Source organism: Mercenaria mercenaria, chromosome 16 (assembly GCF_021730395.1).
Source record: "Mercenaria mercenaria strain notata chromosome 16, MADL_Memer_1, whole genome shotgun sequence".
In the NCBI taxonomy this organism is placed as follows: Eukaryota; Metazoa; Mollusca; class Bivalvia; order Venerida; family Veneridae; genus Mercenaria; species Mercenaria mercenaria.
Genome location: NC_069376.1, coordinates 58,858,918 through 58,931,006, shown reverse-complemented (window position 1 = coordinate 58,931,006; position 72,089 = coordinate 58,858,918). Strand labels below are relative to the sequence as shown.

The following is a 72,089-nucleotide window of genomic DNA, read 5'->3' as shown; positions in this document are numbered from 1 at the left end:
CGTTTTAAGTTTTTAGGTTACCTTTTACTATTTACTATTCTTTTCTGTTACAAAACACTTTTCATTCTGTCGCTGTTCTGTAGCATTGCTTTGTATGTGTTTATTGCTGGTGACATGTTCTTATTACGTGGGTTAAAAGTTGTTGATTTTCGCGATCCTTCTTTGCGACAGGTCCTTTTGATTTCGCCTTTGATATTCCGTGCATAATAATTTCTCCCGGGTAGTTTTGTTTCAATAATTGTAACTTTAATTCGAAAAGTCGTCTTTCTTGTAACTGTTTATCTTTCACTGTAGTGACTATGTTTGTTTGTTTTGGGTTTAAAGCCGTTTTTCAACAGTATTTCAGTCATGTAACGGCGGGCAGTTAACCTAACCAATGTTTCTGGATTCTGTACCAGTACAGACCTGTTCTCCGCAAGTAACTGCCAACTTCCCCACATGAATCAGAGGTGAAGGACTAATGATTTCAAACACAATGTCATTTATCAAATAGTCACGGAGAACACACTCCCCACCCGAGAATCGAACTCACGACCCTGCGATCTGTAGACCAACGCTCTACCTAGCTAAGCGGGCGGGCTCTATAATGACTATTCTTGAAGCTAAGTTCAACGGTATATTAACCTTAGTGTGTTTGGGTGGCAGGAATTAAAGTTCAAGTAGTTATATGTGTCAGTAGATTAACAGTACAAGTCCGTCGTTATATTACTTCCAGATTTTTTAACAAGAATATCTAAAAACGGCATAATAGCCTCATTCTCACTGCATGTGAAATGTATACTTGGATGTAACTTATTTAGTTCTTGTAGGAATTCTAATGCGTTAATTTTCTTGTTCAGAATTAGGAAACAATCATCTAGAAAGCGCTTCCAATTAAGGCGTAAGTAACTGGAAAATTCAGAATTGCATCTATGTTTAATATTGCTGTAAAGTGTATCCAAGTATTAATGTTGCATAAGTTGGAGCGACCTTCGTACCCATTGATGTGCCCTTTTTCTGGATGTAGTATCTACCGTCAAAATAAAAAACGTTGTTCTGTAATATAATCTGAAGTGATTTAAGAATGAAAGTTATTTTAAAACGTGTCTCTATTTTTCCTGGTATTTTTCTATCCAAAAACGAACTGTTTCCAATCAAAGGTCTATTTGGTATATCTAGAATTTTCAAAATTGTGACTTGCGTAGGCATTCTCTGAAGATGGACGACTACCATGTTAAACGTTATCGACTAGGTGCCACAAGAAAGACTTGCCCGGTAGTCACGCTTGAGAGGCCCTTTATAGTGAAATAAACGAGTTAAAAGGTCATTCGGTGCATATTTTCATGTGTGTCACATAAACTACCTTGTATCTTGGTCATTTATCGGTGTAGAATAACAACAATGGTATCAAAATGCAGCCAGGGCTTCGTACATTGATTTACAAACAATTAAAAAATTTCTCATTTACATACTTATGAAAATTAATCAAAACTTACAAAATGGGCAGATAATTCATTTAAAAATGTTATTTTTAAATAATACAAAGATCATTTCTTCAATATTTGTGTTTATAAATGGACAAAATAAGCATTAGTACATTTGAAACATTACTTTATATAAATATATATCTGTTTGTAGCATCATTTATTGTTTTCATGAGTAAATACTGTCAAAAGTGGGTGGGGTATATTAATCATTAAAAAAAAACAAATATTAAAAATTGACAATATTTACATTTCTCAAATATAAACCATCATTATTTTGAGATAGTTCGACATTTGGATTTTGAAATAATGTTCTTCATAAATATTAATTAAGAGTTTTTCAGCTTATTTGCATGTCCATTGCTATAATTGGTATATAAATAGCCTCGCATGCACATTCAGTTATGCAAACCTATTTGGATCGGTAGTATTTGCACATTGAGCTGCCACATTTCGTCTTGCAGTCCACATTAGTATATGACATGTTACTTTGGGTATTATAGGAATACAGTCATACATATCACCCGTGGTATCCTTTGTATGCATGCAAACTTAGATCCATTATTTTACGATATCGATGCAAAATTGTGAAGCCTAATTAGTATATGTATAATTGGCATATATGTATAGCTATGATGGCCTGTCTGTATACACAGGATAAACATGTTGTCAGTCTGTTTAACTCTTATAACCAAATTGTCCTGCATCTGTATCTAAGGTACCGATAGTTGCCTCTTTTTATGCTACGGTCACTCAAAGTGTATCTGTATGTATCGCTAACCTGACCTGTATGTATATCCATATTACCCAGAGTGACCTGTCTACCTTGGGTACATTGCCGGTCTTTCTGTATATCAAGAATATCCGTATTGGCATACATAAATAGCCCAGATAGCCACGAGAGGCCTGTTTTTACACCTAGGATACCCATAGTTTTCTGTATATATAACAAGGAATACCTTTATACCCGTTATACCCAGAGTGGTCTTCATGTATAGCAAGTTTACAAATAGCGGTACAAATCCAATAGTGGCCTGTATTTATAGCCAAGAAGACCTGACAGAATACCAACGATACCCAGATAAAACTGCCTTTATACCTAGGGTACACCGGTGGCATGTATTTATACCCAGGATACTCATAGTGGTGACATTAAGTAAACGATCAGGATTTTTTGTATTCCCAGGATACTCAATGTGTCCTACCTAGGATGCACTCAGGTGACCTGTCTATATACCAAGCATACTCAACGCAAATACTGACCTAGTGTATAGCAATGATGGCCTGCTTGTATACCCATTTTGTTTTACCCAAAAAGGCTTATTATGTAAAACCGGGATATCCATAATGGCCAGTATATATGGCCACGATGACATGTTTATATATCCAGGCTACACAGAGTGGCATGGCTTTATACCGTGGATACATAGGTAACCAGTCTGTATACCAATGCCATCAAAAGTGACCTGAAGGCTACCCTACATTGTTGTCTATATGTATAGCCAGATTTTCCCTAGATGTCTGTATGTTTAGCAAGTAGGGCCAGTCTGAATACACAGGATACCCAGAGTGACATGTTTGTATACCCTCGATACCGATAGTGGCATCAATATTAGGCTCGGATGGCGTGCCTGTAAACAAATGATACCAAAAATGGCCTGACTATATATCACTTATACACGGTTTGCCTGTCTATATCCTAAGAATATCTGTAGTGGCATATATGAAAAGCCAAGTTTGCCTGCCGATATGCCAAAGATATACATACTTGCCTTCTCTATATCACTAGATACATTTAGTGCCCTGTCGTTATACCAAGTATACTATTGATACCAGCTTAGGCTATCCTGTCTGTAAACCCAATGTATGTTTTAAATAGTATAATGTTCCGTCTAAATACTGCAAAAACTTACATAAAACCTTTTGTACATTCTCCATTATATTAGAAAACTGAACATATTGACTTCTTGACAGCCATTGTGAAAAGTAGCTATCTTATTGGTTGTTTGAGATGGTGTCAACCTGATTTAAAATAGTAATGTTTTTCAATCACAGTACTGTGCTAAACTACATAAAACAATTATGTATACTCTAGAATGTATGCAAAGAAACCATAACATATTGACATTTGGCAGCCCTTTTGAAAATGAAAACTGAGCGCCATTTTGGTTATCCGAGGTTGCCTATATAGCGTATGATCTTAATATCAATTGTATTTATCAATCTTAATATTACAATAAATTACGTTAAAACTTATGTAAACGCTCATATATATGCACACTTTTGAACATACTTACCTTTGGTGGTTGTTTGGGTCGCCATTTTGAGAAAAAAAAATGGCAGCCATATAGGAGAGATCGCCCTGACGTCACGCATCAACACCTGTTTATCTGGTGGTGAGCAAAACAAAATATTTTTACATCGTTTGTGTATGGGAGCAGAATTTTCAATTTTTAATAACTTCTTCGTTCATTTATGAATTTTAAAAATTCAAAAAGTTTTGAAATGCTTACGATTTTCATATTTTCTTATTCAAATATCTTTTGAAAATGAATAACCGTTTTAAATGACATATGACTTTTAGCGGCGTAGCGATGCTCTAAACGTTTAGAAAAACACTGTAAGTTAAGCGTTCATAACTAATCCATTTTATTTCAAAATGATTATTAAAAGTTATCAATAAATTGCTTGTTTTATATCCTTTCCATTGATCAAAAAATATTGATGTCATTTGTATTTTAAGAAAGTTTAAGCCGTTAGAAAAACATCACGGTTAACCAAAAAACATCATAGCTCGGCGTCTGCCCACCCGATCTTTGTCTTATCAGTTCTAGAAATAGAATATACAACAGATTTGTGTACAAACATGATCTCTCCTATTGGCTGTGTGACATAGGTTTAAAGTTTGAAATAGCCGGCAGATAATTATGTACCTAATACAAAGGAATTGCCTTGCTTTTGTGAAAACAACTACATAGTTATGCTAAAGATAACTGTTTGACAGAAGTCAACTCAACCCACCCACTTCCAGCAGTATCTACACATAAAACACATATGATGGCGATATAAACAGTTGCGTTGATCAAGAAATGAGTATCCCACATATCATTTATTACCTTTCTGTTTTTCAAATCATGAGAATTATATATAAAACAATAAATATTGTACAGCTGTACACACTTGCCAATTTTGTCCGATTTTGCCGCTTTCATTAATAGTAGTTAATATGCAAATGAGATAATTTACATGTAGTGAGTTTATCTCATAGTTAAATACATTGGCTTCAATTAGATACCATTTTTGCTCACTTATTGCATCAGAATGGCGAAGATATGATGCGATATAGGTGAAATTAGTAAAAATTGCACTTTAATACATTTGACCTAATTTCTTGACCTTAATTTGACATTAGAATTGTGACTACCGGCATCAATGAACTTCTTATATCATACATTTCACAAATAACACATAAAAATTTCATCTTCACGAAATGCCTACGTAAGTGTAATTGGTAAACTAATTGGGATATTTGTGTATAAACTAATTACATCAAAAGTTACGAGTGTTGAATTTTTTTTGTACCTGTTCTGGTAAATAGTTAAGAAAGTCTACGTCGTCTCTGATGAAATCGGGGACCTCTTTAAACAATGGGTTAAGTATAATATCGAGAAAATGGCTGAGTCTCCTGGTAACACTATTAGGTCCACCTACGTTTTGTCTGAAAGGAACGTCATCGGGGATTGGGACTTTTATGTATTCTGAGCTTTGTTACTTCAGTTCATCTGCTATTATCTTACTTTTATGGATCTTTGGTAAGCCGTAGAAATAGCTGTTCGTGTATTCAAAATTTAATAGATAGTCTTTTTCTTCTTTCATTAGACATTTGCCGTACTTATTTATAATATGATGTATTAACCGTTGCGTTCTGGAATCTGCATGTTCATTTATGCTTTCGTAATAACTAGTGTCACTCAACATTTCTAAAATCTTGTCTCTATAATATTTTTTATCCATACATACCACGGCTCCGCCTTTATCTGCTTCTTTGATAATTATTGATTCATTATCTAGCAGTGTTTTTAATGCATTTTTGCTGTTTTTTGATAAATTACTTTTAGTCCAAGCGTTGATATATGTGGGGTATTCTTTCAACGATTGAATCACTTCTTCCAATACCTTGTCTTTGCTTTAGAAGGATTCCATCCAGTTTTATTTCTGACTTAAGGAATATCATCTATTGTCTGTGCTTCCCCGTCGTTGTAAAACAATTCACTCAATCTTAATTTTCGGCAAAATTCTTTAATATCAGTCTGAAGTTCTATTTTATTTCCATCAGGGGTTGGCGTAAATTTAAGTCCCTTATTTAATAACTTAACTTCATTATTACTTAACTCTATAATTGTTGAAAGGTTAATTACCTTAGGGTTAATTTGATTATCTGTATGATTTATCCGAGTACTTTCTAGTATGTTTCGTCGCTTTTTCTACGTTTTTGTTCCCGCCACCATCTTTGTCGAATGGAAATTGTTCTAAAAAAGAATTTCTTACATTTTTACCAATGTATGTGATTCCTTGTCTTCTAACAGGTCTGCTTTGTATATATGGGTTATCAATAGGCAAATTCGTATCCCTTCTATGTGGTCTTCTTCTGTTATAATTGATAGTGTTTTAGTTATTCATTTCTCTTTGGGGATTGTTATTTACAATTCTCCCTGGTAATTTTCTCTGTTGGTATTTACGGACAGGTCTGTACCTTCAGATCTATGATGTTCGTTTTGTGGTGAGCTATTAGATATTCTTGCACTATTTTCCACTCTCTTTCTTGGTTTTTGAACTCTGTTAGGTGGGGTTGTTATATTGCTCGTGACAAATATTTCAGAACCGAAATGATTCTCGTAATCGCTAAGCCAATTCAATTTCCTTTGCCATATAGTCTTAGACTTTTTTCTTGTTGTTGGCATTCGTCAAACAACATCCTTTTCAAGTTCTCAAATATTTCACCAGTAGCATTGAAGATTGCAAGCATTTCTGTTTCTATTTGTTTGAAATTATTTTCTTGTCGCTGTGATTTATTATATAGTATCTTGATGTCAGCCTTAAACGCCCTTAGAGCAGTTTCTTTTCTGATTTCTTTATCCATTTCATGCTCTCCTGGGATTATTTTTGGGCGGTATTTTCTAGGAATAACTGGGCATTCCTTTTTCAACAAACCATCATATATCATTGCTGTTTTTTTTTTTAATTTTATAGAGTTCTAATAAGCCTGTTTCCTTTCAGTCACAGACTTTTTCCATATTTTGATGATCGACTTTCTTAATGTCCAAGATTTTGTTGTCACAAACGTTTCATCTGTTGTAGAACCGTCAGGTTCACATGCCTGGGGTAGATCAGATACTACAGACACTTCGCTGCCCATAATGTCGGAAAGTTTCCCGTATTTTTTGTTACGACTTTACGTCATTGCATTATTTCAAAATGTAACTGCCTGAAGATATGTACAATTGAAAGCCCTTGTAGTGAAAAATTAAAATTATTGAAAAAAATACTCAGAAGTCTACTGCTGTTTTTCCTTGGAATTTGAACTTTAATATATATGTATGCATATATTTATATCGTAAAATTATAAAAGCTCGCTCGCTTAGATTTTCTTAAATTTTAATAGAAAAGTCACAAACTAGTTTCGTCGTGAATGGCTCATCAGTGTGTCTAACTATATAAAAATAAAAGAAAGGGAATTAATTCAGTAGTTCTGACGTTGGCGTCAAGGAAACAAGGGACGTAATTTTGACGTCAAACATGGGAGTTAATGACGTTATGACGTTATTTATCTACCCGTATCATGTGAAATGTTCCGCGTGTTTAATTTCGGTTTAAAACAGTCAATAAAGTATTTTTCTTTTGTTAATCTAGCTGATAAACTGTTCGTTTTCATTTTATAAAATTGGAATGTAGTAAATTTTGGCTCTGTTTTACAGCAAATGTCTATATGACTACTTACAGGTAATAACTTTTTTTTTCGCGCCATTTTCCTTTTTAGTGCTTGTATAATTGTAATATCATTTTAATTGCCTTTTTTGCAGAAGCAAAAAATAAGTGTAATCTTAATTTGTTCAGCAGGTCTGATTAGCGATAGAAAAAGCTGGAATAATAAGTAATTTGGAAAATACTGTTTTATAGAATTCAATGATGCAGGATCCAATGACAGTAATGTCAGTTTTAAAATGAGTGATACAACTCGTTCTGTTATTAAGATTCAAATAGAATTGAAGTATCATTTCATGTCTAAAGTCATTCAAAATGAAAATTTTCCCAGCGAATAAGCTAAAATATACTGTTATAGAATTAATGCGGCATTTTCCTTTAATCTAAGTTTTCGAAATTTCGTTTTTTTTTTCAACTAAATGGTGATCAACCTTTTATTATTGTGTTTCCTTTGTAATTCAGTTTTCAGTTCTAATATATATATATATTCTGTGTTTTAAAATGAATACGAGGCTTGCTTTTACATCATTCAATTCATAAATGAATACCTGGAGCAGAACAGTTTCAACTTATTTATATTTTGCACGTTTTATGCAGTCATATTCCTGGCGGTCATTTTTAAACTTCGGTCATTTTTCCTATAAAGATATGTATATTAATCGTTTTCTTTCCTGTTCTAAAAACAAAATGAGCTGTTTATCAGCAATAGCACCCACATATTTATAACGCTTCTAAATTTGGCAACCATTTTGTTAAAGGTGACCATCTTAAATAGACAGATCTGTAGAGCTACACAGTGTATTCTATAAACACTTTGACTTATTTTCATTAATACTGAGTGACTTTAGGGCTAAAAAGTAATATGTATATATCTCTACCTCAGCTATATGTTAAGCATTTCAATAATTCGATAGAAGCTATAGGTTTTTTGTACTTTGTTTTTTGACACGCAATTAGTGCATAAATTAACTATTGTTACATTATTTTACAATAGTCTGTTATACAATAGAAAATGTGAAAACTTCACAGGTCGTTCAACACGACAAAAACGAAAATTTTGCAGGTTCGGTTTGATTGAGCCTGTTTATGGACGGTAGTGGAAAACCACGCCCTCTAGCCCCGGGTTGAGCAGAACTCAACATTTACACATGCTAAAAGTACAAAAAGCAATTTAGAAGCATCCGCAGATGTTTTCAAACGGCGGTACACATGGAACCTTCAATGATACACGTATTGTGGCGTGTAATTCCATGAAAAGCGGCGTTTGGTCCACAGATAAAGTAATGGGTTTGCCCCAAACGACACCCTTGTTTTATATGAAAAGCGTTTTATGCATTATTGATGTTACAATATAATATATCTATTTTGTACAAGCATTTGCTTTATGTGACGTGAAAATAATGCATGATTGCTGTCACATTACAAATTGGTAGTTTGGTACATTGTATATGTTTTGCCTGATGTGAAATGCAATTTATGCACACTTATTGTTAAGTTACCATAGAATAATCATGTCTCCTACATTTAAAGGGGGAGGCATAAGGATTTAGTACTGTCCAGTTGCCTGTCTGTCTGTCTGCCTGTCTGTCTATCTGTAACACAGTTTGTCCACGCAACTTGACCATTTAAGGGATCTACATTAAACTACACAAGAATGACAAATGCTTAACTTAGTTGTGCATGTCGTCGGCACTTTCCAATTCTATAATTTGCTTTGGATTTTTAGCGTGATTCATAACATTTTATGATATTTTGAACTTTTCTATTATTCCAATGGGCAGATTTCCAAACCTTATAGGAGTGATCAGTGCCAAGCATCATTATGCATATTGTCTGCATTTTTGAGTTCAAAGATTTTTCAGCGGAGTTATCCCCTTGATTTGTCAACTTTTATGATGTTTTAGCAACTTCTATTATATCATTGGGCGGATTTCTTCCAAACATTAAAGGAGTGATCAGTGCCAAGCTTCATTTGGCATATCATTTATAACCCCTTCCGGTTCGGTGTTCGTCCCATCTTATCATGTTTAAGCCATTTCTGTTAAAAAATAGGGCGGATTTACACCAAACCTTACAGGACTGATTGCCAAGTCTTACTATCCATAACATTAGCATGTTCCGTTTCAAGGACTTTCAGGGGAGTAATTGCTCTTTATTTGTCAGATTTGTCTTATATTTTGACAACTTCTCACACCATTGGACATATTTCCACCAAAATGAAGAGTGCCAAGCTTAACTATTCATGTCATAGGAGGTATGTTCCGGTTAAGTGTTTGAGCAAAGTTATGGTCCTTAATTTTTCACATTTTACAGTGTTTACTTTATTCGCTTTATTAGGCTGGATTTCACCATACCATACGAGTGATTAGTTGAGAAGTGTAGTTATGCATACCATTATCATGTTCTGATTAATTAATTTACAGCGGGGTCATGATCCTTAATTTGTGAAATTCTTTGATCTGTGCTATTTATCTGATACCTCTGTAAAACCAATGATTAAAATTCCACCAAACGTCACAGGAGTTACAACTGCCAATAATAATTATATATATAATGTTATGGTTCATAGTTTTTTCCTAGAATAGTAGCTTTCAATTTGTGCCGTTTTACAATTTCGCAATGTGGCCTGAGTCTACTGCATACATAGAAATGGTCAAGATGTAAAACATTTCAGCATCACCTTTTCCAAAAAATGTTTTATACCTAATGAATTTAAAAATTTTACCAGATCCGTCACTACTGCAAAGTAGCTGTAATTTATTCTTATACAACAAAGTTATACTGAAGACTCTACCTGTTATGAAACTTCCATGATGTGGACCATTTATATCTCTTTTACTTTTCTATCTTTGATTGTACGTCTGTCTTACAATGTAAGAACTTAAGTTTCGAACACACCAGCCATGTCTGGCTTACAGTATTTCTTCTTACATTAAAACCGTTTTTACTTAACGTGGTATTTCTTTCTTTAGAGCAACTTTTGGAAGCTTTCTCTGTAAGTTCACTTCTCAACATTACTTCTTGTATTTGAATTGTATCCCATGATGACTATTGTTTCTCTTACATTTTACGCAAAAGACACATTTTCAAAGAAAAAAAATCTAGGCTTTATTAGATTAGATGCTTTTGTCTGCGATCTACATCAGTCTTACAATATGCGTAAATGTCGTATTTATCGTTCATTTTTATATATCATTCAAGTATTTCGTCAAACTCCCACGCAGTCTCTTGGTTTTTATAAATTTTTGCAAATGACGTTTCCATACAATCCTATCCATAAACTTTACAGCCATTAATACTATTTTCCGAACAATGTATGTATTTAGACGTATGAACCCGGAATGAACTTGAAGGAGAACTATTTTGATTTCTTGATGTAAGCTAATTTATCCTTTATTTAACATTTAGAAGTAAACTGTTTACATTTGTGTAATAAATAAAATCAATAATATCGGAGTTTGATAAATGCATTTTTTTATTCTTTTAGAAAATTCTTATGGTGCTGATGGTGAAGAGAATGAAAATTGTTGTTTTCCATCAAAACAACCATACACATTATCCCAAACTTATCCCAAAGCATTTAGCAAATCTTGTCTTCATGTTCATCTGACTTCAGTAAGCTTCTTTCTTTTGCTGCATACTACCGCATATTTGGTCTTACCTATTATTCATCCTCTTAACATGCATCTAAATCCTAAATTCTAAATTCTTGACCCAACTCTTTCTCTAACATTTCATCTGAGTCTATAGATCTGTCGAAATATCTGCCATCCATGACTGGCATCACCCCCCCCCCCCCCCCCCTCAGGTGGTCCTATTTTAAACAATGATAATTGTTTGAAGGATTTGGTAGAGGATCACAAAAGGAACATTGCTATTTTGTATTCGGGCCAGTGATTTCGGAGGAGATGTCTTTTGAGGTTTTCTATACTGTAATACTGGGAAACTCCGCCCCCTGTGTCCTTTTCGTTGCCATGGCAATCTGAATTCTACATGAATGCCCTAGATTTAAAGGAACCTGAAAACATTCCGGTGAAATTTGGTTGGAATTGACTAACTTTTAGGATCGTTTGATCTCAGTCGTTCGCCCGTCTTTGCTCAGTCGAGGGGAATGAGGAACAATGTATGTTACCAAACATCATAAAATTATGAATTATACCGAGATGAACTTTCAAAATAGAGATGCCGAATAATATTTTTCAGAGATTTTTGTAATATGTTATTTGTTAAAATCCAATTTCAGTCACGAGGGTATTTAATATCTAAATTCTTGAATATCAGTTATTTCAGGACAAATGCATACCTAATAATAACTAATGTTACTGCTGACGATGTCAAATTGATTAATACGTCTTTGACACTTAAAAACAGTTCTAGGCCTGATGGTGTAAACAAAAAAATTCCCAAAAGAACTTCCTATTGATCCCTACGTCTCGCTGATATTTTTAGCCACTCTCTGTCTACAGCCACATTTTGATGTATTTGTATTTGAAAGGCTAGATTTCATTATCTCAATTAAAATGGCATTTTACCTTCTCTTTAGTCTGGTTTTGTCCCGGGTGTTTCAACTGCTAATCAGCTCACTTAACTGTACTTATACAAATGTCTCACAGAGGCAATATACTAAGGCAAGGAGGTCTGGGTTTTATTCTACTATATAAGCAAACGATTGATCGCGTGTGGAACACTGTCTTGTTACGAATTTAAATTTATTTGCGAAAGTGATAGCGCTGGTTTTTATTATATCTCTCTCACAGGAATCAAAAGGTAGGCACACAATCCAGTTTGAATTACATTCGAGCCGATCTGCATCGATCCTCTTTTCTTCCGAATATTCATAAATGACATTGTTGATATATTTGGCAACAATCGCCCTTGTTCTAATGACACAAGTATGTATTAGATTATTGACGTTCAAGCGACAGTTGCAGAAATTATAAACTCTGATCTTATTAAAATATCAAATTTGGCATCTCACAATCTTGTAAATTTCAACCATTTCTTACCCTGCATCCCTGTGTACATTTGTCTGATGAGGAATTCAAGGAAGTGACCAGCAACAAACACTTTCAGTTGATGTTAACGAAGTGACATGCCCATATAGACTACAACTTAACCAAAGCTTACAAACGAACTAATACCATGCGGAAATTTTAGTTTATTCTCGACCGTAAATGTCTTAAAGCCATTTAAATATCATTTATTCATCCAATCCTAGAGTATGACGGTTTGTACGATCCAAGTGAAGGGCATGATTTAAAAGGTCCAGTACGAGGCTGTTAAGATAGTAACGGGTGCTACCAAACAAATTTATTACTGAAGCTTATGAACGACGTTGTATAGGATACACATGAAAGTACCATCCCACTGTTTCAAATGATACCTATAATCAGCGAGATCAACTTGTTTTCAGGTGCTAAGAGCTAGAATCTCTCTCTACTTTGATATTTCCACCAATCAAAAGTTTAACGCTCTGCATATGCCACTTTTGAGAAATTCTCCCCTGTTCCGCCATTGAAAAGACTAAAGTCACTGTCAATTTCTATAGCGGAAAGCTAAAACATCAGTTACTTAACGCTCGTCATCAAACCAATTATGGCTGACTCGTGAATGGTCTGTTCTGCAGATGTGCTATAATTGCAATACCCCTCTGCTCATGCGGACAGCCTGAAAGATCCCTATAACATTTCTTCCAAAGTACATTTAACGACAACCTACTTTTAGCACTTATAAATGAAGTGTTTTAGTCCAGTTATTTTAAAGACTTTTTTTTTTCGTTAGAATGGCATTAAAAAGTGGGGCAATGGGAATCTTTCTTGCAGTTTGTCATTTAATTGAAAAGTCTAAACGGTTTGCTGAGGCGAAAGAAATCTTTCCAACAGTAATGATTAGGCATTTATAACCAAAGTCTTTCTTCTACCTGTCCATCTCCAACCTATATTTACCGAACATTATTGTTTCTCCAAATACTTTATATTTCCTTAGTAAAACTCTTTACATTTCGTTTTCATTAACTAGAAAGTTAAAAAAAACTATTTCACCATACTGTCTTATTTTGCCAAATGAGTTTATGAGATTAAGTATGCAGTAAATAAGAATTCTATAAGATCAAGCTTTAAATTCAGTTCACTTATCTATAATATGTAAAACTCTCAAATTGTCATCTGCTGTCAGATGTTATATTGACTTATAATTTTTAGCGTTTGAAAATGACAGCCATCTTGAATGATGACCGATATTTTTGGATCCACTTCACGTGAGGTTCCGAATATATGATGAGGAATACTAGTATTTGGAAGATTTATGTTTGTATCACCATTTGCATTACCTTCCACGTTTTGCCTCACTGGTAGGACATTGTTCCAGGCATGGGAAGGTAGAGCCGACAAAGTCCATAAATCAGTTTCGGCACAAACTTTAACCACACGGACACGGATGCTCCAAGACAACTAACAAAACGTTCCGCTTTTGTAACTGACCTTTTCATACAATCCTATCCATAATCTTTACAGTAATAAATACTTTTTGAACAGTTAATGTATTTAGATGAACGAAGCTGAAATTAACCTGAATGAGATATATCTAGATTTCTTGATGTAAACTCGTTATCTATTTGTTAAACACCTATAAGTGAACTGTACATTTGTGTAGAAAATACAATCAATCATATCGGAATTTCAGTTAAATAAATGCATTTTTTTTCTTTTAGAATGTTCTTGTGGTTCTGACTGTGAAACAAATGGAAATTGTTGTTTTCCATCAAAGCAACCATACACTAATGGAAATGAGCAATTTGATAGTGTATTTCAAAGGAGGCGTGTTTGTCTTTTCCCTACACCTTTAGAACTGCAAGGAGAACAAACATTGTCATATCAGTCTTATTATATGATTTCAGCCGTTTCAGGTAACAAAACAGCTACCTCTACTCAATTATGTGGGGATACCACAGTAGCCCCATGGGGAAGTCTTTTCCCTGTATACTCCAGAAAACGAAAGCAGATATACAAGAACATTGCTTGTGCAACTGAAGATGATGTCAAAGACGGTGAATTATGGGATGCATATTTTAAGTGCAATGTAAAATTGGATGATAGTTTCCGCACCTTCGATCCGGGTAATTTTCTTGATTTAGCGGGGGATTCTGATTTCGGTTCTAGGAATTGTCATGTAAGTTTCATTTACCAAGGAAGTATAAATGAGATACAGCCTCTTAAATGTTACAGAGATGTTATAAATGTTTGTCCTGACCCGAGGCTGTTTCAAATAACTGATGAGTTTGGATTTTCTAATGAAGAAGTAACTGAAGCGTGCATAAACGGTCTGGTCTCACCATACAGGCAGGAAAAAATGTATGCGAACGTATTTTGCCATATATGTAATCAAGAACAATTTGCAAAGGAAAGTCGATGTCCACAGATTTCAAACACCTTTACACAACAACGTAACCCATTTGGGAATAGTTTTGCAGGGTTAATTGATGGTGATGTTTTTCTAACTGAAGTTCGCAAGGAAGGACATTCTGCAGAACAAACGAATACCAAAACAGTGTGCTACGGAAAGAACGTAAGTATAATAAATAAACAGTTCTTCTTAAATAATCTCTCTAAAATAGACATGCGAAATTGTAAAATTGCGCACATGCGCATTTCAAAACTTATATTATAAATTTATAGAAATCATTTTTGAATTTTGGCGGCATTGTGTTAGCACGCCTGTAAAGGAAAAGTAGTATCATATTACAGTAAATAAACCTAGAAATGTGTATTGTATTTATAACATATCTACACAGACAAATATAGGTCATGTGTAGAATGAGTGGTAATGGAAACATATATAGTAAAGTCCATTTATGAAAAAAGGGGAAAAAAACTCGCAAAGAATTGATTTTTGGTGAAAGCATTACACAATATGTATGCAAAAGCATACTAAAAGTATAGAATGTTATCATGGTGCAAAATTCATTTTTTGGGGATAAACAGTTAAAAATATGATTGAAACTGTGAATTTCTGGAATCGGCCCATAATGATGTCAATATTTTATTATGAAGGTGAAATTTTGCATGGTAGTAGAAAATTATAACACAAAAAAAATTAAGCTAATGACTATTTAAAACAATCTAAGATGGCCGCCATTAAATCTCATTACACAGGAAAACCGTTTTAAGCATTTCACAAAGTTCAAATAGTGTGAAAAATGACCAGCATCATAAAAGATACACACATTTTATCTCAAAACACACAAACTTCATTCTTAAACGAATTCAAGATGGCTTCTCAATTCCAAAATGGCCGCCATACTGGTACTGATGATAAACCCGGACAGATGATAAAGTCGAACACCTTGGAAATATTCGATTGCAATCGGTTATTTATAAAATTGAACACACCATCTAATAGTTTCCACTTACAACACCAACTGGTGTAAACAAAAACAAAATTGGTAAATATTCTGTATAAATGACTTACATAAATTTGTATAAAAATATTTATCCAAAATTTCTGGGGAAGAGGGTGTTCTTTTGTGCATGCTCACTGCCGAAACATGAAGGCCTGACATTTGTCAATTTTTCATTACATGATCAGGAATGACTGGGGCAATTTTGTGCATATACACGGGAAGAAAAACGAACACATGTACGTACGCGTACACGGACAAGAGTAACACTATATACCCCGTCCCCATTTCTAATGGTGGGTGCATAAAATATTCCCGGACTAACGTGCCATTATCGTTCCTGGCACAAGGTATGTCATGACATTTTTGTTTTCTTTCAGAAAGCAGGCTGCAGGCCAGTCCTTTGTCCATCAGGACAGTTATATGACCCATCTGGAAAATGCAGATACCCGATCAGGTTTTGGTACAACCTAGAATTCATGGTATATCTCACCCTAACTGCGGAGGAAGATATAACAGGGGTAATACAGGAGGATATCACCAGTACTCTGAAGTCGCCATGGCCAAGGAGCTGGCTTTTCTCCGACATAGAATATGAGGAAACTACTTCCAATGTGAAAAGCACACGCCTTTTGGTCAAATTAAAAAGACATGTAGATACGGTACGCCCGAGCTATCTAATAGAAACTGTGAACAAAATGGTTAAAATGGAATGGTCAGTGGAGGTAAAGAACACAAAACATGTCCTAAAGTCAGATTTTTCGACCGTAACAATTCAGCGTTCTCAGTCTGATTTTATTCGATTGGGTGACCGTATTGAAAACATAACAATGATCCCAAACTATATCACGATTTACAGGGATTCGTACACAATGAGTTTGTACGTTGGTCAAATAATCACTCGTTTGTATCTTTGTAACCAAGTAGAGTTAACTCGGTCGGAATTCATTTTGAGCGAAAGCAAAACGGTACTTTTTAATGTTATTACGCGACGCTACATGTTTAGTGGTGAATTTACGTTCATATTGAGCGATGAGTTCGAAGACTTTCACGTGAGAATATGTGTTGAAGATTCGGGATTATTTGAAATCAGTGTAGCGGCCATTTTAAATTCTAACATCGTCATATTCTGTATTTGGGTTAGCTTTGTCACATGATAAACGTTGATGTAATCGTTTTGCCGTTTTCTCCTTTCTAGAGAAACTTTTTAAACGGTCACAGTTCAAGGCGCGCACTCATTTATAGAAAAAAAAATATGTGTGTAACTTTTTAATGCATCATCGGCGTTGTTATGTACCACTGAAAAAAGGCTTCTTGTAGTTATTATACCAGTTTCGAATCGGCGCTGATAGTTTATCGATGAAGTAAACGCTTCTTGTCATGTAATGTCGGCTGTAAACGCTTCCTTCCATGGCATGTGGTCTAGAATTTGATATTTTATGGATGTAGTAAACAACATATTTCTGTTATGCAGTCTCTCACTGATATTTCATCTATGATGCAAACGCTTCCTTCCATACTATGTCGGCATTGATATATTTCAAATGAAGAAAATGCCTTACAGCCATGTAGTTCGGCTTTGGAACATTACCAATGTAGTTAACACATCCCTGTCATGTAGTCTCAGCTCTGAATCTTTACTGATGTAGTAAACGCTTCCATTGTGACAGGAAAGGCCGTACCGGCGACAGTAACCATCAGAACAAATCAACACCCTTTACAATATTTACAAATTTATTTACAAAAGATGATTATTAACAATGAATAGATGATATGAAAAGTAAAAAAAACTGATTATAAGAAAGAAAAAAAAATAAAGTTCAGTATCTCTAGATACAAAAGTTCTTATAGTTCCATTCTAATCTGACGTGACACAGTTCTTTAATTTAATTGTGAACTTTAAGTAGCACAAACAATATATGACAACATATCTTCTAATCCAGTCCCTTTAAACCGTGAATACGTTGATTCCGTATTGGCTCCCTATGGTGGTAGGTGATTGCATCCCTTAGCTGACTTCAGAGGATAACAAAAATCATCGTCTTTGCGGTTTACGGCAAAACCATGGAACGAAAGCTCTGCGCTGGGAATATCACATCCAGGCGAGTGAAGACAAGTGAACCTCGGGCATTGTACTTCCGGGTTATGACATCACCAGGTAAAATCGTCTGGCGGAAGAAGCTAAAATATATAACATATGGTAAGCACCATAGCAAAACAAATAAGTCAGGGCATAAAACTGCTCCTTTGGGTACACCATACCTCCGTAGGCTCCCATAAATAATACGTGCTACTTATACAAAATATATGTGCTACTAAGTTCATACGTCACGTGATTAAAATACGTCACTAATTACTTCCATTATTACAAAAATTACTTACTTAAAAGACTAAAGTTAAAGTATGAAATGATATGAAAAGTATATGATGAAACATTATAGTAATGGAAATGATAAACTGCAGCTATTATTTACAACTACAAATTAACAAAATTCAATGTAAATCAAACGTTATATGATAGTTGGCATCCATATAATATCTAATGCCATACACTAAAACGGACATTGTATGTGTATGCAATAGACTGGCACACAATTTCATATTACAATAATATATTACATACATGGTACTAGACTTGCCATATAGAGTTATACATAACAATACAGGGCAGTAATGGCGTTCCATAACAACGAAATGTTTGACATAAGTTTTTGAAACAAAGTACCTTATAAATACCATGTTACAAATTTCAGTAAAAATTTTACATCTCATATAAACGAAACATTTTAGATTCCTCTTTCGAAATAATTTAAAAAGTCTGAAAAAATTAATAAATTATCCTGATATACCGAAACTAGCCAAAATCACATGCCGAAAAGTAAATGTTACAGAATTCTGTAGAATGAACAAAAATTTACAAAATAAAAATCGTAATGCAAAAATCATACAAAAATCTAACAAATAAATTTCTTACCTCGATCGAGCATAAATTTCTAGCAAGAAAATAATTCAGTCATAGATTCGTCTATAATGTCGGAAGGTGGTGTGCGCAAGGCATATCTAGTCCAGTCTATTTAAAGGATAATGTCCCGCCAAATACTAAATTTCATGGGATTCACGGCTAAGCCGTGGACTCCGACTATTTGTGTTTCCACGGGATTCACGATATAGCCGGGAAATCTAACTACTTTGGCGCGGATTGAAATTGACAATTTGAGGCCCATTATAGTGGTTTTGGGGATAAAAACAAAGAAATAAAAAGTTTACAAAATATCAACTTTCTTATTACTGAACAGAATTTAATGAAATTTACATGAAAATTTAAGTTATGAAATATAGAAAAACATGAGAGGTATTTTATGCGTGAAATCTGACATTTACCTCAATAACTCAAAAATTTACAAAAAGATGATGCAATACCTGCATTTACACTACAGATAAAATAAGGCCCGTATGTCAATTTGTGACAAATATAGCCTTGGCTCAGATATTATACCGATGTAATCGCAATCCTGTCAAATACTCCTGACCGGTATTTTAAAGATGTAGTTAACGCTTCTTGTGATGTAGTCATGGTTCTAATATTTCACCGATGTAGTAGACGTATTCAAGGCATGTAATTTTGGTTGTAACACGAATGCATAAATGCATACCTGTCAAATAGTCTCAGCACGGATATTTTTCGATGTAGCAGACGCATTCCAGCCATGTCGTCTCGGCTGTGATACATATAATCGTTGTAGTTAACGCTTTCCAGTCATGTAGTCTCAGCTCTGATATCTTACCGATTTAGTAAACGCATTCCAGTCACATAGGCTCAGCTTTTATATCTTACTGATGTACCCAACGCATTCCAGTCATATAATTTCAACTCTGGTATTTAACTAATGTAATTAACTCATTAATAGCTCAGCTCTTAGTTAAGGCATTCCAGTCAACGAGACTCGGCACGGATATTTTACCAAGGAGTAAACGCATTGCTGTCATGTAGTCTCAGCTCTGACACTTTACCGATGTAGTGGACACATTCCAGTCATAATTCTGATAGCTACTGATGTATTAACGCATTTCAGTCATGTAATCTCGACTCTGATATTTAACCGATGTAATAAACGCATTAATGTCATGAAGTCTCATCTCTGACACTCTACTGATGAAGTTAACACATTCCAATCATGTTGTCACAGCACTGATATTTTACCAAGGAGTAAACGCACTGCTGTCATGTAGTCTCAGCTCTGACATTTTTCCGATGAAGTAAACATATTCCAGCCATGTCGTCTCAACTATGATACTTTACTGATGAAGTAAACACATTACTGCCATGTAGTCTCAGCTCTGACACTTTACCGATGAAGTAAACATATTGCAATCATGTAGTCTCAACTCTGATATTTAACTGATGAGGAAAACGCATTAATGTCATGTAGTATAAGCTATAATATTTATTGATATAGTTAACGCATTCCAGTCATGTAGTTTCGGCACTGATATTTTACCAACGAGTAAACGCAGTGCTGTTATGTAGTCTCAGCTCTGACACTTTACCAATGTAGAACACGCTTTCCATTCATGTAGTCTCAGTTCTTATATTTACTGAATGTAGTACACGCATTTCAGTCATGTTGTCCCAGCTCTGACACTTTACCAATGTAGAACACGCTTTCCATTCATGTACTCTCAGTTCTTATATTTACTGATGTAGTACACGCATTTCAGTCATGTTTTCCCAACTCTGACACTTTACCAATGTAGAACACGCTTTCCATTCATGTAGTCTCAGTTCTTATATTTACTGAATGTAGTACACGCATTTCAGTCATGTAGTCACGGTTTTGATATTTTGCCGATGTAGTAAACGCTTCTAGTGATGTAGTCATGGCTCTAATATTTAAACGATATAGTAAACACTTTCTTCGATCAAGTTCAATTAATAGTACTAGTAGTGATCCATACAGCTTCTGATATCAAAATGATGTCCTTTAAGAGACGTTTTGAATAGTTTAACTGACGAACTGAATATTACGTTTGTTTACATATAATAAGGTAAATGACTTCTTTAGAAGCACAATTATCTGCATGATAATTTCTATCATTAAAATATCATCGTAATCATCTGAAATTATACGCTTGTAACGTTTTGTCTGGCTTAACAAGATTTAGTGCAGCAAGAACACTATTCTAAATGTACTCATTACATAAACTTCAATCAGAATATTTAAGAACTCGCACTTCATTACAGTTACAACTAGAAAAGAATTGCTACTTTTAAATACACTGACGAGATAAAGAAACGCCTCATTCAAACTCGGTATACAATTTTTCGTTAACCGTGATTCAAAATTAGAAAAGAACAATTCCATTCGCAAATTAGATGCTTTACAAGAATTTATGGTCAATAAGAAATCATTTCATTGTCGCATTAAGCTTAAATCTTGAATTTTAATAGCCCGGTCGGAGAAATTGCATTAGAAAAATCAGTAGCGCGTGTGGCCACCTCTGCTAGCAACCACAGCAGCAAGGCGACGCCTCATAGAGCCGCACCAGTTGCGTAACAGATACCGTGGGATTCTGGCCCACTCCTGGTGCAGCGCTGCTACCAGTTCCCGGACGTTTGCTGGCTGGGGTTGACGTTGGCGTAACCGCCGTCCGAGATAACCCCACGCGTGTTCAATCGGATTGCAGTCCGGTGAACACGCCGGCCAAGGTAAAACATTAATGTTTCTAGCCTGTAGAAAGTACCTGGTGACGCGTGCAACGTGAGGTCGCGCGTTGTCGTGCTGATAGACTAATCCTTGACGTTGACGGAATAAAGGGACAACTGCATGACGTAATATCTGGTCGATGTAACGCCTGGCTGTGAGATTACCTTGGCAAACGACGAGTTGGGACTTAAACCTATGGTTGATTGCTGCCCACACCATTACTCCACCTCCACCGTAACGATTGTGCTCCAAAACGCAATTGTTTGCGTAGCGTTCATGGCGTCGTCTATAGACACGGATACGTCCGTCGGCGTTCCACAAGTTGAAACGCGACTCGTCACTGAACACTACGTTCTGCCAACGCTGGCCGCGATGGTTGCGGGCCCAAATAAGACGTTGGTGACGGTGGCGTAACGTTAAAATTAGACCGCGGTAGGGCCTACGACAGGTAATTCCGCGTTCTCTGAGTCGATTTCTCACTGTATGTCGACTAATTGGACGTCCACGGTTACCTACAACTATACGTGACGTAGATTGCGCCGTCACAAATCTGTCACGTAAATGACGTTGTCGTATATAATTATCCTGTCGTATTGACGTTACACGCGGTCTACCTGAACGTGGTCTATCGATAGACGTTCCCGTGTCTCTAACACGTCGAATAAGACGCACAATTGTCGAACGAGAGACGTTAAAACGTCTAGCAACTTGTTCCTGCGTTCGCCCACATTCAAGCATAGCCAAAACCTGAGCCCTCTCTTCAGAATTCAGCCTCGGCATTACGAAAACTAATGTTTTTTTTCAGAGAATAGCTGAAAATATGGTTGTGTGTCGTATTACACATGTACATGTGCAAAAATCGTTCAATCAAACCACATGGTTTACATGCACAGACTGCACGAGGAAATCATGACCAGGTACATGAAGTGAACAAATGGCTGAATGAAATCGCGCGAGTTTTTGTTCACTGTGTTTGTCGGTCAGAGTACCTGTAGATTTACTACATTTCACAACAATTAAAAGCGTTAGGAAAAAAATAACGCCAAATTTCAATGAGGCGTTTCTTTATCTCGTCAGTATATATTGTAAGTGTACTTTATTCATGGATTAAAATTGTTTATATATTTGTGAAAGTTTTCAATTGAATCCTCCCATACGAAAAGAATATAGTATCTAAGAATCTAAACCACATATTAGGTTTTATATTTCTCGAGGCTAAGAAGTCTTTCCAGGAACAGTGATGCGTGAACGGGGCAGTATGGCTTCCCATAACGGTACCGATTTTCTTTGTAAGTAATTGTCACTATTTAATTGGAAATGTTCATTATTAGAAATCTGCTGCATATTGTCCGATTTTTCAAAAAAATACGTAGAGGCACTAATACCGTCTTATTGCGGAATATTAGTATTTAAAGATGAGACATCCAAAAGTAACCAAACATAAATCTTTGTTTGTGTGGGGTTTTTTTTAATTAAACATTTTTAAGTTCACTTAGAAAACTGGAAGTACCTTTGATGTGGGAAAGAAGAGTCTGCATACTAGGTTTCAGTAAATTATCTATGTACCTAGCAATATCATCAGTGCAGAAGTTATATGAAGGGACTATAACCTACGTCCACTCTCATGTTTTATATTGTTTTCAAATGTGTATCTTGTTGGTGGAGTATTTGAAGCACTCTTTCCCTACAGGTTCCATTTTTGGTCACCCTGCTCTGCTGTGGGTCTATCTGTATTTTTCTGTGTTCATTGTTTCCAGCACTTGAACTTTATCTTTCTTAGTAGGACAAGAATATAAGAACAGCGGCATGTTGATTTAATCATGATGAGAAGTGACCTAGATTTAAACCATATGTCAGTAAGAGTAGCCTGTCGCTTCTGGGTTTTGACAATAAATTACAAATGCTGATTGAAGGGGACATGGCCGTGACTTTATCATTATTATAATGCCATACAGCAAATTAATAAAATAACATGGCATATTGTACGAGATATAAGTATCATGAAATGAAGCATGAAATGTTAGATTTCAAGCTAAAATGCATAGAAACAAAGTAGACAACGCTATGATGCTGAAGCTATCATGATAAGAACACAAGTCATTCACTAGACAATGCAAGGAGAAAGCATTTTGTTCGGCAAGTCAAGCTACCGAAAGTGTGAGTAGATGCTACACGAATTTTTGACATAATTTTGTCGTCTTCAAAGGAAACAAATATATGAATCCAATGCAAGTGCAGGGGAGAATACATTATTATAACACTGAAATTTGTGTCTGCAAAATTAACACTTGTATTTGATGCATATATATATAATTTTTCATCCTTCATTGTTATATTTGTATTACGTACTAGGATGCTAGGTTTAGATCGGTCAACTTGTGCCACGCAATAATTAAATATCCAGGCAAATGACTGCACTAACGTGCACACTAAACAAAAGAAACAGCGGGTCATATCTGTTTTAACAGACCCAGGTGTTAGAGGTCTGTAGCAAAGTGATCCAAAAATATATCTTTTTAAATATAGCATATGTACAATGCGTTTTTTTTTTTTCAACTTCCGACGGATCACTGATCAGTTGGCCGAAGAGTTGTTATCGGTTACAATCACTTCGAGGAATTCTGTTCAATGGCCGACCATTTAGGTCAAGGCCCCCTCTTTTTTTTCAACTTTCGACGGATCACTGATCAGTTGGCCGAAGAGTTGTTATTGGTTACAATCACTTCGAGGAATTCTGTTCAATGGCCGACCATTTAGGTCAATGCCCCCTCTAACGGTCAAGAATACTCGTCATTAACACCAATGATAAGTGAAGGCCAGTCGACCGCTAAAATTTGAATGCTGATCTAGTGACCAACCTAGGAAGTGAGCTTGGAATTTTGCGATACAGTCGCTGTATCAAAATCCATTTAAAGGCAAGCCGATTTTGTTGATCACATTTTTATTTATAATCTCACATGTAACGGACGGACATCAGTTACCATTTGTTAGAATAAAACTGTCAAAGCTAGAACTGTCACAGGAGTGACGAATACCCCCACAATACGGTCTTGTCACAGAAGAATGGCAACCATTAGAAAGACATGGCCACAAGAAGGTGCAATTTAAATCGAACTTGACCTGTATGTTATGATGTTACACCTGTGTACCAAAAACAGTAAATTGTATTTTATGATGTTACACCTGTGTACCAAAAACATTTGAATCTGTCAAGAACGGTCACTGGAGTGTTTAATGACTCCAATGGTGGATGAATATTGCACAATAGCTTGAGTCTGTGTTAAAAAATATCAAATAATAAGAGAGGTACAGATAAAGTGTATCAAAACACTATATAGATATAATTCTAAGCAAAAAGGGGGCATAATTCTGGACATATTGGTGCAAGAGTTATGCACCTTGTGTCATATGATGTGAGTGATGATGTGGAACATCTGTTTTAAGTTTGAATCAAATCCATTTAGTAATAACTGAGATAGAGTGAAAGTGTATCAAAACAATTCTAAGCAAAAAGTGGGCATAATTCAGGACATATTGGTGCTAGAGTTATGCACCTTGTGTCATATGATGTGTGTGATGATGTGGAACAACTACTTCAAGTTTGAATCAAATGGATTTCGTAATAAATGAGATATAGTGAAAATGCATCAAAATTAACCTTAAATTCTAAGTAAAATGGGGTATAATTCGTGAAACATTGGTGTCAGAGTTATGCACCTTGTGTCACATGATGTGGGTGATAAGGTGGGACATCTATATTAAGTTTGAATCAAATCCATTTAGTAATAACTGAGATAGAGAAGCATAATAGATTTCGTGACAAAATGTCCCGGATGGGACGCGACGGGACGGGGCGGGACATGCCAAACTGACTCCAATATAGCCCCCACCCCCCACCCCACCCGAAAAAAAAACATGTTTGGTGGGGGTATAAATAGAATACTACTATTCCTGCACTTGTTTATTGGATTACTTTTCTGCCACGTTTATGCAGTAATACATTAGCCATTATGAGAAAAATGTCACGACTGTCAATTGAAACTAGTCTTTAAAAAGATATTTTAGCTCTCAACGCTGTCTATTTAAAAGCAATGAGACAGAATCATTCTGGTGGAAGTCCTTTTTCAAAATACGCAATTTAGCTATTACAGAGAGCTAACATTTTTTCGGCCGCCTTAACAATGAGATACGTGTACTTTCTGGAAAACCATATATCAGTCTTTCTTACAATCTGTTAAGGAGGTAGGTTACCTTGTTACAAGGGTAAATTCAAATTAGTTGAACCGCAGCATTTTTTTTAATTTCATCTTATATGAAGTTTTAACTACTACAATCTCAATTTCTTTTTTCTCTGTCCCTTCAAGTTCAGTTTTTATCAAGGTTTGAAGAACATGACCCTCAAAAGGTATTTCATATTGAAAGAAGAAGGAAAATACGGATATTTAACACTTTTCAGTGTATTTTAGTTTCAATGATATCCGTAGAAGTCTGCATAATTGATAATTTTACTAGAATGCACGTTAGCTTTCTAACATCAGCTTAAAATGTATATGTCGCGGGGCTCGTGTTTCCATGGTAACGCATTTTCTCTCATTTTTAAACAACTATGAATAAAAATACGGGTTTTCGACGGCTTCAGTGCCATTCTGTTAGTGACCGGCATGGAATATTTAGGTAATATTATCAGCAAAATAACAAGCACTTTACATGGTACCCTATTTTTCTTAAAGTTTAAAGTAACCATGGCAACAGAGGCGTTTAAAATAGCTTATATCTTGCTTTTTGACGTAATTTCATATAAAAAGATATTGAATAAGATTATCTTTCTAATTAATGTATCTTTAAAACATATTATTTCTAACGTAAGTTATATTCTCGTGTTATTTGCATTTATTCAAACAAATTTCACAGCTTAGAATACTTACAGCAGTACCACTCGTCTGGTATTTTTTATGGAAAAATCGTTCAGCATGCTGCTATTATTCTCATGGATATTGTTGAAATGAAAATAAAAAGCCGAAGCTGTGTTTCTTAAATAGACCAGTGTCAACGCTTTTGAATTTTACATTTAGATACATAGGTCACGGGCTTCGTTTCCATGGTAACATAAATTTAATTCAAGAAACCACAGTTTTCTACTGGAATTTGAACAATTTTAGATCTAAATTCTAGTATATAAGTAACAAATTATCAACGGAACCTGAAAAACAGGTATTACAAATCAAACTGCTAGATTTTTTTTTGAAAATGGCCGAAATAAGTAACCTTTCACCCAACTATATTCCAAATAACATTGGCTATCTTCGTCCATTTTCTTACATTCCGCATAACATTTCAATATAACTACATAAAAGAAGCAAAATATTGAGTATCATTCAGAGCAATAGACCCATAAGAAATATTCAAGCAAATAATGGTTATTTGAAAATAGTTAAAATAAAGAAAATGCATAGAATTACGTACTTTCAAGATAAAAACTATTAATTTTGCGCGGTAACTGACACGTAACGTCATGACGTCAATGACGTCATTTTAAGACAACATTGTTTTGAAGCGTTTCTGCAGCAATTTATTCATTATTTCTGCATTATTAAGCCATAAAGCATCAGATCGAAGACAGGTTCATGATTTGTTTTCAGAAAAATGAATATACAAACACATTTAGTTTGTCGTAAACGTCGTCGTAAATCGTCACGTTAGCTTCCGGTTGGACATGCGCATATACAAATATGAAGGTAACCTACCTCCTTTATAATGACAAGTTATTTTTGATACAAGAATTCATATAAAATTTTGAATAAACAGTTCTGTACAAAAATAAATGAAGAGCTAAAATTTGGTCGGCCGGCTTAACAATTATACATAATTATTCAGTTTCTTGAACACCCATTATCTATTTTTTTTTAAATGAAAAATGAAATCATATAATATTTCAAATAAACATGTGTAACCCTGGCTTCCAGTAGTTTGTAAAATGATGTTTTGTTTTATACAAACGAAGTCATAGGTACAGCATATTTATTTCTGTTGTTCTGCATTACATAATAAATTTGACATTGGAATTTTTTGCTGTTCTCGTAAAACCAGTCTAATATCATACGACAATTGGATAAAGAGATTACTAACATCAAAACGTTCAAAACGTCGCTCTGAAATTAACAAATACATATATTTACTATAATTATGATCTTGTCAGCTGGTTAGCAAGAACTAAAGATACCATATATAAATGTCACCATTCATATAAATAATAAAACATTCTTTACGCAAAGTTTTATTTTAGCTTTTCATGTGTATAAAGATACATTGAAACAATTGTTTTTTGGGGCGATTATCTCCAGAGTTAACAATACGGTTCAGATTCTCTTAATATGATCTGCCTACAAGCAACCAGTAAACAACCGCCCCCGAAATAGTCCTAAAATTATTTCAGCAGCACAGTAATAACACGTATGGCATTTAAACATGTATAGCTGTCCAAAATACATACTTTAGAATGCTATAACTTCTACGCGATTCTGTACATGATTATGTCATACATCTCTCTGTTATCCTTTTGGATAATATCAGTAACTATTACATACTGAATTATTTATTCTATGTTTATAAAATTATACTGGCAAGAGAATGACTGAATAAGTTTGCAGATCAAGTTGTGAAAACACTTTAATTCAGGGCGGGCCTAAATTGTCCGCCTGTCATCTTGTAGAATTGCTGTATTATACCGATTTGCACGAAGTTCATGTGGGAGGAAAAAGTAGGTCACTAGGTCGTTGTGGGTCTTTAACTGGCTCTAAACACCACTCAAAAGATTTATCAGGACATCATTTGGGTGGAAAACAGATTAAAATGAACCTTTCCAGTGGGCTTTTTTTTCCTACATTTGTACTTAAGACTGACCTTCAATAAAAATTCTGAAGTTTTATCAAACGATTTCATAACTCGTGTGTTTATTGATAAGATACATACTTTTTTGATCGGGCAGCCATGTTAGAAAATCAGAATTTGAAAATGCACCTTGTTGATATTTAAAATGTATTAAACGTTCTGAGAATTTGAATAGTTTTACTCCAAGTCCGTGACGTGTTCAAAGTCAAGTTGAACACCGTTAAACTTCTTTTCACTAAACACTGCTGTTTACAACATTATGTTCCGATACTGTGAACTATATTACTCTTAGAACAAAAAGCTAATATGTACAATACAGCGGTGATAAAACTGAGAATTCCTGAAACGATACACAGGCCAAAGCCGGAGTGCAGTTTCAAATTTGTCTGTCCTTTAAATGCGTGTTCTTCTAAATATTTCTCAACTTGGTTATCGACAGCAAAAACTACAGCACCCACAATTGCGAGGAGACCTGAAACATCAAAACTTACTGCATTAAAATACAACTGTATGTATTGATATATGACTGCTGTATCAGATTTCTGCAGAAGTTACCATTTTTGTAGCAAATTATATCACGAATATCGTGGTAGATAAAAAAAAAGTGAGGGGAGAGGATGGGGGTGGCCTTGATTATCCATCTGTTTTAAATAACTTAAATAAATATGAAAAGAAAAGTAATTTGAAAGTTGGGCTTGCACGCTTCACATCGTCTTCTAAGTTATTATGGTCATAAGCTATGGACTTGACAAAATAAATTATTTAAAACATGGAGCACTGTGACATGTAAAACATGGAGCACTGTGACCTGACAAAATAAATTATTTAAAACATGGAGCACTGTGACATGACAAAATAAATTATTTAAAACATGGAGCACTGTGACCTGACAAAATAAATTATTTAAAACATGGAGCACTGTGACCTTAACCACAGAGTATGAATTCATCTCTTCTCGAACTGCATCAACTTAAATTAGAAAATACTGATTTATGTTCTGTTTTTATTTCGTAGACGTATCTGTCTCTTTTATACAATTTTGATATCGTTATTTACATGAGGAGTGACTACTATTCAACAGCAGACACAGCCAATTACCTGCTATTCCAGCATTTATTCCGGCCGCAAGTACAAAACGTCTGTTGTCTTTCCTTGTGACTACTCGCAGGAATGCTAAAGCTCCGGCCATTGCAGTGGTCAGAACAGAGAGTATTTCGAGACCACGGGTAACTCTGATTTGATTAGCTGAAATGCACAATGTTTATTTTCCTTTCTCAGACTGCATAACAGCATAATGACCGTATAAGAAATAAACATAACAAATTTCAGTAACACTCTCTTCATCATTCATGTGCATAGAAATATCCAACCTATGTAGCCTTCAAAATATTTATTTTCTCTATATTGTGGCTTTAAAGTGTCATTTAGTGTTGCCTAGCAACGCATGCGTATAATATTTCCTCGTGATTCTAATATTTAGAAAGTACTTAAGATACGGCCATTTTTATGATACTGTTTCCAAGAGAGTGTTTAACTATCCCGCAACTGGAATAATTATTGGATGTTAACATGTAAAATATTTCCTTTCCCTAATCAATTTGCAACCACCTGTTCCTTAGTATCAACCAATACAATTTATATGACGGGTTAGTATGTACGTAGTAATGCACAATTTTCATTACTTGACAGTGTCAACATGTGATAAATTATAAGATGAATCTTAGTCAACTTCGTTTTTTATATATATTATTATTACACAAAGATCATTCGCTTAGAAATATTATAAATTACGTATGATTTATGATAAAAACATAATGTCGAGCTATTTTTCATTTGATCATAATGCCTTCGGAAAAATAAGACATTTATTGTAGTCAAGTCAGTAGGACATTAATTGTAGTCAAGTCAGTAGGACATTAATTGTCGCCCAATAAGGAGAAAATTAATTGTAGTCCAGCCAGTAAGACATTAATTGTAGTCCAGGACATTAATTGTCGTCAAGTCAGTAGGACATTAATTAGAGTCCAGTCAGTAAGACATTAATTATAGTCCAGTCTGTAGGACATTAACTGTAGTCAAGTCAGTAGGACAGTAATTGTAGTCCAGTCAATAGGACATTAATTGTAGTCCAGTCAGCAGGATATTAACTGTAGTCCAGTCAATAGGGCATATATTGTAGTCCAGTCAGCAGGATATTATCTGTAGTCCAGTCAATAGGACATATATTGTAGTCCAGTCAGTTCTTGTGATGTGCTTTCAAACTTTATATATAATAAAATAAAATTTCTATGTCGTTCTGTTTCACAAGGACCAAAATTAGACGAAGAAAGAACAAACTTACTGTTGTTTTCTTAACCCTTACCCTGCTAAATTTCTAAAATGGACAGGTCCATCATTCAATTTCAGCAATACCATTTATTATTCAAAGGAGTGTTTACTGAAAATTTACGGACTCATGCCGCCAGCAGGCTAAAGGTTAACCAGTATTTATTTGTATGTTGATATACATTTGTTAGATTTTATTAAGTATAAATGCAGAGAAAAAACTGATTCAAATTTTCAATGCTATAAAATGGAAACAAATGCCAGGCGTTAATCATTTTGCACAAATTTTATACATTCAATAGGTGAAAGTCGTTCTACTTACAAATCGGATGAATAATATCTTCCAAACTTGTACATTCTGAATCTAGCAACGGCACTTCTGTACAACATTTCCAAAGTCCAAACTTGATACTGGCTGTGAGTCCGTGGACCGAAGTAGACCAAATAAACCAGTAAGGTATTATCACTCCTACAACCTCAAGAATTAGAGCCAGTCCATTTAACGCAATGCCTATTACAGCCAGCATTCTGCTGCCGCGTGGTTCGAGTGGCGGAGTTATGACATGATTATGTTTACCGTAGCCAGAGTTGTCAGTATTTATTGCTGACCAGTAAATGTCTTTCTCTAATAAACATGCTGTTACATTTCCTTCTTTAATTGACTTACCAGCTTGGTATACTCAAATATTTAAAAGAAGACATTTTGATACGTATCATATGTGTGCGTAAGCGTGCGTGCATGCGTGCGCGCGTAATTGCGCATAATTAAATATTTTAACAACACACACTGTGCTTGATTTTTATTTAGTGCCGTTTCAACAAGTAATTTTGGATTCAACACCAGTACTAACTTGTTCTCAGCAACTAACTATCAAGTCCTCCTATAGACTTAGGCCTAAAAAAAAAAGTTGTTTGTTTCCAGTGACATGGCCAAAAAAAATAGGGTAGGTAGGTAGGCATTTTTTTTTTTTTTTCTTTTTTTTTTTTTTTTTTTAACCTGCATGTAACACTACTGTAGTTTCAAACAGGGAGATTATAAACCTTATAAACATGCATCCTATTGTTATGTTTGATTTACACCCGGATGTACAATGACTTTGATGATGTTTTAGCAATATAAAATGCCGTTTGATTGTGTATTTAAATATTATGAAATAAATATTTGCTTTACATGTTTGCGTTTTGTTGTTGTTGTTTTTTCATTTCCAGATTTATAAGCCCATCCGATTAGCTCAAGGTAGAGCAGTCGATCTACGGATCAAGTGGTCATAGGATCGTTGTGTCCTATATCATTCATTCTACGCCGCTAATTCATGCGGAGAAGTTGGCAATTACTTGCGGAGAACATGGTTTATATTTAATTAAAGGTGAAACTTGAATGAAATCTTGCTGTGGATTCTCTCTTTAAATAATATAATTTTAATATTGAATATTATTCAACAACCAACATTTATATTTCAAACTAAAACCAAGTAAAAGCACACTGGCCAGGAATATGATTTGCATCTTTGATCTGCATTGAGATTAATACCATCAGCCCCTACCCCAATCTAAAATTCTGGATTAAAAAACTGGAAATGCCACACAATGAAGTTTTGACTGGTATGCCCAAATTGTGAATTATTAAAGCTGCAAGTGGTTGTTCAACGTCTTACTACTACTATAAATCCCATCTAAAACCTGACTTTTCAAGCCTCTGCAGGCCTCGACCTTAACTTTTTTCAGCAGGTCCACCAACTGCTGAAATCTAGTAGACCTGCTCAGACTTTAGTGGACCTCCAAACGTCATAACTTCAATTGACTCAAAGAAACAGGGCTTATTTCTAAAATAATTAAAAAAGGAAGACTAGCAATCTGTTATCCCGAAAAATAATTATTTTGTAAAGTGTCCCAAAATATGGACACAGTAATCATCATCCACCCGACGTCGACCCGTGTTGAAAGTGAAAAAAAAAAATTTAACAATTATCGGTAATTATTCTGATGATAAACTAAGTAATTAGCCTTGTTTTCATCATCAATTAACACCCCCTCAAAGAGCTAAAAGAAGTGTGTCGGTTATTATGGCATCTGAAGTGGAGATCAAAGCGGTATAGTTGCCCGAGATTGTCATGGCATTACGTCATGTTTTCGCGCCATGTGACACATCACTGTCTAATCGCACTTTCTCGATTCCTTAAATTGTTGAGAAGAAATCAATAAAAAAGTTTTTTCTTTAATTTTTTAAAAGCGAATGTGCAATATCCCGAATAAACTGACATGTAAATGTGTCAAACCGTGAACGATAATAGTGGATAGCCTACCTCTGTGACCTATTTGCCCTCAAGGAATTTTACATTATTGTTTGAAAAGAATATCTAACAAAGTGTTGTGTCAAAAAAAACATGTACAATGAATAATTTAAAATTTACTAAAATCAGCAACAACATCATACTGCTTTATTTTAAAACCACATTTCTATTTACGTTCACGAGGTCACGTAACCTATTCTGCCGTGCTAACAGAAATCTGTTTGCCAAAAATCGTTTTACTCCATGTATTTAAATTGCTGCCGCTTTTTCATTATTTAAGATTTTTTAATTGTGTTTTTTGTACATTCTGGTCAAAAGTCTGAATTGTATTACCATAGTATGTACCGTTTATTTACTTTAAGAAAGAAGTAAATAATCAAGATCGCGCTGTTAGAAATTTTACAAAACATTATATGAAAATTTGATCGTTTTTAAAGAATTTTGCCTACATTCCTGTGGATATCTTATTAAAATTGTTATAGAACTCAAACTGTATTAGTTCTCAAACGGTGTTGAAAATTTGAAGCGATTATATTAAAAAATGAATGCACTATGCGCGTTTTTTGTGTCAAAAGTAACCGCGATGTAAATTAGATATTACGATAGGGCGCACGTGCTTGTGGAATGGAAAATTACCAGCACGACGTTTTGATATTTTTACGATTCGCGGGTAAATTCCAGTCAATCCAGGTAATTGTGCCTCATGTAATTTCTCAATTTGGTAAAGTTACCACGAAAAAACCACTCGCCCGATCGGTGGAGTAGTCCATTCGTGCAAAGAGCTATAAAAAATAATAATATACTTATTTGCAAAAATATGCGGCCCGATTTTACCGCTAAAAAAGTTTAGGGTCGGCGGTAAAAAAATAGGGTAGGTCGGGTCACCGGAAACAAACAACTTTTTTTTTACGCCTTATTGTAAAATAGTCAGGGGGTTCAAACTCAAAGCACATGATCAATAGATCTGCACTTTCACTATTGATCTAAGCGAGCGAGCTATATTTTCTTACAATCGCATGTGCTACTTTTTCTATAAAAAAGATAAATTCAGTTAGAGAAAACTTGATGCGTGAAATTATCTTGTTTATCTGAACCAATCAGTTGCGTTTGTTGAAAGGGTCGTGTCATCAGCTTTTGAGTAAAATTATCTTTCTAATTTATAATTTGAATTTTGTCATATTATGACGTAAGAGTATTAGCATCTTTAAATTGCGGAATTAGGAGAAAACAACGTGTACTGTGAAATGATTTAAATTCGCTAGCATGAAATTGCGCGCAAACGGCAAAAAGGCAGTTTTGCGCGGGCTTTAATTCATAAATCGCCAGCATCGCATTTGTCTCTATTTATGTACCGCATGTCAATAAAAGTGTCCTTGTGAAAAAGCAATATGACAGTGCAACTGATAATTGGTGTTAATTGACACTATGGTTTGATGAAGTGTGAAAGAGTATGAAATAGTTTGTTAAGCAAACAATGGCAGGTGCGAATAATTACGAATGGACAGATCCAAAACTGTCAAGCATTAATGTTTACTTAAAACAGACTGTCCAATCAGGACTGCCAAATGCAATTGACCTAGTTTACACAATAGGCACGTACGTTTTGTTTGTGATACCGCTTGTGAGCACTTTACCTCGGTATGAATAGAATAGAAATAGAGGGAGGAGTTATGTGTAGGTTACTAACCGAGTAGGAGGTGTTCATGAATTGAAAATACCCGCGCTCGTGCGAATCGTGTTTCCGCACGACCATGAGTATTTTTATTTATGAAAGCTATTGTGACCGGTCATTGTCCGGTTTGACTACCACACTTAACATACTAGTACACTTTGAGGTAACTTTGTCTCACCAGATCCAATTATACACACACACATTTACACACGTCTGTATACTTTTTAAGTAATGGACACTGACACTCACACTCACACGCAAGCACACACAAACAAACATACCCACAAAAGCACACACAAGCACACACATACACACATGAGCACACACATGCTTAAACGTATAAATTTGTACTGTTTTAAGTCATCTGGTGGATTTTGGTGGATTTTGATGTTTGTAATATTATTTTTACCGTTTTATGTCTCTTATAATTCTAAAATTGAATGGCCATTTGCATATGTTTTAATGCTATGTTGTATATTTGTATTTACTTGTAGTTTGTAAATGGAAGAGACTAAATTAAATAAATAAATTTGCGTCGCCCGTCAACATTTGCCTTGTGAACACTCTAGAGGCCACATTTGCGACCCAATCTTTATAAAACTTAGTCAGAATGTTAGTCTTGATGATCTCTAGGTCAGTTTTGAAACTGGATTATGTGGGGTCAAAAACTAGGTTAGTAGACCAGATCAAAGGATAAGCTTGTGAACAGTCTAGAGGCCATCAATCTAAATTTTATAAATATCCAGTGTAACATGCAACCCCTACTGCGTACTCAAGGTTTTTTCTTTCAAGTGACCAGATGACCTAGTTTTCTTTTATCCAAGATGATCCATATTTCAATTTTACCTAGATTTCATCCAGACAAACATTCTGATCAAAATTCACGAAGATCCGGTATAAAATACAGTTCCAATTGCAAACACAATTTGTTTCTTTAATATTTCCTTGTGTCCTAGTTTTTTATCCAAGATAACCCATATTAAAAGTTGACCTGGATTTCATCAAGGCTATCATTCTGACCAAATTTCATGAAAATCAATTGAAAAACTTCAGCCTCTATCACATATTCAAAGCTTTCCTTTGATTTAACCAGGTGACCTGGTTTTTTGTCCAGTTAACCTATATTCAAATTTGTCCTAGATTTGATCAAGACAAACATTCTCATCACATGTCATAAAGATAGAGTGTAAAATGCAGTTCCTATTGCATAGAAAAGGTATTTTTTAATTTGACCTAGTGACCTAGTTTTTACACCAGATAATACATTTTCTTACTTGACCTAGGGTTAAATAAGACAATTATTTTGACTAAACTTCATGATCAATTGAAAAATACAGCCTCTATTGCATACACAAGCTAAATGTTGACGGAGAGACAGACAGACGACTGACGACGGACATCGAACGATCACAATAACTCACCTGAGCAAAAAAGTTAACAGAATGTACAACTATTCAAAATTTACAATTATTACCTTATAACCTCATGAAAAAAACTTTATCAAAACAATACTTGGAAAATTCATACATATGTACATGTATATCAAATGGAACAATAACTTTATATTATTTCAAATGAGGACAACCCAAAGTCAGTATTAAAACGTTTAAACTATGAACAAAGACCTCTGTTCATGCAACACAGAGCTATCTCCCTAGCGACATGACTACTTCCTTCACGACAGAGCTATCTCTCACAATAAAAAGTGAATAATTTTACTCCCCAACCATTTTCAGTACATATTTTATTTCCAAATGCATTGTATATTTTACAGCTATCTCACGCCTACTCGGTTTGCTTCTTAATATTAGTTAAAATGTAAATATTTGACAATGAAAGTGCATTCATGACGAAATGGCCAAATTTACTGCAAAATCAGCTTGTTGGTAAATATCACCACAACCACAAATTAAGAATGAATTAGCAAACTTAAAGTTCTCTGTAAAGTTAAATCATATCTACATGGCCTACCATTCCCTGATTTTTGATATTCGATACACTGCTTGTAAAAATGCAAAAAGTATGATGACACTCAACTTTGTTGATGTTTCTTTTATCGCGACGTGCACTCCCTCGGAAGTTGCGACAGAGCAGTTTACCGTATACCTCTTAAAGAGGTAGCTCTGTAGTTTACCAGGCGTGTTGAAAAGGAACACTTAGGGCCGGTAAGTCACACTTGTCTGAGCAACTGACCTCGAAAACTGTTGTCATTACCAGCTGGCCAATTAAACTCCGTGACCTTAGAAATAACCTCTGACATTAAACTTATTATTTCCTAATTGAGGCGACTCTCTGACTGAACGCGCTCCGCGGATTACATAGGATGATTGATTGGTTCTTTTATTTCCTCCATTCTTGAAGAGCATAACATATGTACAAAGAGATCGACATATATCAGCAAATTTACATGTAAACAACAAAATAAATGGTATCGTTACTAATAAACTTTGATAATGTGGCAGTTGAATCCAATAAGTCCAGGGGTGTTCAAAAATAGTCCGTCATAGATCCATTGTAAAGCAAATATTGGATTTATCTGTATTGGAAAATAAACAGTGTCGACTGGATTTAGGTCAACTGCCACATTATCAAAGTTTATTAGTACCTTCGAATGCATGGTCAATATGTGAAAACAAACCCGATTGCGACCCTCTAATTATGCGCAACAAATTCATCTAACATGTGGAAATGGATTGACCGGGTCAAATGCGTATGGCCAGTGGTTTCTTATTACCGTATTTACGCCACTGAAGGTGGTAACATATTTACTTTGTTGTTGGAGTTAACAATTTATTTTAGCGTAAATACTTACTTTTTAGGCAGTATAAAACAACAAAGTTCTTTTTCAAAATTTTAGGGTTTTTTTTTATTTTGTTACAGAAATAAACGCACTCTTGGTGCAAAATGTAACGCCCTCCCCCCCCCCCCCCCACCCCTCCCCCAAAGGGGCGCTTAAAGTAAGTAAAGTTTCTTGTCGGTGAAAGACCCACCTGGAATGGATGAAACAACTTATTTCCAGCCAAGCTTACGGCAGGCGTCATTTACCTCCCCAGCATCCAGTCTAGACCGATACTGTTGGAAACAGTACCAAATTAAAGTAAATCACCCAGCACTGAACACTAGTCGGGCAACCGGGAATCGATCCAGGTCCGGTAGTCGAACGCGGATCGCTGGCGTTGCAGTCCAAACTGCTACTAACCACTGCGCCACTGACTCCCTGATTAAACGGGAGGATACGGAATGTCAATAAGGTAGAATGGTCTTGTTCTTGTGTCCGATCCTGGGATTCCGCACACTGATTACCAATATTTTAAACAGACATTGCAACCAAAATTTTACAATTTTTGCTCAGTGAATTTCGTTTAGAAGATCAAGTACTTTAGTTAGATTGTGTTTAGTTGCCATATGTAAATGTAAATGCCAGCAACACCTTTTTGTTTCCTTAACTATTCTATTTTAATACCGTTGACGGATTGAAATAAGCCTAAAAATTAACGATGAAACATGTACCTATGAGTAATATTAGCAAATTAGTCTCCCTTTGTGTTTTGCGCTGCAACTTTATAGAATCAAGTATTAACAGCTATGAAAAATAAAATTTCAGAGAGAAATACCCTAAATTTGGATTATTGGTGACTCACTCGTAAGAGGAGACCTACAGACAGCACAGTCTCGCCCTGAGGGTCCAAATCTGGGTTTCAGTAGTTTACATTACAGCATACCATGGGAATATATAAGCGGTATGAAAATTTCCGACTTAAAAGACACTGTCGGATAATTGTTAAATTTTAATTATAACCAGATATTTTGATTATTCAGCAGTGAGGACTTGGGTTTACTTTCTACGTTGGAAATTACTTGGGCAGTAAAACATCTGGTAAAAGACTGGCTAAAGTTCATGCCACACACTAAACTGGTCTGGTCACAAATATTGCTGAGACGAACTTGGCCTTTTGTTTCAAATAACGTCGTGGCAAATAAGATGCGTTCAAGAATCAACAGTTGTTTAGGGACATATTTGATAAAACATGATGGTGCTTATACGAAACATCCGGATATAACTGAGGACTCGATATACTATGCATCAGATGACTGTCATGTATCAACTTAAGGTTATAATATTATGGTAAGCACCGTCTCTGGTGCTGTTAAACACTTTTTATTTACAGGTCAACAAGTGTTCCCTAACCTGACATGGCTGAGGAACTGTTAGTGTTTGATGAAAGTCCGCTTTGGCGGAAGGTGGCGTTCACTCACCTTTTGGCGTTTTAGCTATCATAAAACACTTGCTGCCGTTGCCAGGGCAAGAAAATTCAGTCTGAATTTATATTATAATTACTTTTTTAAATCATCTGAATCCAGCCATGACCACTATATGCCCAAAACTAAACATATGAAATAAATGTATTAAACAGTTACATATAAGTTGATCTTAATATAAATGTTTAGTTTTAGTTTTATGACACCTACATAAAAATGAAGTACGGTGGTATGTTTAGGACACACACCTATTTTTGTGCCCCCCCCCCCCCCATGAGTGGTGGGGGCATATAGATTTGGTCTTGTCCGTGCGTCCGTCCGTCTGTGCGTCCGTCCGTCCGTCCGTCCGTCCGAAGTTCGTGACGCGCCTAGCTCGAAAAGTATTTGATATAAATTGATGAAACCTTGCATGAGTCTTTATCATGATATGAACTTGCGCACCTCCTATTTTTCGTCTGGCTCCGCCCCTTATTTTTAGAGTTATGGCCCCTGAAATAGTCAAAAATGCACATTTTTACCTTGTGACACGCCTAGCTCAAAAAGTATTTGATATAGATTCATGAAACCTTGCATGAGTCTTAATCATGATATGAATTTGCGCATCTCCTATTTTTCATTTGGCTCCGCCCCCTATTTGCAGAGTTATGGCCCCTGAAATAGTCAAAAATGCACATTTTTAGCTTGTGACATGCCTAGCTCAAAAAGTATTTGATATAGATTCATGAAACCTTGCATGAGTCTTAATCATGATATGAACTTGCGCACCTCCTATTTTTCATCTGGCTCCGCCCCCTATTTTCAGAGTTATGGCCCCTGAAATAGTCAAAAATGCACATTTTCACCTTGTGACATGCCTAGCTCAAAAAGTATTTGATATAAATTCATGAAACCTTGCATGAGTCTTAATCATGATATGAATTTGCGAACCTCCTATTTTTCATTTGGGTCCGCCCCCTATTTTTAGAGTTATGGCCCCTGAAATAGTCAAAAATGTACATTTTCACTTTGTGACGCACCTAGCTCAAAAAGTATTTAATATAAATGGTTGAAAACTTGCATAAGTCTTAATCATGATATAAACTTGCACATCTCTAATTTTTTGGCTGGCTCCACCCCCTATTTTTAAAGTTATGGCCCCTGAAATAGCAAAAAAAAATGCACTTTTTCACCTAATTATGTGCCTAGCTCAAAAAGTATTTGATGTAAATTCAGAAAGTCTTTATCGTGATGTGACCTTGCACACTTGGCATTCTTCTTAAGAATCTTAGCTCTTATTACAGAGTTATGGCCCTTGAAATAGCCAAAATAGTGGATTCTTTGTTTGTGATGCACATAGCTCAAAAAGTATATGGCCTAGAATAATGAATCCTTTTCATAAAATGTTTGTTGAGGCTATACCCTCAAACTGAGACTACAGACATTTGAATTATTGCCCCTTATTTGTGACAAATGTACCAGTGGGGGGCACACCCTGTGTCCTACAGACACATTCTAGTTCTTATTAGAATTATCTCTAGCGATCGAAATAAGATGTCGTTCCATCGAAATAAGATGTCGTGAGCTCGAGATAAGATGTTGTGCGATCGAGATAATAAGTCATGCGTCCGATATAAGATGTCGTATGATCGAGATATGATGTCGAGCAATGGAAATAAGATGTCGTGTGCCCAAGATAAGACGTTGTATGATCGAGATAATAGGTCGTGCGTTCGATATAAGATGTCGTATGATCGAGAATATATGTCGAGCGATGGAGATAAGATGTCGTGCACTCGAGATCAGATGTCTTGTTCTCCATATAAGATGCCGTGCGACTTAATAAGATGTCACGCACTCTGGATAAAATGTCGAGTGCTCTCGCCATGAGATGTCGTTCACTCGACATAAGATGTCGTGTTCTCGCGTTAAGATGTCGTGCGATCGAAATAAGATCTCGTTCGCTCGAGGTAAGATGTTGTGCGATCGAGATAGTAAGACGTGCGTTCGATATAAGATGTCGTATTGTCGATATAATATGTCGAGCCATGGACATAAGATGTCGAGCGCTCGACATCTTATCTGAAATAAAATATTGAGTGATCGGAAAAAGATGTCGTACGCTCAAGATAAAATGTCTTGCTCTCGCTATAAGATATCATGCTCCCGAGACAAGATATCGTGCTCTCGAGATAAGAAGTCTTGCGCTCGAGGAAAGATAATGAGCGTTCAAGATAATTAATAGCATGCAGTTCAGAACAGTATGTCATTAAGCCCTTCCCATAATCCACTGAATGCATTCTCACGCATGCACGCAGACACTCACCTAATTTTACCTCGAGTTCAAAACCATTGAAAGTAATATCTAAGTTGAAACGACTGTTGAACTCATCTTTTAGTTAAGTTGAAACGACTGTTGAACTCATCTTTTAGTTATTCTTCTTTTCCTGTGCAACATTTAGCGTTTGTGTTGCGACAAAACGGTGGGCAGATTCTTGCGTTATTTAGCGTTACAGGCAGATGATTTTTGTGACATTTAGCAGTGGTTGCGACATACTGCTAAATTTTAGCGCAAACGCCTGAAAATTGAGTAGTTTCGACTTATAAGCGCGTACTTTTATTAGCGCAGTATCAGCAGCACTAAAATAGCCAATCTGAAACACCAATTTCCGATGAAATATGGAATGGCCCGAACGTGACCGTTGTGTTAAACAGTTTTGCCCGGGACTGTATATACACGTTTTTTCTTTAAAGATATTACTTAATAATGTTTGCAGTTGTATTAAGTCTTCTTTTTTTAATAAAAAGCAATATATATATTATACATGTTGATCTGTTTTCTTTTTCTTTCTTCTCTTACAGTGGAAAATCTCGTATTAAATAATGTTATTAAATCGACCAGGCACGCAAATAAATCTACATTCGTTTAGATCAGTGTTAATCTGTATACTGTAAATTTGCACATGTATACAGTGCAGAATGGTGATAATTGTTTGTTTTCAAATTCACACTTTGTTTTCAAAGCAGTAAAATGTTATGGTGACACTCGGAATTAGCGCGACCAGGCAAACTGCCCATCTACTCCGAAGGTGTTATATACGATGTTTATGGACAATGGCGAAGATAAAAATGCAACTTAATTTACAAAATTAGATGACTTTTGCACTAATGTTCAAATAGGTTTAATTATTCTATTCAAAACTTTCTGCAGAATATGAGTTAGGAATGCAGTTATTGTCATATTTACACAATAAATATGTTTTTCTCTGTGTTCTGTTGCATTGTAATAACGGCATTTTCGATGCGATAAATGTTACTTTTTTATCAGAAAAGCCTTTCGTTTCAGTCTAATATTAGCGCTAGACATGAAATAGAGCATGTCCGATCCCGCTAATAGCGCGAAAATTAGTACTCCGCTAATATTAATACACTTACAGTATCACGACAACCTCGCGACATTTAACGGTAGTTGCTACATTTAGCGGTGGTGCGACATTTAACGATATCACACACATTTTATAACTTACCAAATTTCGAAAAATTGGCGTGCCCCATTTGTTTTCGGAAAATGATCAGGTTAAGTATGATTAACGACATTTAAGGTGAGCCATAGATTATGTTATCTATTGACCCCGGTTTAAGGTGCCTGTAAATCAAAGTCTTAAGTACAATGATGTCCAGGGTAACGAAATTTGTTTTTATCTCGCTCCTTCGTTAAGATAAGATTTTTAATCAATTGTAAGGTGTGCTTTCAGCTTTATCATTATAAATCGCCTTTGCATGACAACCTTCTTCAGGGTGCAGTGTTACTCAGTTTTATATTTGTTTAAAGGGTAACATTAGCTAAAGTTATCTGTATTTTTGCGAAAAAAAATAAATCGTTTAAAAGCTACATAGAAATAAATAAAATGTATGAGAAAATAGGACTGTGTGTCTCTGGATTAGCTTTAATCTTGAATGTAGTGGGTGTTGCCATCCCGTACTGGTTCTATTCCGGCAGTATACAGGGTGTACCAGGGACAAGTATCAACTTTGGACTGTGGAAAAGCTGTGCGACCATGCCTGAGATCATCCATGGCCCCGTGATTTCGATGTGCAAGTCATTTGATGATATAGAAGAGTTTTCATTGCGTAAGTACAAATGTTTTTTTATTGTTAGAATGCACGAGGTCACATCAACGCGTGTCCTTCTTTCGTTATTTAAACTGGAGTCTCCGTTACCAAGTGGTTTAGGTTACTTACATCGAATCACATGCCCTCACCACTTTGGTTTTAAGTCTTGGCTCGTGGTATAGAATTTTTATATATAAAAAAGTCACCAAGCTGGATTACGGAATTCGGTGCCTGTTGGTGGCTTAAGTAATACCCAGAAAGGCACCATTTAAGGCTGGAAAGTTGCGATGTGGTCTACGATCGTGTGTGAGATTAAACCAACACAAATCAAAAATGGTTATTGCCTTTTAGGCTTGTGTACTAAAGGAAGTGTGAATTACAAAATAAGAGAAGTCCTCGTCAGTGTATCATTTCATGCACTTGTCTCTTTAGAAATTCAAAATTTCATTTATGAAAAATATAACTAAAATTTTCTCTTTCTCCTTTACGAACTTAGACGAAAGAAAATATCGAAACATTTCAGAGCGCCTGACGCAAAAATTGTCGGCTATAACTTAAGATGTGGTTCCATAGTGTGCCACTCTGAAGTGCGCGCTGATGAAATCGGCGTTATTTTTAAAAAAGTAGCTTTTAAAGTTGATCAATGAATAATTTAAAAAAAAATGTACATTTAAACGTCTGTATATGTTAAACATCACAAAATCCTAATGTCGGCATTACAACCTTACCTGGTCAAGTGGCGAGTCAGAAAGAAACAGGAAACTTGAATTTGTCAAATGCATGAACTAAATATAGGGCGCTTTGGTTACAGTGTCATATCAGTAAATTATGGTGACTGATTTCTGCCAGTGTCGTTCTGTCGTTCTGGCGCCACCGCAATAACGAAAGAACGACGTTTTCCTCTTTTGGAGGAATCGGCGAATACAAATTTCGACAAATACGCGAAAATATAAGCAAATTTCGTAAAACTGAACTCAAAATCTGTCACGACCGTGACGAAAATGATCACGCTCCCTATGGCATTTTCCGTTTAAACTTACAGAAAATGAATTACCTGGGATAAAAACGGACTCGGCGAATACAAAATTCGACAAATACGCGAAAGTGTAAGCAAATTTCGTAAAACTGAACTCAAAAACTGTCACGACCGTGACGAAAAATGATCACGCTCCCTATGGCATTTTCCGTTTAAACTTACAGAAAATGAATTACCTGGGATAAAAACGGACTCGGTGAATACAAAATTCGGCAAATACGCGAAAATATAAGCAAATTTCGTAAAACTGAACTCAAAAACTGTCACGACCGTGACGAAAAATGATCACGCTCCCTATGGCATTTTACGTTTAAACTTACAGAAAATGAATTAGCTAGGACAAAAACTGAATCGGTCAATACAATAGATTCATCAAAATTTAATAATGACTCTGTGTTGTACCTTTGTTAAACTGTTAGCTCTAGAAGTTCGAATACATTTCGCTTTGAACCGGGGCGTTCTTGAAGCGATTGTGGTTCTATATTTAAAGAGTCGGTTGCCGACGGCCTTAAGTATAGAATCTACGCGTTAAAGGGTTAATAATGAGGTGGAGTAAGGGTATATCGATTTTTCTATACCGTTAGGTCAAATATTTGATAGGAAAATTGACGCTAGTCGGGAATCGATAGTTAGGTCGTAAATATCCGGTCGTTAGATTATAAAGAAAAATTAATTAGTTTACCGTTATCTAATACGAACGGTTTTAGGAAATAATGAGTCAGTCCCTCTAGATGACATCATGGTTGCGTAATGATCCCGGGTGAGTCATAACCTTGACCTTTGACCCGTTATGTAACCCCTAGGCTCCACCGGCTCCACCATTGCACCATTGTCCCAACTCTCCCCAACTCATTGTTATATACTACTTCCAACCTTATTGGTATTTTATAAATTTAAAAAATAACATAAATCTGGAGCCATTATAGTTTTAATAAATTAATTATTAACGCAGACGATCACATTCTTGTCAGACAATGCATTCATAGCCACTTTAAATTTCCATAAGCATATAAAAATGCATTTTGGTTATCAAATAGATAATGTTACTAGAGTTTTTTTCGAAATATTATGACTGAAACCATATACAATCTATCAGTTTGAAGTATTGTTCATTCAAACATCAATACCTGTATAAAAACAAACACGTTATTCAATATTTTTTCAGCATCTGAATTCAAAGCGACACGAGCTCTTGAGATTTTGGCCATCCTTGTAACAGTAGCGGCTGCAGTTGTCGTCTGCTTGAAGATGTTTGTTAAGAAGGACGACAACCGTCTGCTATATGCTGCTTCACCCGTTCCCTTTATTGCAGGTAGGTCGCTACACTAGCTTTATATTGGCTTGTAAAATAAGGCAATGCCTCAATCGGGAATTGTTACAGTCCATCAGTTTGCCCAGAAATAAGCGTTTGTATCAATTTGTATAAAGGGTTATTAAATGTAGATTTTAGAATAAAAACAATACTGCCCATATTTGTACTGATGTGCAAGACGTTGCGGTTCGGACAAGTTATGTGGACGCTTATTACGCACCAGGAAACCCCGCATTCTTCCAAAATATCCGAAGTCAGACGCTCTGTGCACGTGTCGGAAGACCACTTTTTTAATTCGATAGTATATCTCATTCGGTATATATCGCATGTCGATCCCGAAAATTGTTTGGATCGATTCCCTAATACACATTAAAAACTTCATTGCATTACACCAATGATGTCAACCATACAAGAGAACAACAGAAAGGACTTTTACATTATTTTATGCTTCATGGATATATATTTTGCCTCAATATAGAACAGTCATTATTATTTCAAAAAGAAGATAAACCCTAGTAGATTAAATAGTGTCAATTTGTCTTCTATATCATGAAAAGAACGTGATACTGAGGTCAAACAGCGGTCGTATATTCGTCGACAACCAAGGAAACGCCATGCCTATTTCAGTTTTACAGGTTAAAGCTCTACTGGACTCAGAAAATAAATGTCCTTTTTTATGAAACCGCGACCGTGACCGTACGAATTCAGCAAATCAACATATTAACAAAACAGCTATCAGCTTATTTTTGACCAACGCTAATGGACATTTCCGTTTCCCGTTGCAACTTCCGTTTTGTGATAATCACCAGTTAGGTTAGTGGCCCAGTAAATGATCACCAATTTATAATCAAGTAATGCAAGTAAGGTGTATCATGTTTAAAAGGAAGTGTTCATTATGGCGTAATTTATTTACCAATAAAGATCCTGATATTTAATAGAAGCTGATGTACATGACGTGGCAAGTTCATTTTAGATTAAATGTTAAACAAGAAGGCTGACAAGTGAAAAAAAAACCTTCACCAGAAAGTCAACACGACATTTGTTGTTATGACCTCGAGTTGTCACGTGGCGGCCCCTACAATACTACAACGCGATAAAATGTTGCTTTGCCCTATCCTGTTTCCCTGCCAGCACGAGAACGCGACAAATTATGCCCACAATACGACATATGTAAAAACATTTTCTTTTCTTTAAAAAAACTCGTGGCTGATCAATGTATGTATATTCCATCCTATTGTTCAGTATCAAACTATAACCGGCAAGTGATTTGCCCTGAAAGCTGATCTTGGTCTACACTGTTCGCTATTCAGTCAGTAAACCTTCAGTGAACACCCCTCTGAATAATAAGTGACACTGCTCAAACTGAATGATGAACTAGTCCAATTTCGAAATTTATCAGGGTAAAGGTTAAAATGAAGTAGAAAAATCGTGAGAAAATCTGAGATATTTTGCTACTAAGATGCTTTGATGCTTTATAACTAAGGGATACAATCCCTTGGGAAAATAATTGATTTCAATCGGTATGAACTGTTTCCAGTTACCATGGTTACTATTCCAGTATTGTTTGCATTCATCAACATTGCATGAACATCAGTAATGACAAAATGCCCTTTTTTGCAGGTTTGCTTATGATAATCGGCGCAGTCGTCTTCGTGGCTGATAACAAAGTGAAAAAATTAATCGATTCAGAAAGCAACATAGATGTGAAACCCCATGCAGCATTTGGCCTCTGCATTGTATCAGGGATCCTAAGTTTTGCTGCTGCAGTGCTATACTTTCTCGCCGCCAGGACGATTCCAGGTCTCCGGTAAAGCTGGGACTTACTTATCCGGAGGTGTAAATCTAAAACTCACAGTTAGAACAAGGAATGACATTGATTTATTTTATCAGTAGGATACGAATATAAGAAGCGACAGGCTCAGTCTCACCCTTTAAGACATGTTGTTTTCAGTTTTAATCATGAAGATATGACTTGACTTCAGATGCGAAATTGCTCCTGTAGTGTTGATACTGGTCGTTATGAGGGTATAAGTGAAGATCTCAGAAAATGTCTTTTTGTACTGCTCTGGAAAATGAACATCTTGTAGTTACAGTGCAAACATTTATAACGACATAAAAGCTCTTTTTCAGAACCTGTTTCATAACTAAATATAGTTTTCACATATTGTTTTGTGCCCCCTCCCCCCCCCCTCCCCCACCCACCCAAAAAAAAAAAAGTTTTTATTCTGTTTGGGTTGGGGCACTTAGAGTTGCTCTTGTCCGTCCGTACATCCGTCCATCCGAATTTTTGTCGTGCATATCTCGAAAGTATTTGACCCAGAGTCATTTAACCTCACATGATTGTTATTTAGCACGGGAAGTATCTGTACATCTGACGTTTTAATTGGGTTCTGTTACAGCCAGACCACAGTTATGGCCATTGACTTTGTCAGAAATAGATATAAAAAGGACCTAAGTTTGTATCTCATGTATCTTAAAAATTAATAAAGCCAGGATAATGAAACATTACAGGAATATTATTTATCATGTGAAATTGTGCACATTGGGGTTTGTTAGAGATATCACTCAGACAGAACAGAGTTGTAGCCCTTGACTTAGTCAAAATATGAGCCATGCCATGAGAAAACCAACATAGTGGCTTTGCGACCCGCATGGATCCAGACCAGCCTGCGCATCCGCGCAGTCTGGTCAGGATCCATGCTGTTCGCTTTTAAAGCCTACTGCAATTAGAGAAACCGTTAGCGAACAGCATGGATCCTGACCAGACTGCGCGGATGCGCAGGCTGGTCTGGATCCATGCTGGTCGCAAAGCCACTATGTTGGTTTTCCCGTGGCACGGCTCATATGTATAAAAAGGCATAAAATTTTGTGTCACATATATCTCATGAAACATCATAGGAATATTATTCAGCAAATAAAATTGTGTACTTAGAAATTTGGCTCGGATGTCTGTCAGTCAGATCAGAGTTATGGCCCTCGATTGTCAAAAATATGCAAAAATGGCATATAAGTTTTTGTCGCATGTATCTTAAAAAGTATATTTGACTTAGAGTAATAACAAATGAGGGAATTGTTATATGGCGTGTGAAGTTGCGCACTTGGTGTTCTGTTAAGGATTTCACTAAACCGACCAGAATTATTATATAGTCCTTTACTTAGTTAAAAATACACATAAAGTGCCAAAATATTTGTGTGGCTTATCGTAAAACTATTTCACATACAGACCTGAGACCATGTAGAAATATCATCAAGCATGTGAACTTATTTTGAATTTAACTTTGCTAGACCAGAATCATGGCCCTTGACTTAGTCAAAAATAAAAGTTTGTTTCTCATTTGTTGTCCTAGAGTCATATAATATTAGAGGATTACTATAGAACATGTACAGTTGTGTACACGTGGTGTTCTCTTTGTGATTTTAATCAGTTGGCCCGGAGTTATGGTCCTTCACTTAGTGAAAAAATACACATAAAGTGCTTAAAGCTTGTGTTGCATATACTTAAACAATACTTCACCTAGAGTCATAAACCATGTACAGTGACAGGAGTTGGGGGCACCTGTGTTCTATAGACGCACATTTTAATAAATCTTTTTTGCCAAAGTTTTCCTTTCCGAAGAATATGCATCAAGTTGATAATCGATAGCGGTAAGACTTGCTATACAGAAATAAGAAAAACAAGTGCACATTTTACGTAATAATAATAGAAAATATTAAGAATTAGAGTCCTCGGGTGCAAAAGGTTTATCCATGTCCATTATTTTATTCATTCCAAGCTCTGGTCTGATCAGAGAGTACATAATTTTCATACTACCTTTTTAACTAGTGTGCATTAGTACCCATTTCCAGTTTCATTCGTACATTTAAAATTTTCAAGTAAAGACAGTTTTAATTAACAGATCAGCAAATGTATCTGTTAGATAGTTAATGTGTTAGAATTCATTCATGGTTCATTACTATAGTCTCTTTATAACTCCTGCTTAGGACTGACAATACTTACCTTGAATTGTTATATTTGTATATTTACTTTGTATGACTTTGTACATCAGTGTGACAAATAAAGATTAATACGCTGTCTTGGTTATTGTATTTAAAAGATGTAGACCAGTACATAAAATGGATCTTAGCGTATTGACATATGATCTACTGCCAGAACACTGTGACAAATTAATGAGATGTGTCTACTTTTATTATCCTCTTAACTTACAGTGTATGAACACTTTGTTGTATCTCTGTATCTCCAGCAAGTAAAGTCTCTTATTGTTTCTATGTAGATGCGATGTAGCAGCGACTTTGTTCAAATGACGACATTTTACATGTAGCTTAAAATTCAACTTGAAAACTTTTTAAGAGTAAATATGGACATACACTACTGGTAGACGTTTACTTTTCAACAGAAGCTAACGGTATTGCTGCAGATGGCTGATCGTGTTACGTGATATACAGGAAACTATACAACCCTACATCTCATACCGTTTCAAAAGAACTATATTTATGTACCCTCGCTCAGAAAGATCATATGTTTTTCGAAAGGGTTTTGAAAATTAAAGAAATAATAAATATTTTTTCAGTGAATGCAGTCAATGAATACATCGAAAATAAATCCCTCTTGATTTTTTTATCATACAGTAGATAAGTGTTACTATATTATTTGCTAAAGCTATATAATCTATCTTACATTCTAATATGGCTCGATTTGATTTCCAGTTAAACAAAGAAGAAAATCAAGCTCTGTATATTCTGCGATAAACAACGGTTGACGCGCGGACCGGTAAGAGAGCATTATGACGTCAATTATGACGTCAAATTGCCGCATGACGTCCGATACATTATTCCTCACGTAAATGAAGTCCAGTATAATATTTATTAAAATATATCAATGAGCATGTCAGAATGAAAACAATCAAGGCCTTCTTATGATTTATCGTCTAATTTACCACGGTTCATCGTTCAGATGCTTCAGTATTTTAACCACTCGGGCTAACGCCTTCTTGTTTCAATTCCTACGCATCTGAACTCTGAACCGTGGTAAATCAGACGATAAACAACTCGAAGGCCTTGATTATTTGTTAAACATACAAAAGTATTTCAAATATTATTAAAAGGACACCATTAAACATTGAAAAATTTGGAACACAGCAAAAGTAATTATTGCTTTGTTGTTTTCTTTTCTATCTGGTCGAAAACAGTGTATATTCTCACTTGCTATGAGATAATGTTTACAACTGACCAATCTCAGCCTCGTTCTGGCATTGGAATGTGAAGTATGTATATAATTTGTGAAGAGGCAGTGTAGTAAAACTTTTAGACGGACCTATTAACGTATAAAGTACATGTACTTTTTTTAAAAACTAATGGATATAGTGTTATGTGTATGGATATTATGTTTATATAAACTACATGTTATAATTCTAATTTTTAAATGAAATCTTTCGGTCTGATATACCTTTAAATGCTGATAATATATTTTGAACAAACGTATTTCTTCTATCAAAAACTTTCAACCAAGATGAAATACATACATAGACAATAAAGCATTTGCGGTTTTCTGAACCATGGTCACCTATATTAGTGTAATCGTTCGTATCATGGTTACGGACGCCACTGGGATAAAACCTTCCAAGGAACAAGTCAGTCATGTAATTGCAAAATTATGACAATAATCAGTATATGTAAAATATGAATGCTAAATGAAAGGTATTTATTTATCATAAACATGAGGCAAACATGAAATATATAACGAGCAAACGACAAGTATGATGCTCATAATATCTAGATATTGGCAACAGCGATTCGTATCATATTTTAATGAAACCATAACTGAAATCATTATGCAACTATATAAGATCTAGTTACTATAAAAGCGGAAATTTTCGCGAGGGTTTACTTTTCGCTTTATATATTCGCGAGACCCTACATCTCGCGAAAATTAATCCTCTTAAATATTCAAAATTAGTATAATTCAAATTCAAGTAGTATACCGTTTTACAAGTTCGCGAATATTAAACCTCGCAAACGTACTCAAAGTTTCAAGTTCGCGAAATTTTGACCCGCGAAAATAAATGCATAAACAGTATATCTTCCGTCTAATAATACGCAATTAATCCGTATCATTACAATATTCTTTCAAAATGATATTCATAAATCAGCAAAACAATCAAAGATGTCAATATCGAGAATAGATCTAGTTGACATCTTTGATTGTTTTGCTGATTTATGAATATTATGCCAATTTGTCTTATAAACATATACTAGAATTCATCAAACTGTTAGTATTAATGGTATTATTGCACAAAATTGTAATAATGGTGAGACAACTTTCAACATCTGACTAGATTTCTATTGAAAATAATGAATTTCTTACGAATCATTTTGAAAGGTAACCATAAACGGTCAAATATTTCAGATTGGTTTTCTTGTTCTGTCTACAACATTTTGTGCATTATATAAAGCTTAAATAACTCTGGTACATTTATTTACCATAACAAAATATGTAAAATTCCTGCACTAGGCCTCTAGCTTTACGGTCTAGGTTACACATTGATATTTGTTCTAGTATTGAAAATTTCCTTAATTTTATCGGGATATACTCAAGTCCACACCTTATTACATAATATATTTCTCAAATAATTTGGTTTGCCAAATCGTGAGGTCATGTTGAGATTCAATAAATGTAATCGGTATATTATAAATAAACGTCTTCAACAGGGAGTCTGTGCTGCGGTGATTTGCAAGTTTAACTTCATCGCAAACAATCTTGATTCGATCCCCTGTTCAGAGCAGGATGATTTACTTGCATTGGTACTGTTACCAGAATATTGACCTAGACTGGATCCTGGGACGTGAATATAACATCTGCCGTGAGCTCGACTGAAAATAAATTATTCCGTCAAATTCAGATTGGAACTTTCGTCGGCTTTCCACACTAAACAAGAAACTTCACTCTTTGTACGCTCGTTTTGACAGAAAATGGATGTATACTGGATTGGCGATATTCATCCACCGGTCCGTTTGTCAGGTCTCGAAGTGAAAAAGTATAAAAGCTACAACTATCAAACTTTACAGGATGGCTAAGCACTACTTGAACAGGATTCCTGTTGTTTTGGGATCAACAGGTCAAAAGTCAATGTCACAGTGACCTAGAGAATGAAAATGATTTTCGGACCCAAACAGTGTGGGGAATCACGTGACTTACTATGGCAGATTACACGGAAAAATGGCCGATCATTTCTCCGATTCGGCAGGAAAATTAAGGTATTTCTGTTTATAAACATTTGTTTTAGATGTTCTAATATATCCTATCATATGCCCCTTACCTTCCGATTTCCTCCGGTACCCATACTTTGTTCCCTTCACCTATATTTTCCGAGAACACTCGGGAAGTTTGAATACATTTGCAGTTTTTGGGATGACAGTATCCACGGACCGGCTCAATTTTGTCAAAAAAATACAAATTACTGAAGTAAATGACAGTACATTCACACGAAAAGTTGACCAAGTATCTAGTCCATCATAAACATGTAACGAACTGGCAAAAAACAAAGCTGCTAAAAAGAGAATGTCGAAATCTATGAAATGGCGCTGAACACGTACACAGTCTTCAAAGGCGCTGTGCACGTACAGGAACAACTATTCCATTTTATACTATAGAAATATTTGTTGCCACGAGGCTTCTGTATTTAAACTTGTTTATACATACACAAATGTATTTATAGTAAACAGATATGTAAATATTACTTTAAGAAGTTCTTTTGCTGTACTTCATTTTATGTTCAATGTTTTGGTTCACTTTACGGAATGACATTCGTATAAATGATTAAGTGGTTGTAGATCTGTTTGTAAGTACTACTTTTATAAATTGTATTTGTATTTCTATACATCCAATATATATGTAAGCTTTAATTTGAGAAAAGTGCATACAGTTAAAGTTTGTTTACGTTATATAATTATTGTGTCAAGGATAAAATCGCATTTTCTGAAAAACAGGATCTACGAAAGTCCATGCATGAACGGCACTGAAGCAGACATGCTCTATTTGTCCGGATAATCTAATTCTGAACGTTCATGAAAGAACACACAAATGAAAATAAAAAGAAAACCTTTGTACAATGTCTCTATAGGTTGACTGCATTTTCTACCCAATTTTATTACATAACGCGGTATTTAGAGTAATATCAACGGTTACACTTGATGGACGCTACGAAATCAAATACATACTGTTATATGACGTCTCGGAGACACTGACGTAGCTTCCTATAGGTATTTTAGACACGTGCCTACACGTTTTCTTCAAATATGAGTAAAAAAAAATCCCCCAAAATGCCAAATATGCAATAAAATACGAGGGTATACGGGATGATGGGTGTTACATATATTTCATAGTTTCTGTAGTTTTCTATATGAAACCCATGTTTTTATTTACATATTTCAGAATGTTTGGTGATAAACAGCGAACGTTCAGTGCAAATGGCTGTCCGGGTACAAGTGGCTTTGTTTATAGATCTATCGCAAAAGACGAAGTACATTGTGCAAACCTACACGTATTGTTTTGGCGCATTGGCGGTAGAGAGAAAAACCTTCATATTAGAACTACCAGTGACAGATTCGAAGAATTTTTCCATCTGGCTCTAAAGACGTTATAAAAATCCTGTCACCACAATGCGTCGGTCTTGGGGGGAAATTATGCGACTATCAAGACAGGAAAAAATGATTCGATCAACAAGAAAATATCTGAATCAACAAAGAATCCAGTACAAAGAAATAGACACATACTTTGGGAAATAATAAAGGTTACTGCTGTTTGTACGGAGCAGAATATAGCAATGCACGACCATACGGAAGAGGTTAATAATTTCATGACAATGTTCACACATTTGCACAGGATGGTGATATTTTAAGCGAGCACTTGGGCCATGCACAGTATAAATAAAAAAAACACATCTCCTGACAATGCACATATAGAGATCTAATTCAAACTCCTGACATTAAAAAAAAAATGAAATAACAGGAATTTGCTCTAAACAAATAAGAGAAAAAGTGTAAGCGGACTGTATAAATGCTTCTTTCTTTGCCACCATTGTTGACGAAGCAACTGACAAATCAGCCAAGAAACAACTCTCGCTATGCGTTAGGATTAGGCCTACTGATGATGCATGTGCCTTTGTAAAGAGTTCCTATAGAATTTATTGTGTGCAAATCGATCAAATGTCTTAAAGTTAATCGAAATATCTTGGATTTCTTGCAAGAAGCTGATCTAGGTATTTTAAAGTTAAGAGCACAGTGCTATGATGGGGCATTAATACATAAAAATTCCGTAGTGTGCAAACGCTTATAAAAGAACGATCTCTACATGCAAATGATATACATTGCAAGGCTCGTTGTTTGGAGTTAGACTTAGTACACAGCTCTAAAATCCCATGTGTCCGAACCATGATGCCAACTGTGCAAGATAAGCTTTCTGTTCGATTACTCAGCAAACGATCGGTAGCGTTACCGAGGAACTTGCAAGGGATGCAGTTTCAATGGACGAGATGGAGCAACGTACTAAAATGTGAACCCTTCTGAGACTCGGTGGTCAAGACGAACTTATGCCCTCTGCACGTTCAAGAGCACGTTTCCAGTGGTAATACATGCTCTGGAAACACTGCGTGAAGATGGAGATGAAAAGGCAGGCCAGTATTTTGCTGCAGTTCTTAGATTTGACTTTATCATTTCCCTTGTATCTGAAAATTTGTTAAGTATCATCGTAGCGCTGACGAGCCTTTTTGCAGAAGGAAGATATGGACTTACTAAATGCCGTTACAGAGACAAAGATACACGTTTCCTCGAATTAGCGGAATGACTGGGCAGTGTGGCTTGCCCGATACGAAAAGGCAATGCGTATGATCAGAGACGTCGGCACTAAAACATCTATAAACCAAGGTGTGTTGAAAGTCAAATGCATAGAGACAACCATGATGCAGAATTTGTCTTGGATTATTGGCAGTTTACGGTATAAAATGTATTTGTCGGCCATTTTGTCTAGAAATGGCAATATAATCTGTAAAAAGATCCTTTGGGAGCAAAGAATGCAACCAAGAAGAATAATAGCAGACTCGGTTTTAGTGAGTCTGTTCGTGAGAGGTAATGAAATGTGCCTTCCTAGCACCGGCTTTAGCGGAACTCTATTACACATAATATTATGTTGAATGTACTCCATGATCCCAAAGGACCAGAAAATATAACAACACTGAATCCAAGTATTGGGAGACTTTTTTACAGCCGCCACACTGCACTTAAAGATTGCTTTTGTGAGAGATAACTCACATTCTAGAAAATGAAGACCGTTTTGTCGCCGGAAAGTCAAAAGTGCCGGTGCCTGTTTACACCGCATATGCACCAGAACTTCACGGCAAATGTCAAGATATTTAAAAATGAGATAACAAAGTAGAAAGTAAATTGGAATATTGTCAGTCTAAAACCACAGACTTCAGACCACTCTTCTACCTCCCAGCGAGGTCTTGTATCCGTGTGTAAACACTATTCTGTTTGTGCTTCTGACCATGCCTCCAACATCTGCATTTTGCGAACGCTCATTCAGTCCAATGAAACACATTCAAAAACTACCTTCGTTCAACTGACGAGTGATAAAATGCTTTACTAGCTCTGATACACATTCACAAGGATGTCTGCATTGATGTAGACCACGTCATCAATGCACTCGCTTCACAGAAATGCAGAATATGGACCTTTTCTGACCCAAAGCCTGCTCTTTACGAATTTATAAATGTAACAGAAACGGAATAGACCTTTTCTCTCTCTATCAGACACAGTTACCAAAAATTGTTAAATGCGAATAACATATTGTAGCGGTTATTAGAAATGATAATAAATAGGTATAACTACTCAAACTGAGCCCCATGGCAAAATTTGAATACCTAAAAGTCAAGACAATTATTGGAACTATTTTGTGCATGGTGTAGTATTTTTAAGTGCGAGAAATCAAATGTAAAACACTTGTTTCTCAAAAGTGTAGTTCAGGATGTATTTTCAAATATAACAGAGTTGTGGAAATGGCCAGGACAAATAAAAACCAGTTCTTCCTATTTTGCATTGTTATTTTTTAGTGTCTCTACGTAGTTCTACGGGAAACTGTGAGTGAAATAGGTCAGTATCGGCATCTGATCACAATTTTAAATGCTGGAAAAAAAGTCAAAATAAATGTATAAAAATACATTGACAATAATGTGTTGCTGGCGAGATGCTCAGATGTGCCCAGAATGTAGTACAGGGCGTATGTTTACTAAACAATTTTCCGGCGGAGCATGCCACCGAACTCCTAGATAATTAATGTGCCAATTAAAACACATCCGATTCGGGCAAGGAGCGCCTATGCAAAGGAAAATAAATCTAACAAATCGGTTTCCTTATTCACAACTAGAAGGCATAGTAAATTCACTTTATATGATAAATAGCGTTGTGTATTCAAATGATTTCCAGTATATTCTTTTACACAGCTATGGCCGAGTGAGTAAATCAGAGTCTTCTGTCAATATTCTCTGTTGTGTTTAAACAAAACAATCATATTTTATGCTATAATCTACCCACAGACATAGCCTAAATCTTTGTGATTTCCAAAAAATGTTTTATCTGGCATCGGTACGTAAAACAATGGTGACGTACTAAGTTAAAGCTGAGACGTCACAATATTATAAATAACGAAAAACAATCATATAGTGTGTGTAAATACAAAAACCTCGCGGCAACTTAAGTATTTCTATAATATAAAATAGAATAGTTGATCCTGTACGTGCACAGCACCTTTGAAAACTGTGTACATGTTTAGCGCCATTTCGTAGATTTCGACATTCTCTTTTTGGCAGCTTTGCTTTTTGCCAGTTCGTTACATGTTTATGTCGAACAGGGTACTTGGTTAACTTTTCATGTAATTGTACTGTCATTTAGTTCAGTAATTTGTATTTTCTGGACAAAATTGTGTCGGTCCGTGGATACCGTCATCCCAAAAACTGCGAATGTATTCAAACTTCCCAAGTGTTCTCGGAAAATAAAGGTGAAAGGAATGAAAAGTATGGGTACCGGAGGAAATCGGAAGGTAAGCGGCATATGATAGGATATAATAGAACATCTTAAACAAAGGTTTACCAATAGAAATACCTGGATTTTCCATGCGAATCGGAGAAATGATCGGCCATTTTTCCGTGTAATCTGCCTTTTTAAGTCACGTGTTTCCCCACACTGCCAAAAATATTAAAGCTACGGATCATAAACTTCACTCAATGATTAATTACTACTACACAAGGATCCCTACTGGTTTTTGGATCAGTGGCGCATAGGTCAATGCAACAGACACTTTACTTAATTTCTGTAAATATTTTCGTTTCCGGGCTGTAATACTGATGTTTAAAGATACCTGACCATAAGTCAGATGGTTTAATATATCTTTTATTAATGTAACTACAACACTGACATACATATAAACATACAGAAACACAGCACTCTCTCTCTCTCTCTCTCTCTCTCTCTCTCTCTCTGACTGGATATGTAATAAAGTAGGCGGAGCTATAATGTTGTAATGTCTCTACTACAAGGGCTATAAGACACACTATTCAACTAAGCACTACTTCAGGAAGGTCCCAAATTTTTGGGGTCGCTCGATAAGTAAAAGGTCACAGTGACCCCGGCTCTTATTCATAAACTTTCAATTTATGTATAACATCTGCAGTTTTCAAACATTACAAAATGATTCATTTATCATTTCTGGGCTCTTACGTATAATAGCTGTAGCTTTCATAATTTACAGAATTAGTAAGTTTTACTTGAGGAGCCCTCCACACGCACACGCACACACACACACACTACCAACACATACACATACCTCAAAATGAATTGTTGTTTAAATGCCCACTTTTACTGGCCTGTCCTATTTTGCATAAATCCGAACGGGCGTATTATTCCACCTTAATGGGAACTCTTGTTTAACTTTATCATGTGTTACGTAAATATTTTGCTTAATGTTACAATCGTTACAATTCACAGAGATTATATTAAAAGTCGCAACGACCATGCAGATCCACTAGGGATCTTTTTAATAGTCATGGCGACAAGAAATCAAAATACTAAGGCATCACCAGCCTAACGTAGTGTACATAAAAAGAACTTTCGTTTTTACAATAGGAATATTATTACCATTACAATAGGAAAATTGGTATCATCAGTAGAGGAGAATGACTTTGAGGAAGTCGACCATAGCTTGCAACATGGCTCCTCCAGATTCGGTCAGTATCCCCGTTTGTTTGTTGACTTTCACCAGATCATCGACAGATATCCGGAGTGCTGGAACCAATTCTTCAGCCCTCTTTAAGCTTCCAGCTCTTGCGTGGAACGCAACAAGACCTACAAAGGTTTACATTTGAAATAAATTTGCCTTAGGTTTGGTAATATAAATTATAGATTTTTATATCGACGTCAAAAGTGTCTACGTAAAACACACATTGTATGTTTCTCTTAAACAAAGCCATAATGATTTTGCTCTCATGACAAAAAAGCACCTGACATTAAGTTAAAAGACCGGCTAGAAGACTGTGCAGTATTTAAAAACAAAATATTACTGGTAAATGGGTACATGTTAACAGAGGGTAATGGCTTTGCTACAGGTGACAGACTATGTTCTGTCGGATACAGAAATCACGTAACACAGCATATCGTTTCAAAAAAAATGAGAGTCGTTGCTAGATCATCACGGAAAGGCTTGAAATTGCAATAGCATGAAACTAGTATTTCATATATGATTTAAAAGAACTATATGACAACACAGAACTCTTGTTGACCAAGATATTAATGTTTTATACAATACCTGTTGAAACGTATGCTGCATGAAAACTCTTGTCGTAGTTCCGAAGCTCGCGTCGAATAGATGATACCGATTTGGCATTTGGCAAATCTGAATGATCTGAGAAAATCCCGTGTACCATCTCTGCATAACATAAGGAATTATGTATGTATTCATGCACTATCTGCTCAACAAAGAACTGAACTGAGGCATTCTGTAGACCACTCGGATCAAGCCAAATGACGCCAGGTGTTGAGCATGATGTACCACCCACATGCACGCGTTCTTCTGACTTATAAAATGCAAAACAAGCTACAAGCTGAATAATGGTGCGGTGTAACTCAGGCGTTGTATCATGCAAATATTTCATTGCAACGTCCATTTTCTTTGTTATTTCCGCACGTTCGTCACGATTGAAAAGATGTCGTTTAGCGTCCATGAACGCTTCACTGTTTTTCAGTAGTCCTGAACTGTTCAGATTAATAATAAGCTTGGAATTCTCGTCAAAACTGTATATAACTTCACGTTCAGAGAACGGTATTCCAAGCTGAAGAGACTTCTCAACTGCAGAATAAAAAGTTGTTTTCTGTTCATGATGTGGTACGTCCACTGTCGATAAACCGAAAAGTCCAAGTTTTTGATTCATGAATCCAGTTTCGTATACAAAAGGCCAAAAGAGCTTTAGAAATATGTCTGTTGAGCCTATCGCTTTAAGTGATGTTTCGTCTGCCATTCGAGGAAATAATTTCACAAACTGTAAATCAGACATATATTCTTTTGAGAAAATCTGAATAGTTTCTTTCCAATTTTTGAAGAATATTATTATTTCGTCTGCAATATTTTTTCGAAGAGTATTCGCTGTCTGAAACCAACTTTCCTCGTATGATTCACTTTCGTTGGCATGACTAGCAGTAGCTAAATGTACATGACCTTTGTTATTACTACTGTACTTTCTGGTATCTGACAGTTTCATACTGAATGAATTCCTTTTGTCAACCTTTGCATCAACCAGTTTCATACTAAATGAATTTCTTTTGCTCACCTCTACGTCTGACAGTTTCGCACTAAATGCATCATTTTTGCTGACTCTTGCATCAGTCAATTTCATACTGAATGAGATATCATTTTTAGCCTTCGCATCAGATATTTTCATATTGTATAAATTTCTATCGCTGTCTTCAGCGTCAGACAGTTTCATACTAAATAAATTCCCATCGCTGTCGTCAGCGTCAGACAGTTTCATACTGAATATATTCCCATCGCTGTCGTCGGCGTCAGACAGTTTCATACTGAATAACTTCCTATCGCTGTCGACGGCGTCAGACAGTTTCATACTGAATACATTCCTCTCGGTGTCGCCGGCGTCAGACAGTTTCATACTGAATAAATTCCCATCGGTGTCGTCAGCGTCAGATAGTTTCATACTAAATACATTCCAATCGCTGTCGACGGCGTCAGACAGTTTCATACTGAATAAATTCCTATCGCTGTCGTCGGCGTCAGACAGTTTCATACCGAAAGTCTTCCCATCGCTTTCGTCGGCGTCAGACAATTTCATGCTAAATGAATTCTCATCATCGCTGTCGTCGGCGTCAGATACTTCCATACTGAAATAATTCTTATCTTTGCCGTTGGCGTCAGACAGTTTCATACTGAATGCATTCCCATTGCTGTCTTCGGTGTCAGACTGTTTCATACTGAATGCATTCCCATCGCTGTCTTCGGTGTCAGATAGTTTCATACTGAATGTATTCCTATCTTTGTCGTTGGCGTCAGACAATTTCATACTGAATGAATTCTCATAGCTGTCTTCGGCGTCAGACATTTTCATACTGAATGAATTCTCATCATCGCTGTCGTCGGTGTCACATAGTTTCATACTGAATGTATTCCTATCTTTGTCGTCAGTGTCAGACAGTTTCATACTGAATAAATTCTCATCGCTGTCTTCGGCGTCAGACAGTTTCATACTGAATGAATTCTCATCATCGCTGTCGTCGGCGTCACATAGTTTCATACTGAATATATTCCTATCTTTGTCGTTGGCGTCAGGCAGTTTCATACTGAATGAATTCTCATCGCTTTCTTCGGTGTCAGACAGTTTCATACTGAATGAATTCTCGTCGCTGTCGTCGGCGTCAGACACTTTCATACTAAATAAATTTCCATCGCTGTCGTCGGCGACAGACAGTTTCATACTGAATAAATTCCTGTCTTTGTCGTTGGCGTCAGGCAGTTTCATACTGAATGAATTCTCATCGCTTTCTTCGGTGTCAGACAGTTTCATACTGAATGAATTCTCGTCGCTGTCGTCGGCGTCAGACACTTTCATACTGAATAAATTTCCATCGCTGTCGTCGGCGACAAACAGTTTCATACTGAATGAATTCCTATCCCTGTCATCGCCATTAGACAGTTTCATACTGAATGAATTCCCATTGCTGTCGTCCTTGTCAGACAGTTTCATACTGCATGAATTCCCGATGTTGTCGTTCGCGTCAGACAGTTTCATACTGAATGAATTTTCATCGCTGTCGTCCGCATCAGACGGTTTCATACTGAATGAATTGTCCTCGCTGTCGGCGGCGTCAGATAGTTTCATACTGAATAAATACCCATTGCTGTCGACCATGTCAGACAGTTTTATACTGAATGAATTCCCATCGCTTTCGTCCGCGTCAGACAGTTTTATATTGAAAGAATTCCTCTCGGTGTCGTCGGCGTCAGACAGTTTCATACTGTATAAATTTTCATCCCTGTCGTCTGCGTCAAACAGTTTCATACTGAATGAATTCTCATCGCTGTCGTCCGCGTCAGACAGTTTCATATTGAAAGAATTCCTATCCCTGCCGTCCGCGTCAGACAGTTTCATACTGAATAAATTTTCATCCCTGTCGTTCGCATCAGACAGTTTCAAACTGAATAAATTCTCATCGCTGTCGTCCGCGTTAGACAATTTCATATTGAAAGAATTCTTATCGCTGTCGTCGGCGTCAGACAGTTTCATACTGAATGAATTCTCTTTGTTAGTCGTAGCATCAGACAGTTTCATACTGAATGAATTGCCTTTGATAGCCGTAGCGTCAGACAGTTTCTTACTGAATGAATTCACTTTATTGTCTTCTTTATTTGACAGTTTCATACTGAAAGCATTATCTTTGATGTGTTTTGCATCAGATTGTTTCATACTGAATAATTTCCCATAATCGTCCTTAGAATAAGTAGATTCCATATTTTGTGCCACATCTTGCTGTGAATATCTTGTATTTTGTTTGCAATAACTATCTTGGTATATCTGAATGTTTCTCCTAAGCTGTTGAATAGTATCATTGTCCTTGAAATTTTGTACTGGTTCATTTGCATTGATAGAGCCTGAAAGATATAGAGGAGCGACTAAAATGCTGAGTAAGTAAAATACGCCCACCATTTAATATAAACATTTAGTTAATTAGAAAAGGAATTCAGTCAAAATAAACGTACTTCCCGAGAACTAACAGACACAAGAAACTAAAAGCGGCTGAAATAATCGGAAACATACTGTACTGTTGATTTATTTTTCAGATTTCTTTTCAAAGGTCTTTGTATAATTGTTATAACATTTCAACGAGTATGTTAGTTTGAGATTTAACAATGCCTTTTTGTTGTTTATTGTCCTATGGACAATTGTTCATCTTCAAGATGATTGGATACTTCACCACTCTCGCTTATGTCCTAATGTTTAGTCATGTGAACTCACAGTCGCGGTAAAGCAAAGCAGACAATATAGTACGCGAATGCGTTGATCATTGTAGAAGTACCTTTAAATTTTAGCGGATCTACCCTCACTGTTACCTTGTAGATAGCGCAATTATTTCATATATACATGCATTGTGAAGTTACAATTGCATACTCTTGGTGCTTTTTAAACATATGTAATATTCGTCAATGTTATAGTCATATTTAAGCAACATTTTATGACATGTTTCAATTTTTGCTTTTTATGTTAGAGATTTATTAAGGAAATACATTTGAATAGATTAAGGCATCAGTTAGAAATGTATGTGGTAATTTTAATTATTACACTGAAATTATCCCCTTTGATGTGGAAGTCTATTAAAATGTTATTTCTAGTTTAAACTTGAATTTGATAGATATTCGGATGTTTCAATAATCCGAACTAGAAGGCAAGTTTTCGAAAACATTTATCTATTTATTAAATTGTTTGATAAATATAGTAAAACAATTCACATTATGTGTATCATTCATTACGCAAAGAATGTTTATTACAATTATGTTAAGATAATTCTGTCTTTGTTAAGCAACCAGAGTAGGAAAAACAAATTTTGAAATTACTTCTGGAGAAAATCTAAAAATTATTCAGATTGAGCCAAAACAAAAAAAAAGAGTACAAAAATTCGAATCCATGACTTAATTAAAGTCTAATAAGGCGGTTTATTGAAGTGAGACAATCTGGTTACTATCCCGGCATCAGAGTGACTCAAGAATATATGCAATTGTCAATAATATCGTGTTATTGGTTAAGGTTCATGTAAAGTGCTTTGAAGCTGCCCCTCAGGTAAAATTCTTGTTTTATGTTTGTACGCCTCATAGCCTTAGTTTTTCATAAATTGTATACCAAACTGTTCAGAATAAGTAGAAATGTCTTCGAAGAGAGGTTGTTCTGTCTGAAATAACAGATTTTCTCTTGAATTACAGGTACTTTGGCTGTCCACAAAATATCCAATTTCTTTTTCAAAAGTATTTTGATATTATATTTACAATCATTGTATGTCTAACAAATTTCTGTAGGAAATCCCAAAGTTGAAACTGTTACAAATCATGTACATTTCAAAACATAGCAAAATGGTAAAATGTAAGTGAAAGTAGAGGTGTCAGAATGACAAAATACTGCTCTGTTTAAGAAACATTATATTTAGGTTAACTGTATTTTATTAATGGGAGTACCTAGACAAATATGTTACACGTACAACCAAAACAAAGGCAAAGAATAAATACTTTCAAAAAAGATAATTTGATCATTTCTACAAAATAGAACACTGACAGTCAAAATACTTCCCTCTCTCTTCACTGTGTATTTTTCGGACATGCAGATATATACATACAAGAGGGGAAAGTCCCTCTTCACCGCGTATCATTCAGACTTACAGATACTTACATACTAGAGGGGAAAGAATCAGCTTGACAGTTTCTTTCCCCTCATGCACAGTCAATTATTCAGACATGTAGATACATGCTTACTGGGGGAGAGGGAAAACACCAACTAGTCAGTTTCTTTCACTTCATCTTCACCATGTATTATTCAAATATGCATATACATACATATCAGGGGGAACGAACCAACTAGACAGTTTCTTCTCCCTTCACGGTGTATTAGTCAGACATGCAGAAGCAAACATTCTAGGGGAAATAACCAACTTCTTAGTTCCTTCTCCCTTCGCTGTCTATCATTTAGACATGCAGATACATTCACACAACTTGGGAAAGAACCAACTTGTCTTTTTCTTCCCCCTGCACCATCGAATTATCAGATATGCTGATACATACATACTAGGGGGTAAAGAAACAACTAGTCAGTGTCTTCCCCCTTTACAGTGTGTTATTCAGACATACAGATACATTCACATGGTGGGGGGGGGGGGGAGAAAGAGAACAAACTAGTCAGTTTCTTCCCCCTTCACAGTGTATTACCGTACTTTGGGATATTTTCGTGTCGGAAAATTTCCGCCCTTTTAACCCAAAATGTAGTGTTTTTATTTTAGCGTGTGTATTTTTCGCCATCTTACATACGTGGCGAAAATTTGCCCAAAACTGTTATCAAAATCCAACAACATTACCCGCATTTGTGAAGAGTATCCAAGTTAGGTTACTTTTCTGCGATTATCCTGTCACAAATTGACATACGGGCCTTATTTTATCTGTAGTGTAAATGCAGGTATTGCATCATCTTTTTGTAAATTTTTGAGTTATTGAGGTAAATGTCAGATTTCACGCATGAAATACCTCTCATGTTTTTCTGTATTTCATTACTTAAATTTCCATGTAAATTTCATTGAATTCTGTTCAGTAATAAGAAAGTTGATATTTTATAAACTTCAGTAATTTATGTTTTTATCCCCAAAACCACTATAATGGGCCTCAAATTGTCAATTTAAATTCGCGCCAAAGTAGTTAGATTTCCCGGCTATATCGTGAATCCCGTGAAAATGACAATAATCGGAGCTCACGGCTTAACCGTGAATCCCATGAAATTTAGTATTTGGCGGGACATTATCCTTTAAATAGACTGGACTAGATATGCCTTGCGCACACCACCTTACGACTTTATAGACGAATCTATGTCTGAATTATTTTCTTGCTAGAAATTTATGCTCGATCGAGGTAAGAAATTTATTTGTTAGATTTTTGTATGATTTTTGCATTACGATTTTTATTTGATAAATTTTTGTTCATTCTACAGAATTCTGTAACATTTACTTTTTGGCACATGATTTTGGCTAGTTTCGGTATGTCAGGATAATTTATTAAATTTTTCAGACTTTTGTAAATTATTTCGAAAGAGGAATCTAAAATGTTTCATTTATATAAGATGTAAAATTTATACTGAAATTTGTATCGTGATAATTGTAAAGCACTGTTTCAAAAACTTATGTCAAACATTTTGTTAATTATGGAACGCCATTACTGCATTGTATTGTTATGTATAAATCTATATGGCAAGTCTAGTGCCATGTTTGTAAAAATATTAATAGACCTGTCTCTAATTTACCGTATGTGTCTAATATACTTGAAAAGGTAGCCGATCCTCGTTTTGGACAGCCACTTGTCTTTGAACAGTCTCCACAAAGAACATCAATCTGCCTACAGAAAATTTCACACCACTGAGACTGCATTACTGAAGGTTCAAAATGACATTCTCAACTCCCTTGGCCAAAATGATGCGACAATGTTAGTGATGCTTGACCTATCAGCTGCTTTCAATACCATCGACCACAAGACACTACTGCACCGCCTCCACGACCATTTTTGTATCGCAGGGAAACCACTCGAATGGATAACTTCATATCTGAGCGACCACTACCAAACTGTGACCATACATACATGTCAAAACCAGTGCAAATGAAATACAATGTTCCACAGTGGTCCGTTCTCGAATTTTTTCACAATGTACACTAAACCAGTTGGTACAATATACAAGAAACATGGACTATTGTTGTAATATTTGACTAGTTATGTAATCATATGTACTGTATCATGTGGTGTCTTTATAAAATAAATAATAAAAAAGAGGAACTGTCAAGGTATTTGAGTTTTTTTTTTTTTTTTTTTTTTTTGCGTATTTATATTTTTTGTTAGCATGGTTATTTTGTTAATTTTGCGTTTATTTTGCATTTCAATAATTATGCAAAGCTGAAAACATTACACGAATTTTTATCGAACCAGTTTTGCCGTCACAAAGTAGTACGACCACAAACTGCTTCGTTTCCAGGCATGTGTATGTACTCTTTCTCGCTAAGTGGGACTTACGCCACGTCAGTTTTACAGTTCATAAACGAGGTCGTCAGAAACTGTTGACCGCAAGCAGACGACAAAGTTATAGTAACAGTGAGAAAAGTGTCATGACGCCATTCACACTAATATTCGCTAAAGTATCAAATACTTCTCAATTCCCCAGCAATACTGGCACCTTAAGACTGCTTTACTTGATAATTTGTTGGCACGAGTTTCATGTATTTCATCTAATTACATCCTTTCTCGCAAATGTTAACAAATTTGCGAAAAAGGGTACATACGAGGGTTGATAAAGATAACGTTGATAAAATATATTTATAAACCGCAGTCTGGCACGCATTTTGTACATTTAAGCATGACAAGTAAATATGTATGTAAAGATGAAATCAAAATTAAATTTCATTTTCTAGAAACAGCTCACCCACAGCACTGTTGATTAAGAATGTTCAGAATGTTTACTTGATGTTTACAAAGATACACTATACCGCGTTTATATTTTAGACGGCGTGAGATATAAATTTAAACAACCCTCATACCACTGAAAGCCGCGAAATTCCATATAAATAGCAATGCTCATCCTGTTAATACTTTTGCGCATGGATTCATGGTAAAACTGGTAAGTACATGCGGCTTTTATTACTTTTGTATCATTTATTGAACATGCCGTTGCCACCTTTAGATCAACTTTAACTTTACAAAACGGAATAGAACTCAGGTACAAAATCATGAACTTACTATTTAGTGTTAAAGAACATAAAGGATTTATAGCAAGGTGAAACTGATGATGTCCAAAGTCATAACATCTAGATCTATAATTTATTATCAATTGTGTAAAATAGATATTCGTGAAAATTCCAAAGTTTAAAGAAATAATTCTATATTTTTATCATCAAAAGACAAAAATAGCATTTCAACATGCCTTATTCAGATCATCAACCTAATCTTTTCTGATTATATCAAATGAAGCATATAAATACCCATTTGTGACCTCAGTTTCATGCATGTCTTCACGTTCTTTAACGACGATAATTTCAGTTTTACTCAGGTTAAAGAACAAATTATATCATTTACATAATAATTACAAGTGTAGTGTGTGTATGTAATAAACAGATTATTAGATTTGCATCGAGATATGCACTCGTTCTTTCGCGGAATAATATTGCGCTCCTTAAGTCGCGCAATAATTCCGCTGCAGAATTTATGAACAAAACAGAACAGAATTTTATTAAAGACTTGTACATGGTACATCGTCAAGCATAATAAACTACACATTATTATAATACAATTTATGCATTTCTCGATACAAATTTAATAACCTATAAATATAATGCACTGATATTGAACAGTAACCAGACATATTTTGCATCTTGATTTCTTGCTTACCCATGCTGCTACTTTGACAGTTTATAACTATTATTATTATTATTATTATTATATACCACATTTATATAGCACTCTTTTCATATAAAAATACGTTCAAAAGTGCTTTACATAAAATCATCTATATAATTTTCAATAAAAAAATGGTAATTGAACTTTTATAGAATGAATTAAAACTTACACTACGGTAATAAGACACATAGCGTTTTAAATTAAAGGTAAGCAGATCAAAATATGAAAATATGAAACAAAATACGATAGCGTAAGAAATTAACTGATCTATCAAAGTTACAGGTTAGAGCAGAATAGAACAAAAGATATCCTGCATTTTGAGCAGACAGAATTAACCAGTATGATGCCTGTGAAATGCATCACAGCGTGCAAACCGTCCCGGATGATTGAGTTAATCCCCACCTAAACGGTCCGGAGAACATCCATGATACATCTTACAGAAAAAAGCACTGTTTATATTATTCTGTTACACTAAAGTACTTGATTAGAGTTCTTGATTGGTCGGCAAAGTACCTACATTATTCTACATGTAATTAGTGAGATTAGTTCCCAAAGAATTGTATGAAATAATGCGTCTTTAGCGCTTTTTGAAACTTAGCAAGGTCTTACAGTCTCTTATGCCAGATGGGAGAGCATTCCATAACCTCACAGCTGCTGTCTGAAAGCTGTACTGTCAGACATTTGGGCACCACTAGTCTTAATGCATTATTCTGGGATCTCAGATTTCTGGGTGGCGTATATATTTCTAACATGTTCATTTCATAAGCTGGTGATTGATCTTGGAGAGCCTTATATGTATGTGTTAGAATTTTGGTAGAGCCGTCCACTGTCACAGATATGTTTGAAACAGATTGTGCTTTGTGTTCAGATAAAAAGATGATTAATTCTGTTTTTTTAGTATTGAGTTTCAACATGTTGGTATTCATCCAACTTACTATATCCTTTAAACAACCTTCAACGCGATGGATGGCCTCTTCAATAGACATTCTGTATATCGGTTTTAAGGATTGATATAACTGCGAATCGTCCGCATAGAAATGATTGTTCAGTCCGTGCTTTCTACAGATAGCTCCAACTGGTTTTGTGTACACTGTGTAGTTCTTTGGCCCCAGGACAGACCCTTGGGTACACTGTACTTCATGAGCACTGGCTGTGATAGCTCACCGTCTATGCATACGGTCTGGTAGCGGTCACTAAGGTATGACATTATCCATGCGAGTGGCATGCCCGTAATAACAAAGTGACGTTCTCAACGTCCCGTGGTCGATAGTGTCAAATGCTGCGGAGAGATCGAGCATCACAAGAATAGTCACATTGTTCTTATCAAACGATCGAAGAATGTCATTTTGGACTTTTAAAAGGGTGGTTTCGGTCGAGTGGAATTTCTTATAAGCAGATTGATTGACTTCATGGAGTTCATTGTTCCTCAGATTATTTTCAGTTCGAACATGTACCACTTTTTCTAAGATTTTAGACAGAAAAGGCAGATTTGACACAGGTTTATATATTTTTAGGGTATTAGAATCGAGGCTTAGCATTTTTAGAAGAGGTCTTATTCGTAAATGTTTGAACGATTTGTGCACAGCGTCTAGAGATGCATTTATAATTTATGTTATCACTGGTATTAGTTCGTCAAGACATTCTTTTAATAACCATGTTGGGATAGGAACTGAAATCTTGTGCGAGATGCTGTGGAGATTAATGTGGTGGTAAAATCCTATGGAGTGTCCGCCTGGCTATGCTGATATATGAAAGTTTTGAAATTGAATAGCAATAGTGCTTTTTTTTTAATCAAAAATTCTTTTAAATCACAATTATGATTCACATTAAATTTATAACACTCCAATTATGATAAAATAATGTCCGATATATCCAATTTTCAGAATTCTGAACCAAGTATAAATGTCAAAAAACTATCAATATTTGAAAGCACTGAAAAATGCAACCGACACCTAGCACATATCAATAACAGTCTACATTTAGTCAAGTTTGTAGAAAATATCATACTTTTTTTTCAAAAAAACTTTGACATTATATCTACAATTTCTATGTGTCTAAAATATTTCTCTAGGTACTTCCAAAGATGACACGGTAACAACAAAAAAAATGTACATTTCAAAACATTGCTAAAATGGCAAAATGAAAGTGAACGCAGAGTTGTCAAAATGGCAAAATACTGCTTTTTGTTAGAAAATATGTAAGTAAACCGTATTTCATTACTGGGAATACCTAGATAAATATGGTACATACACAATCAAAACAAAGTTAAAGTAAAAATACTTTTGAAAACAGTTTGATATTTTTTTTACAAATTAGAACACTGGCAGTAAATGTAATATTATACAAAGAAGGTATTCTCATAGACTTTTTTTGAGCAACTCAATTCATTATGTCTATTATGTCTATTATAAATAGTAATGGTGTATGAAATAGAAATTTCCAAAGTTGACGGCATTGACCAGAAAAATGTTTATGCATACTTCGCTAGATCTCTTTATTCCATCTGTTAGCAGCGAATCGTGTACTTTTTAAAAACAAAATGGCGTCGTGTTGATTTCACGGACCTAATCAACAATATCACTGGCATAATTTGTCAATAGTTATTTGGTGGATGCATTACATGTAACAACGTAGCCTAAATAAACTAAGTATCAACAATGAAATCAACGACTCATTGTCAAGAAATAGCCATTCACTTTCAATAAACTGTTCGGGCAATGAAGCATCTGAAAGTACTTGGTACTAAGAGTAGGCTAAGTGTTCATCGGTACCAAACATAAATACTTCTGATGGTCAGTAAATCAAACGTCGGATGCACAGAATACCACCAGTCACGTGATCATGGAGGGCATGTTTTGAAATTTTGTTGACAATTTATAAACAAATAAATCGCAGTCGAGTTACAAGTGCTATATGGGACTCAAGAACAATGAACAGTTAAACATTAGTAACAAAGGTATATGATTAGAATGACAAGAAAGAAAAAAAACAAAGGTAACATAGAGATAAAGACAAGTAAACAAACGGAAACAAAGACCAGTACCCCACCCACCCGTGACTCTACCTGGTATAACGAGGAGCAAAACAACAAAGTTAACGGATCTCAAAAGACAATGGAAATGAATACAAACAACTGTACAATAAATGAAAACAGTAATAAGACATTTGATTCGACAAACGTTGCACACCAGTTATCACAAGCAAGAGAGACTCTGTATCCAGTATGTGAAGCCACCCAGCAACAAAATAGTGCTAGTTTCTCAAACCAACATATGGGTTTGGCCACATCAAACATGCAACATGTAACAAACAATAACAGTAACAATCCCAACAGAAATGAATATTCATATATGATGCCTCCACCCTTACAAACACTTGCCCAACCCCATATACAACCCCATATTCTACCCCAGGTTCAACCTCAAGTACACTCAGGAGCAACAGGGTGTTTCAATGATATTCCTCAATGGCTATCGATCATGCTACAAGATATAAACAACAAATTGGACACAAAATTAGACAGCATTGAAACAAAGCTAGTAAAACAAAGTGAAGAGTGGAAAAATCTTGACCAGACATTGAAACATCAAAATGATAGGCTTAACAAATTAGAAAACAAAGTGACAGATATGCATGGACTCAACAACAACATAAAGCAATCTCTTCTAAACAATACAATGCAAATGAGAAATGTAAACACAGATTTGATAGAAATTCATAGCAAGATGAATGATTTAGAATTAAGTTGTCAATCAAACAGTGAAATGTTTGACAACCAGATGATTACAAATAAAGAATCACATGAAGTTCTAACTGACCACCAAAAGCAAATTATTGATTTACAGGAAGAAAATGAGAAACTCAGAGCAAATCAAGAGATACAAACAGAGACAATCCTTGAAATGCAATGTAAACTATTGGAAAATAACCTGATCATTTTTGGGA

General features: G+C 35.5%; 3 protein-coding genes across 3 annotated transcripts; 1 reads left to right on the top strand and 2 right to left on the bottom strand.

The window, feature by feature from the left end:
* Positions 1 to 27,697: 27,697 nt before the first annotated feature.
* On the bottom strand, positions 27,698 to 31,410 carry LOC123541471 (uncharacterized). The gene is made up of 3 exons (XM_045326996.2): positions 31,081 to 31,410; positions 29,532 to 29,678; positions 27,698 to 28,905 (listed from the first exon to the last, which is right to left on the bottom strand). Exons 1-3 carry the CDS (start codon positions 31,283 to 31,285, stop codon positions 28,691 to 28,693), a joined length of 567 nt encoding a protein of 188 aa, XP_045182931.1. The 5' UTR covers positions 31,286 to 31,410; the 3' UTR covers positions 27,698 to 28,690.
* An 11,262-nt stretch (positions 31,411 to 42,672) lies between these two features.
* LOC123540890 (uncharacterized) lies at positions 42,673 to 49,488 on the top strand. The gene is made up of 3 exons (XM_045326216.2): positions 42,673 to 43,088; positions 45,272 to 45,418; positions 47,039 to 49,488. Exons 1-3 carry the CDS (start codon positions 42,866 to 42,868, stop codon positions 47,227 to 47,229), a joined length of 561 nt encoding a protein of 186 aa, XP_045182151.2. The 5' UTR covers positions 42,673 to 42,865; the 3' UTR covers positions 47,230 to 49,488.
* Positions 49,489 to 57,965: 8,477 nt separating this feature from the next.
* LOC123541033 (dentin sialophosphoprotein-like) lies at positions 57,966 to 62,562 on the bottom strand. The gene is made up of 2 exons (XM_045326384.2): positions 59,268 to 62,562; positions 57,966 to 58,807 (listed from the first exon to the last, which is right to left on the bottom strand). The coding sequence occupies exons 1-2, from the start codon at positions 62,473 to 62,475 to the stop codon at positions 58,626 to 58,628; spliced, it is 3,390 nt and encodes a 1,129-aa protein (XP_045182319.2). The 5' UTR covers positions 62,476 to 62,562; the 3' UTR covers positions 57,966 to 58,625.
* Between the last annotated feature and the right edge of the window lie 9,527 nt (positions 62,563 to 72,089).

What these genes read in the sequence shown, in the direction of transcription:
- LOC123541033 (XM_045326384.2), bottom strand. Translation starts at nt 62,475, where the DNA reads ATGGAATCTACTTATTCTAAGGACGATTATGGGAAATTATTCAGTATG. An exon ending in TGCAGCATACGTTTCAACAG is followed by an intron (nt 58,808 to 59,267) that starts GTATTGTATAAA and finishes AAACCTTTGTAG; the next exon opens with GTCTTGTTGCGTTCCACGCA.
- LOC123540890 (XM_045326216.2), top strand. Translation starts at nt 42,866, where the DNA reads ATGTATGAGAAAATAGGACTGTGTGTCTCTGGATTAGCTTTAATCTTG. An exon ending in TATAGAAGAGTTTTCATTGC is followed by an intron (nt 43,089 to 45,271) that starts GTAAGTACAAAT and finishes ATATTTTTTCAG; the next exon opens with CATCTGAATTCAAAGCGACA. An exon ending in ACCCGTTCCCTTTATTGCAG is followed by an intron (nt 45,419 to 47,038) that starts GTAGGTCGCTAC and finishes CCTTTTTTGCAG; the next exon opens with GTTTGCTTATGATAATCGGC.
- LOC123541471 (XM_045326996.2), bottom strand. Translation starts at nt 31,285, where the DNA reads ATGCTGGCTGTAATAGGCATTGCGTTAAATGGACTGGCTCTAATTCTT. An exon ending in AGATATTATTCATCCGATTT is followed by an intron (nt 29,679 to 31,080) that starts GTAAGTAGAACG and finishes TGTGCATTTCAG; the next exon opens with CTAATCAAATCAGAGTTACC. An exon ending in AATAAATGCTGGAATAGCAG is followed by an intron (nt 28,906 to 29,531) that starts GTAATTGGCTGT and finishes TTGATGTTTCAG; the next exon opens with GTCTCCTCGCAATTGTGGGT.